Source organism: Neovison vison, chromosome 5 (genome assembly GCF_020171115.1).
Source record: "Neovison vison isolate M4711 chromosome 5, ASM_NN_V1, whole genome shotgun sequence".
In the NCBI taxonomy this organism is placed as follows: Eukaryota; Metazoa; Chordata; class Mammalia; order Carnivora; family Mustelidae; genus Neogale; species Neogale vison.
Genome location: NC_058095.1, coordinates 90,309,881 through 90,361,524, shown reverse-complemented (window position 1 = coordinate 90,361,524; position 51,644 = coordinate 90,309,881). Strand labels below are relative to the sequence as shown.

Below are 51,644 nucleotides of genomic sequence, written 5' to 3'. Positions count from 1 at the left end.
GAGAGAGAGAAGTAGGCAGAGAGGCAGGCAGAGAGAGATGAGGAAGCAGGCTACCCACTGAGCAGAGAGCCTGACTCGGGGCTCTATCCCAGGACCCCGAGATCATGACCCTAGCTGAAGGCAGAGGCTTTAACCCACTGAGCCACCCAGGCGCCTCCTATCATGCCTTTCTTATTTAGTGTCAAGATAGCTTAAGACTCATTTCAACAAAGTCTTTAAAAATATCCCGCCTTTTGGAGACATATCAAATGGTAAGAAAAAATTATTAATCATACAAAATATCATCACATTGTACATCTGAATCAGTAATATTGCATAGTGAGAAGTAGAAATTACAACACATACACAGAACAAAAAAGCTATTTGAGCCCCAAGTTCATGACTAAACAGTCGTCTTGTCTTTTCCATTTGCTCCATTGTTTGCTGCTGCCTTCCACAGCTATTTATTTTAATCCAGTCCTCTAAAGAGATATTAATAAACTTTAGAACTTCCGCTGTGCCCTTTGCCTCGACACAAGCGAAACAAGTTTATTTTCTTATGCTATGATAGATTGATTTTCCCATTATTCGAGTTTGCTTTTCATGAGGGGCATGGGAGGCACAGAATGTTGCAGGATGTACAGTTTAGCCATTTGGGTTTCATCTGTATCTCCGGGACCACACCACATAGGCATGTTAATTAAATCATGCTGCAGTTTCAGAACAGAATTATAACGAAACCTCGACCAGAAGGAGGACGAGTGGCAGCTGTGGAGATGGAGACAGGGGTGGGGGGGGTAGGGTGGTCTCAGAAACAGAGGCAGGAGGTGGGGGAGGGGGCACAGACTGAGGAGGGGCCGTGAGGATGGAAAGGACACTGGGGATGACACTGCAGAGGTAAGGTGAAGCTGTGATAAAGATGTGGGGATATTCTTACCCACCTGCCCACCTTTCCAATCTCCTGCCCAATGAGCTGTGACCCACCCAGGGCTCTGATGGCTCTGCCCACCCCACTTCTGCAGGAAGGAGAAGTAGTCTCAGAGCTCAGCTTCCTCAAAGGGCTTCCTCAGCATCCAGTCAAGCCCAAATCCTCAGACCCTCTTTCCTACCCGCAAATCTGACAGCTTTCCACCCTAACTGCCTCCTGATAACTCCAGGCACCGCTCTCCCATCTTCAGGGCTACTATCCCAGGGCTCCTTCCAGATGCATCCCACGCACCTCACCCCCATCAGCAGGAGGCCTGGGGAACGGGAATTAGGGTCCTTCTGACACCAGAGCTCCAGTATGTTGGGTCTGTTCTGGGGACCAGAAATAAAGGAAGCTTTGAGGCCCCGAAGATCAGTTATTTGTGGTGCTGAGGACAGGAAAAAATACCATGGGGAGTGCTTTCCGCTTGACCTTCCAGCCTGCCTGAGCCCCAAGAGGCTGCTACCCCCTTTAGAACTGCCCTGTGACTCATCTTTTGACCCCTCTGGTCCCCACTGTGCTCCCCGCTGGAGAGCTCACGGGTACTTCCTGTCCTTACCATTCTCACTTGGAACTTCATCACAGGCTGCCTTGGGACATCTCTCATATTGTTCTTTTTAGCTTTTCCATGATGACTTTTCCCATGGGATGTTCAAAGCTCTTTCCCATGGGATGTCTGATCTCCACTCCTTAGAGGTAAAGGAGCCCTGGGCACTGGGTGGCAGTCTGGGCATGCTGGGGGTGTGGCAGTGATTGGGTCAGCCTGTTGCTTCCTGTCCTCTCCTACGAAGTTAAGATGTACGGTAACAGAAGATACTGATGATAGAAGAACTGCTTTTGTTTCGAGGAAGAAGAATTAGGCACTCTTTCAAAGATAATAGATTCAAAACCGTATTTTTCCCTAATTATTTGGACACTGCTTTAAACATGAATTATCTCATTTTTGTAATCCTTTATGCCATTTTGCACAGGTAGACACTCATCCACCATAGGGAAGAATGGTGTTAACAGCATAAACTTGGACACAGGTGTCCTTGGAAGGTGGGGGTAATGGTCCACAATGGCCAGAAACTAGATATGTGTCATTTCCTCTCTGTCACTGCTCTTCAAGTACTTTAACTACTCAGAATATCTCGTCCTTGTTCTGCAGATGTGACAAGTTGTTTCATGCAACCTCCGGTTACTGTCCCTTGGCACCAAAAAATAACGCATTCAGCTATCATATTATTCACTGAATATTTACTGGAGACCTACCACTCTGGGTGCTAGCACTAGGCCGGAAGCCTAAGTACAAAGTCATGAAATGCAGCTACAGGGGCACCTGGGTGGCTCAGTCATTAAGTGTCTGCCTTTGGATTAGGTCATGATCCCAGGATCCTGGGATCGAGACCCACATTGGGCTCTTTGCTTGATGGGAAGCCTGGTTTTCTCTCTCCCACTCCCCTTGCTTGTGCTCCCTCTCCCATTATGTCTCTGTCAAATAAATAAATAAAATCTTAAAAAAAAAAAAAGAAAGAAAGAAAGAATGAAATGCAGTTACAGCCACAAGCAGTGGTCCTTCCTTCACATGCTCCGTGACATGGGTCAAATGTCCCAGAAATGCTGCAGGCGTAGAGGAGGCCTCAGAGTGGGCAGCCCGGGGGCTGAACAGAGCACAACTTGGGTCTTGAAAAATGAGTTAGTGATCTTTTAGGAGATAAAAATATTGCAGGCACAGAGAACAGTTCCTGCGAAGGCAGAAAGGCCTGCAAGAGCCTGGCATATATGGAGACTAGCAGACTGTTCTGTTGAATGGGCCTTCAGCCCCACCGTGTGAGGTGGTGTGTAAACCTGTGTGAGTGTGTGTGTTGGAGGGGCTGATAAGGCTGGAGAGGTGGTCAAGAATCTTTTTAAGATTTTATTTATTTGGGGCGCCTGGGTGGCTCAGTGGGTTAAGCCACTGCCTTTGGCTCAGGTCATGATCCCAGAGTCCTGGGATCGAGTCCCGCATCAGGCTCTCTACTCAGCAGGGAATCTGCTTCCCCCTCTCTCTGCCTGCCTCTCTGCCTGCTTGTGATTTCTCTCTCTGTCAAATAAATAAATAAAATCTTTAAAAAAAAAAAAAAGATTTTATTTATTTGACAGAGAGAGAGAGAGATTAACAGCAAGAGAGGGAATACAAGCAGGGGGAGTGGGAGAGGGAGAAGCAGGCTTCCCGCTGAGCAGGGAGCCCAATGCGGGACTCGATCCCAGGACCCTGGGATCATGATCTAAGCTGAAAGCAGATGCTTAACCAGAGCCACCCAGGCACCCTGAGGTGGTAAAGAATCTTGATGCCATGCCTCATTTATATTTTATCCGGCAGCTAAGGGGAACACAGCTGAGGTTTTTCAACCTATGGAAATAAATGATTAGGGTTGGTTTTCGTCAGGTTGTTCTGGTGTAAAGAAAGAATTAGAGGGGTGTCAGTCCAGAGGCCAAGAAACCGGTCTCACCTGCACTTGCCTGCCAGTCTAGGCAAGAGAGCTGTACAGGCCTGGACTCTGGCAGAGTGATGCTTCAGAAAAAAACAGGAGAGAGAACTGACAGATCATGTGCCCTGTTGGATTCGAGGGTCAGGGAGAAAGAGCAGGAAGAAGAATTTAGGGGGTGCGGGAGGGGGGAAGGAACACAGGGAGAGGGAGACTCTTTCTTTTTTTTTTTTTTTTTTTTAAAGATTTTTTCTATATTTATCTGACAGAGATCACAAGTAGGCAGAGAGGCAGGCAGAGAAAGAGGAGGAAGCAGGCTCCCTGCAGAGCAGAGAGCCCGATGCGGGGCTCGATCCCAGGACCCTGGGATCATGACCCGAGCCAAAGGCAGAGGCCCAACCCACTGAGCCACCCAGGCACCCAGAGAGGGAGACTCTTAAGCAGGTTCCATGCCCAGCATGGAGCCCAATACAGGTTCCAACATGGGGCTCAATCCCACGACCCCGAAATTATGACCGGAGCCAAAATCAAGAGTCCGACACTTAAGGGACTGAGCCACCCCGGCACCCGGGGAAGGAGAATGTTTAAGCAACTCTAGGTAGGGTGTACTCACTGACATGAGGAATTTCTGTTTTGTAATGCAGGTAGAGAGGGTAGACTTCCATTTGCACCATAAATAAAACAGCCATTCATGTTTCCAGCTTGTTAACACCAGCATACTATGAACCCTTTTCCTTGAAAATCACATGGTATCAATTTCATGCCGGTGGCAAAGTGCCCTAGTTGACAGACATCCTGCAGTTGCTCAAATCTTTTCTCCTCCACATTCTTTCCTTTCTCCCACAACAGATTCCCTCTACATCAGCCCCCCTAGTACCACAAGACACCAAGAGGAGTTCAGACTGAGGGCAAGCATGGAGCCGTTCTGGGCTCTACTGCAAGTCTGATTTCTATAAAAAGGCATTTAGAAAACAAGGAGCAATGTTGCCATTTTGCCTTTAATGGAAAAGTGGCTAGCGGTTAGAGTAAAAAAAAAAAAAAAATCATTTTGTTTAAAAAAATCTCTACCAACTTCTAGGCAATCACTGGGTTTTCAGAAATACACATACACTTGAAAACCAATAGTACGTATAAAAATAAACTTTGAATGTGCAATGAAAAAGGGAGGTCCCCAGTCTTTTTCAGCTGCACAAATGCACAGTAAAAAGGAGCCAAGTTGGTGTGAGATGGGTTTACCCCAGTGCAGAGGGGGATTTCACTTTGGAAGACAGAGCCTGTTTGAAGCGCCTCTTGAGGTCTTGCATGTTGGGAGAGCGCGGCCGGGGAATGATGGAGGCCCTCCTCCTCTCCCCGCTGAGGCTGTGCAGCTTGCTCACCTCTTTACAGAGATGCTGAAACACATCACAGACGTCCTCATAGTTTTCACTGGTGGAAATTTCAAGGAACAGGCTGCCCAGTTCATTGGCCAGTTGAATGCCATCATGTGTTTGCACCTGACGGGCATGGAGAAGGTCTCCCTTGTTTCCCACGATGATGACAGGGGCCCTAGAGTCAGGGTGGACCTTCCGGATGTGGTGGTAAAGGGGGCGGATGGACTGGTAGCTGTCATAGTCTGTGATGGAGTAGACCAGCAGAAAGCCCTCTGCCCACTGCACGCACTTGGACAGGGAATCAACTACTTGGGTCAGGTTGTCTTGGACCTGAAAAAGATCAAAATGAGTTTGGATCAAGGAAGCCCTCAGTGGGAGAGGACTCAAAATAACATCAGAGCAATGCTTGCAAAAACGCATTCAAAAGAGAAATCTTAAATACAGTTTGCAGATGCTACCTAACTTCTGCAGGAGGCGGCTTTGGGTGCAGGAAGAGCAAGCTCCCTGCCTGGGTTATTTTATGGCTGTTGCCAATGCATTATCCTTAAACCCCTGCTTGGCGGATATTCTGTGGCGAGCCCTGGCTGACTGCAGAATGACTTCAATAAGAACTTTCAAAGAAGAATGGCGCAATCTTTAGGGAACTGAAAATAAACAAAACTTTGAAAATAAGCCAAGATAAATATCTTTTCCCAAGCCCATAAAAATATTTTTAGCATGTCCTTTTGAGAATGTTACAGAAACAAATTCCTTCTTTCTGTTCTTCCACAAGACCTTTCCTCCCTCCAAGGGAGAGCAATTAATAACTTGTTAATCAAGTTAAATTCCTGACTGCTTGCCAGGGGGTTATCTGGTTGCAATTAACTACTTGAGGGAACAGTTAAAAACAGAAGCACTCTTGCTGTCCTTGCTAGGGGATAGGACTCGCTCAGGAATCATACCACCAACAGTTCAGTTAATGGGTTCATGGCCCGGATCTGAAAAAAGCGGTGAGCCCCAACCCGGCAAGTTGTGAGTGATGTCTCACCCAGAGCTGCTGCAAAGAGACTGTTACCTATCTCTCCCCTTTGGAGATGCTGGACTGGAGGAAGCTGCCAGTCTAACCATCCACTCACCCTGTCCCCACCAGGAGGGTTGCTAACAGCCCCCCTGCAGACAGCCCAGGCCTTCACGGAAATGCCAAACAGGTGTGTTTACACATCTTGCTCCTGCTGGGGAGCCACCGGGTGTGTGGGAGGTGGTAAGCTGTTTTGCTTCGGGCTGTCCTTACCTGGATGCCCCCGGGGGTGTCCTGGATCTGCAGGGATAGCTGGTCTCCCTCGATGTAGACCAGCCGTGAATACAATTTGCCTGAAGGATGAAGGAGAGTTTGCTTTAAAAATTCGTACACACGTATCAGAAAAAAGAAAATCGGAGGATGCGGCCACAAAAAGCACAGAACACGAAATTATTCTAACCTGTATTCGGTTCATAATCGCCGATGAATCTCTTGGTCAGGAAGCGCACGATCATTGCTGAAAAGCAAAAATAGGAAAAGCAGTTAAATCAGTTAAATAGGACAAAACAGTAAAGCCGGGACGGTCTCGTGGAAAAGGAGAGGGCACCGGGCCGCAGAACAGCGGGTATTGCCCACGTTGCAAAGCTCTGCAAAGCCAAAGGTGCGGCCGTGGCGGTCTCCCACGGGTTTTGCGGCTGGTGTGACCGCAGGTGTCCACCTGCCGCGCCAGCCCCCCTCCTCCTGCAGGGGGCAAGTCAGGAGAGAGCCCAGGAGTAGACGCCCCGGGGAAGCAGCGGGGAAAGCGGGCTGGCAGCGGAGAGCGGTGGCTGGCGCGGAAACTTCCAGGTTCTTCCTGGCGCTCCAGTCCCCTCCCCTCCGCCCAGAGCTCCGGCTCTTCCCCAACGCCCGGTCGTCCCCGCGCGGCCCCCTGGGTACTCACCGCTCTTGCCCACCCGGCCGGCGCCCAGCACGGCCAGCTTGATGTCCTTGGGCAGGAGGCAGTCGGAGGAAGACTCGGGGATGGGCGCGAGCAAACAGTGCCCAGACATGGTTGGCGGCCGCATGGAGAGCGCGTCTGTCGAGCGGGTCCCGCCACTGAGAGCGCAAGCCGGCCAAGGCCGGCCTCGGGCGCAGCGGAGCGGTTCGCGAGCAGACAGCGTAGGAACACAGGTGCGCGGGGACCGCGGCGTCCGACAGAGCTGGCAGGGTGGGCGGTTTTTAAAGGGCTGGGCGCGCGCCGTGGGGGCGGGGCGGCCACCTCCGGCCCCGCCCCTTCCCGCCCCTTCCCGCAGCGGCCGGGAAGGCCGACGCAGGAGAGACAAGTGGCGGGGCGCCGGGGGCGGACGCACCCCCTCACCGCCTGCCGCGCTCCGCCCCGGGCCCCAGAAGGACCGCCACCGTCCCGCGAGCGTGTGGGAGGCCTCTCGTCAGGCTGTGCCGGCGCCGCCCTGGGGGCCCTCCACCCCGCAGAGGCTAGCCCGGGTCACTAGACCAGTGGGTGAACCCGAGATCAGTTATGAACTGCGGGAGGGAAGAAAGAGGAAAAAGTGCCATAAGTCGGATGTTTCTGCAACAATGGGAGGGATAAATTCCTGTTGGGTCTGTTGCCCTTTTTATTTTCATAAGATGCTGAGGGGTGAGATTACTAAGGAAAAAGGAGGAGGGTAAAGCCCTGAATTAGGAGTTAAGGGAACTGCAGTCACTGTGACTTTGCTCCAGGTTTGTGAAGCCTTGGGTCAGTAATTGCTGCTCAGGCTCCAACCTCAGACCCTCCCTGCTGGCCTTGGTTTAATCCGCTCATTAGTGAACACTCAATACACACTCCATCCTCTGGGAGCTTTGGCTCTTTGGACTAATTCTCTGTCATTAATACTGTCCTATGCACTTGAGTCATGCATTTGCTTTTATTATTCACGTACTTTTTTTAAAAAAAAGATTTTATTTAACAGAGACAACACAAGAGAGGGAGAAGCAGGCTTCCCACTGAACAGGTAGCCTGATAAGGGGCTGCATCCCAGGACCTCACTGGGATCATGATCACGAAGGCAGACTCTTTTTTTTTTTTTTTTTAAAGATTTTATTTTATTTATTTGACAGAGAGAGATCACAAGCAGACAGAGAGGCAGGCAGAGAGAGAGGGAAGCAGGCTCCCCGCTGAGCAGAGAGCCCGATGCGGGACTCGATCCCAGGACCCCGAGATCATGACCCGAGCTGAAGGCAGCGGCTTAGCCCACTGAGCCACCCAGGCGCCCACGAAGGCAGACTCTTAACCAACTGAGCCACCCAGATGCCCCCAAGCATTTACTTCCAAGTGTAAAATGAACTTTAGGATAAGGATGGGGGGTTGGAAGAAGGGGACACAAAAGAGAAAAATGGCCTGGTCTTGGGTTTGGGGAGCCCACCATAGTAAGGCAGAAGGCTTGGGATTTGATCCTTACAGGTTAGAACTTCATGCTTCTGGCCTCCAGTATACCAGCCTCATATGTTGAATTGCCTAATGGAGGGCCCCATCCTTATCGCTTTCTCTGTCTTGGTTGAATTAGTTAGCTTTTGCTGCAAACTGCTGGAAACTTAATGGCTTAAAACAGCAATCTCCCTTAGTTGCTCACCTGTGTAGGTCAGTGGGTACGTTGTCCTTATCTAGGCCAGACTCAGTTGACCTCGGCTGGGCCCTTTCATGTATCTGCAAAGAGCTCGGAGCGGGGGATGGTAGCTGGCCAGCTGTCAGCAGTGATGGGGGAGGGGCAGTGGCAGATTCACAAGTCTGAGTCCACCCACCCACACACACACTGGCTGGCTAAGGTTTGCTCTCCCCATGGCTGAGCAGGTTTCAGAGTGAAAAGGCCTCTTGAGCCCTACTCCAGGGTGGAAACCGTAACCTCTGCTGCAGTCACAATTCCAGCCCAAATTCAAAGAGAGGGGAAGGGATCCACTCCACTCCTCCGCGGAGGGCACTGAAATCACATTTGAAAGGGCTGGGTGGCTCAGTCGGTTAATCATCGAGTTCTTGGTCTCCACTCAGGGGCTCAGGTCATAATCTCTGGGTTGGGAGATGGAGCCCTGCCTTAGACTCACCCCTCAGTGGGGATTCTGCTTCCTCTCCCTCTGTCCTCCTCTCCCCTCCTCCGGGCTCATGCACTACCTATCTCTCTGAAATAAATATTTTAAAGAGAAAAGAAAGGGCTGGGTGGGATGCAGAGAGGGATAGAGAATGGAATCCACTTTCAGCAACCAGCTACACGAATGCATGTTTCCCTCCATCTACTCAGAATTCCAAGCCAGCAACCTGGGAGCCATCCTTGACTCCAACCACTCTCACTTCAAGTTCCACCATTTCTATTGCCTACACCCCTTGGCATCTCCCCCTTTCTAGCCCCACTGCTTTCTTCACCTCTCAGGTGAATTCTTCAGGACTCCCGCTGTAGACTAGGACTAGATGAGGACTTGTTTACTTGCTCCTCTCTTGGAAGCTTTCTTCGATCGGCCATCCCTGCCCCTTTCTCCCAGTTGCTCCCTCTTAGGACACTCTTAGCAGCACTGATCTCAACTGTCACTTTCTGTAAAATTTGTTTCGTGAGTGTCTCAGCGGGGATGGGGAGGGGCACAGGGGCAGAGACTCTAGCTTGTGTCTTTAGCACCAGCACATAGTGACACCCTGGACTTAGAAGGTCCTTTGTTCATTGATCAACTTTCTGAATGAATAAATGATGTCTTCACTGTGTGAACTGGAGAAGAAAGGAATCATATGTGTAACCATTATCCCAATAGCTTGGTTTTGAGAGCAACCTACTCTCGAGAGAAAGTGTTCCAGGAAATGTCCTGAGATGAACTGTTGTATTTTAGTTGCACTGACTTTTGGCAGCTTACAAGGCAATCCCCTTCTGTTCAACTTCAGTTTAACTGGAAAGACTTAAAGCAGGGCACCTCATTCCTTGACAGGGGAGAGAGAACCATAAAGACAGTTACTATTTATAGAACAACCATGAAACTATTAGGCTCCAGGGATCCTTCAGCTCTTCAGTGATAGGGGTCCAAGTTGTTGGGTCCCAGTTGCTCTTGGCTCTCTTTGAACACAAAATGGCCCCTGTTTCACCAAACATCAAGTCGTCACCAAAGCAAGGGAGAGTGGGACTCTATTCATCTCCATTATGAAATAAAATAATTCTCAGAACCCAGCAGACTTTCTCTTACCTCTCAGTCTCCAGTACTGAGAAGCTGAGAGTTTATCCAAGTACTAGCAAAAAAGACTGGGATTGTCACTACCTTAGAACAACCCTAACTCCTCCCCAGGAGCTAGCAGACAACTTGCTCCCCCATTAAAAATCAAGAAATAGAAGAACGGGTCACTGTTGAGCAAGAATCACTCAACTCTGCCACAAACACCTTTCACTCTCCTGGGATTAAAAGGCAGAACTGTCAAGGGAAAAGAGAGCACTTTCTTGGCTGAATCTTGGACTTACCGCTACACCTCATTCCATATCCTACATTCCTGTCAGGAGTTAAGATCATTTTAGTTTAAGGTCGCCCAATAAGTAAGATTCCTATGACTGTTCTCTGTCCACTGATAATTACGTTCCATTTTGCATTCACATTCTCACCTTTGCTCAGAGCTCAAAATGTTATTTCATTCTCCTTGGAAAGCTCTTTGCATTTGCAAACAGACAAGATAATCCATGACCTTTTAATACAGACAGTATCTTACTGAACAGTTGCTGAACATTATAAATAGCATTGCCTAAATTGTTGCTACTTGAGTTCTATTTCATCTTGGACTTCTTTGTGTCCAGAGTTATGTAAAAGTGTACTGCAACCAATGTAGCACAGGCATACTGAAGTGGTTTTTAAAATGATAATGGAAATGCGTAGGCACAGATATGGATACACAAATCCTATGGGTGTTCAGAACTAGTATGAAGGGCAGAATTCTGTAATTTGCAAGTAACAGCCTTGGGAAGTTATTAACCCTTTATCAGCTAAATTAGCTTGATTGCTAGTCCTGAGGCAAAGCTGCCAAGGGTCCTCCTCCAGTTCAAGAACCCCTCTCCACCATCCATCCCCTCCTAATACCAACTCTTTGTGTGTATCCTAAATCCTTGAACAATGAACTTACTGGAGACTCACAGACTACCTTTAGGTAATTTCACCAGAATAAAAATTGTGCTTTCCTACTAGCTCCCTAGTTTATTTCAACAGTCAAAATTACTGAAAATCTACTCGCTGCAAGGCTCCTCTAAGTGCTGGTACAGAATACAAAGAACAGCTAATTTTATATTACCAATCATCTACTGAGGGAATGACAAGGTATAAAACATTCCTGCCTGCCTTCACAGACATCTCCATAGTGAAATTAATTATTCTTTTTAAGATTTTATTTATTTGACAGAGAGATCACAAGTACGCAGAGAAGCAGGCAGAGAGGGGGGAAGCAGGCTCCCCGCTGAGAAGAGAGCCCAATGCGGGGCTCAATCCCAGGACTCTGAGATCACAACCCGAGCTGAAGGCAGAGGCTCAACCCACTGAGCCACCCAGGTGCCCCGAAATTAATTATTCTTCATAAATTTGTCAAAAAATTCCATTTCTTTTTTAATCTAAACCTGTAAAGTGGGTTATCTCCTAAACTGAGGTTCAGACAAGGTTAGTTATTTACCTGAAGTCATTGAGCCATTCAGTAGGAGACACTCCAACCCCTCTGATTTCTCATCTTGGCATTTTCCATCAATGCAAAAAGCAGGATGAAAACACTCTGGTCATGTAAAAGGAAATGACCAAGCAGGTCGGGGTGCCAACTCCCAACAGACTGCCATAGGGAGAATTAAATCTGAATGGGGGAGAGAGGTGGTGGTAACCAGGGAAAGCTATAGGAAGAAATGGCCTGGTCTCTGAGCATGAGTAATATTTGGTAGGTGGAAACAGAAGGTGGGAGATGGCATGTCAAGTTGAAGGAACAGCATGAGCAAAATCCTGAAAGTAGAAGTATGATACAAGTCTGGGGAGCTCTGAGTAGTATCAAACATTAGAAGGATGGGGTGGATGGTCCAAAAAGTTGGGGACCAGACTGTGGATGGCAATGCATTATATGCCCAGGGATTTATCTAGAGGTTATGTAAAGCCACTAATCTCTTAAGGAGGGTAACCCTGACTGTAATAGGGTTAGTGTTACGAGCATTTAACGAACAGAGTATCATCTCACTCTCAAGATCTTAGAACTGTTTACTTATTCATTTTCCATAAGAAATTATTTTGAACCTCCTCACTCAGGAGCAAGAAGTTCAATCACATCCTCAATTTGAGCTAGGCCATCACTTCATTTAGAATAGAGTACCTCACTGCATTCTTTTCCCAATCAAATGATTTTCATAAATCCCAATCTTGCAAGGGAAGTAGGTGTCAAAGCATTTTCTCTATGCTTTTTCCACTTGGGTCTTTATGAGCTAGCCTGTCAATCCTCACCACACACATTTGCAGTTTGAAAAGAACAATACAGAAACCCTGGGCTTATTCACTCCTCTGTAAACTTTCTGCTTCAGCAATACGAGCTGCAGATGCTGCCTCATTGCTATTACTCATAACCAAGTAACTTGTCTCACAGATTCTGGGAAAGCTTTTGTATGAACAATACCAATTGTTTTCCTTTAAGTGGGGGTGGGATAAACACGTGTATTCCAAATCTAATTGTCTTCTCTTGTGCTCAAAAAGATAAACCTACTTCGTTATCAACTTTTATTTCTAAGTTTTAGCAAAATTGTTTTTTTCTACTTTTTTCCTCTATCATAGTAGAGAGAAAAGGTTGACTCTAGGGAGAATACAGTAGATATGAAACTGGGGTTTTTTCTGCCACAACATTGAGTGTAATTTTATTCAGCCCTTGGGATCAGGCTCAACTGAACTAAAACAGAAGTTCTCAAATGTACCTGGCTAGATCAGAAAAGATAAAATCGAATTCAAGGAGCCATGCACCTTCATTTACCATCATGGCTCTAATTTAAGAATAGGGCAGAAAGTTTAACATGGAACATTTTTCTTCATCCTCCCCAAGTGTAGAAAAGGGAATTGTACAGTAAGATTCTTTTATAATTCTACAATCTGTAACAGTTTCTCATTATTTAAAAGGACCTGCACTTCAAGGCAGGCACATAATTTATCAGCACACACACATTACTCAAAGCTAGAGAGTTTGATGCAATTTGTTTCTCCAATAATAAAACCTCTCCAAACTAATCTGTGTATTTCCAGGATATCCAGATGGAGCTGCCCAAGAGGGAACTGGAAATAGAGGTTCAGAGAACTTAAGTTCTGAAATTTGAGTCTCAAGTATATTAGAGATGACTAAATACATAGATCAGTGGTTCTCAAACTTCAGCAAGCATCAGTCACCCAGAGAGGTTCTGAAGTGTGGGGCTCATCTCCAGAATTTGTTTAGTAGGCCCACATTTTTTTTTTTTAAAGATTTTTTATTTATTTATTTGACAGAGAGAGATTACAAGTAGGCAGAGAGGCAGGGAGAGAGAGAGGAGGAAGCAGGCTCCCTGCTGAGCAGAGAGCCCGATGCAGGACTCGATCCCAGGACCCTGGGATCATGACCTGAGCTGAAGGCAGTGGCTTAACCCACTGAGCCACCCAGGCGCCCCAGTAGGCCCACATTTTTAACAAGCTCCCAAAAAATGTTGACAACCACTGGAGCCTACAGCAAAGCCTGACCTATTGACGCTGAGACCTAAGCCAAAACCAAGTCAGACCGCACTCCAATACTAAAAATAAACTTTATGTACATTCACGGTACCACTATCGCCATTCACAGTGCTTTAGAAAACTGCCACATCATATATCAGTTGAAGAGTTCACTTTATGATGACCTGCCCTAAGAACTCCCCTAAACTAGTTATATTTACAGCCCTTTTTTCTCAATATTCACCTTCACCAGCCCTCCTGAATTGAGGGACCCGATCCTCTGCCATGTCTTTTGTCACAATTGTCATCTGGTGTCATAGGTCCTATGTGCATAAAGGACCTCTGGGAATCATTTGGTACAATCCCTATACACATATAGATAATACCCTCATTTTACATGGGGCAACAGGAAGGTTAATACAAACTGCTGAAAACTGAATAAAGCTTGAGGTTTCCTGATCTTTCCACATCATGTAGGAGACTTAATAATCTCAATTACACATGAACAAAATTGTTATGAGACCTTTAAAATCCAAATCACTCTAGTTTGGTGAGGTCCATAGGAAAACAAGATTAAACATACAAACAGAAATTGGAAAATGTCTGCCGCACCTGGGTGGCTCAACTGGTTAAGCATTTGCCTTTGGCTCAGGTCATGATCCCAGGATCTTGAGACTCAGCCCATCAGGTTCCCTGCTGGCAGTGAGCCAGCTTCTCCTTCTCCTCCCAGCTTGTGCTACCTCTCTCAAATTTTAAAAATCTAAAACAAGGGGCGCCTGGGTGGCTCAGTGGGTTAAGCCTCTGCCTTTGGCTCAGGTCGTGATCTCAGGGTCCTGGGATCGAGTCCCGCGTCGGGCTCTCTGCTCAGCAGGGAGCCTGCTTCCCCCTTTCTCTGCCTGCCTCTCTGCCTACTTGTGATCTTTCTCTGTCAGATAAATAAAATCTTAAAAAAAAAAAATCTAAAACAAAAAAACGTTAAAAAACAAAATAGGCAGTGCTTTCCTCAATTCAAAACACATTTATGAAGGGGCACCTGGGTGGCTCAGTGGGTTAAGCCTCTGCCTTTGGCTCAGGTCATGATCTCAGGGTCTTGGGATCTATGCTCTACGCTCAGCAGGGAGCCTGCTTCCTCCTCTCTCTGCCTACTTGTGATCTCTTGTCAAATAAATTAAAAAATTTTTTTTTAAATTATGAAATACTTATGGGGTGCCTGGGTGGCCCAGTGGGTTAAGCCTCTGCCTTCAGCTTGCGTCAGGATCTCGGGGTCCTGGGATCAAGTCCTGTGTTGGGCTCTCTGCTTGGTGGGGAGCCTGTTTGCCCCTCTCTGCCTGCCTCCCTGCCTACTTGTGATCTCTGTCAGATAAATAAAATCTTTAAAAAAATAAATAAAAGAAATACTTATTATGTGCCAGGACCCAGGAGGACATACTAAGAGTTTTTTAACCCCAGATCTAATGTGAAGATCAAGTTTTTAAAAATTGTGAACACACCTGTAGTGGGAACAGGCATAAGGGATTTATTCTACCATTCCAAACCATAATTTCTCTTCTCTGATTCCAAGCACTTCCATTCATTCCTCTCCATAAATTACTTTTATCAGGGAAGGCTCACCTATGACACTCAAGGTGAACAAGGGACTATCAGGAATTCACCAACTTTTTAAAGTACAGGTATTTCAGGGAAAGATACAAGTACAAAGGAACTGGGGAAAGCAAGCAATTCCAAGAACCAAAATTTTCCCCAAGAGCCAGAGCAACATACAAGAAAACCGTAACAGGAAATGATAGGGAAAACAATTTAGTAGGAACCAAACAGAGTGCTTTAAATCATCTATTTTTAAATAGTACTCTTCAAAGGCAAGTTTTTTAACCTCACAACACAGCTATTTAAGGCAGGATACAATTCTAAGACTCAACTTTCCCTAAGCTTAAATGCAATGCAACAGATAACGTATTTTTAAAATTCTTTTCTCTTTGGGATTTGGAGAGACTATTTTCCAACCACAAATATTTTTAAAGTAATATCTGGCAGTTTTCTAACCAACGGAGTATATTCTTTTCTATGATAAACCATCTCAGATCTTTCAGCAAGAAAAAAGCCACTAAGTTTGAATAAAGACATCACCCAAAGAATTAGGACACAAAGTTTGCTTTAAATATTTTTTCGGGAAAAGATACTACACTTCTACTCAATTAAGAGAAACAATTTTACAGTCTTGAGGTCTTTTATTTTCTTTTTATTTATCATGCCATGAATTCATAGGGAATGGGTTCCAGCAGTTCGGGCTCTTTTCCATTGGTTCTCACAAAATGTGCTTCTCTGGGTGGAGCAGGCTATTGAAAATAAAAAAAAAAAACAAAAAGAAAAAAACCAAGGGAACAATTACATCAGGGACGTGTTCAGTTTTGAACTGTACTCAGAAACAAAGAAATAAAATACTCAATTCATTCGCTTTCATATGAAAACTACTGAGCAAGTTTTAAATTTCCGAAGATTAATAGCAAAAACCATCTTGTCAAGCACTTACCTGACGCTTCAGCTGAACCCAAGTACCTTTCTCTTTGGCTTCCTTCTTTTTCTGATCATTTTCCTTTACACGCTTCAGGAAGCTATCTCGGCTCTTTGAATGTTTAATATGCTCAATGCGGACATTAATTCTCTTGGCAAGAATCTTGCCCCTGGGGAGAATCAACATTACTATAAATGCTTCAGCCAAAATTTAACCAAGTCCGATTTTATTTAGCAATTTCATTTATTAAATAAATCATAAACCTTTTACCTACAAATAGGATTACACAGCAAGGTGATGGCTAATTTATAATCATTAATCGTGCTAGAAGAAACCTCGAAGCAAACACCTCCACTTTTTTTTCCTTTTTAAATATTTATTTGCTGGGGTGCCTGGGTGGCTCAGCCGTTGAGCATACCACTCTCAGGTCACCATCCCAGCGTCATGGGACTGAGCCATTTTCAGGATCTACACTCAGCAAGGTGTCTGCTGGAGATTCTCTCTCTTCTATCCCTCTGCCCCTCCCCACGCTGCTCACGTTCTCTCTAAAAATAAAAGGTTTATTGGGGGCAGGGGGAGTCTTTTTTTTTTTTTTTTAAAGATTTTATTTATTTATTTGACAGAGAGAAATCACAAGTAGATGGAGAGGCAGGCAGAGAGAGAGAGGGAAGCAGGCTCCCTGCTGAGCAGAGAGCCCAATGCGGGACTCGATCCCAGGACCCTGAGATCATGACCTGAGCCGAAAGCAGCGGCTTAACCACTGAGCCACCCAGGCGCAGGGGGAGTCTTAAGCAGACTCCATGCTGATTATGGAGACTGACTCGAGGCTCCATCCCACAAGCCAAGCCAAAACCAAGAGTTAGATACTTAATGGACTGTGCCACCCACACATCACCAAACACCTCCACTTTCAAGCCTCCTCTTTTTTAAAAAAGACTTTATTTATGTATTTGACAGATCACAAGTAGGCCAGGGCAGGGGCAGGCTCCCTGCTGAGCAGAGAGGCCGATGCAAGGCTCATGATCCCAGTACTCTGAGATCATGACCTAGGCCGAAGGCAGAGGCTTTAACCCACTGAGCCACCCAGGCGCCCCTCAAGCCTCCTTTTAATGAGGTGACAGACCTTGAAATACCATAAGCCAAAACCAAATCAGTAACTGAATTTACTACTTACACTTCTTTTTAGATATTGAAAACTAGAACTGCTAACACCAAACCCTAATAAAACTTTCCATTAAGTCTAGTTCAATGTGTTTCCTCTGACAGGATACAAGGCAAACACCCAGTTTGCTTGAGTTTTAAAAGGATGTTTCCTTTGCCCCACTTGAATGACCAATAAAGACATAAGTCCAATTGGCAAAGTGAAAAGGGGGTATGAGGGAATACTAATCTGCTAAAAAGAACTCTGACATTACTTACTTTACTTGTTTGTTTACAACAATACCAACAGCATGCTGAGTAACATTGTAGACTCTTCCAGTTTTGCCATGGTAACATTTGTGGGGCATTCCCTTTTGAACAGTGCCCATTCCCTGTTAAGGAAGGAGATGAAAGTTATGCCAGCATTTCCCCTTCCTTTTACATCCTGACTCTTATTAAAGTAACTAAGATACTCTAAAAATTTTTTCTTCCAAATGGCAACTCAAGAGCTTTCAGAGCCGGTGAAATGTGTTTTTCACACTGCTTCAAGCAATCAAAAAGACAATCATCATTAAGCTCCAGAGTACCAGGATACATTTAAATACTGGTCACAAAAGAACTTTTACTGTTTATTTTAAAAAATAACAATCTCCATCTCTGTCTCCATCAATAATTCATTTTGCACCAAAGTATTATGCCTTTCTGTTATTAACAAACTCCTGATTTTTTTCACAACCCAATAACAAACAAGTTAGGAGAAAATTCTTAGATTCTGGAATAGCACTTCAGAGACTGGTTTCTGAATTAAATGAGCCATTCTACACTTAAGAGCTCTTATTCAGACCGAAGATTTTTCCCTATTCAGGAGAATAAAAAGCCAACAGATGCAACATACATTTGAATTCCAATATTAGATTAAACTTTTCTACCTTCTAATATTATTCTGTAGGTTATTCACCTAATTTTAGAATTTACCTTGATGTCCACAATATCACCTTTCTTGTAGATTCGCATGTATGTGGCCAAAGGAACAACTCCTGCACCGAAAAAAGTCAGTATCGTCAGTATCAAGATTGACGTCTACCTTATTAAAAAAAAAAAAAGTAAGCTAACTAGCTTTCAACATATTTTATCTTTGACAGTTTTATTTTTAAATCTTGTTTGTAAGAAACTACTATATATATGAAATTTATGCTTTTTATTTATTACAAAAACATGTTAGGTGCTGGTTAATTACTGCCATCTAGTAAGAATGCATTGTACGAATGTATGCCATGTTTGCTCTCACAGGAGGGTAAATTTACTTACCATGTTTTCTAAAAGGCCTAGAGAACATGTACCGGGTACCTCTCCTCTTTCCCTTTGTGTTGGTCATTTTGGCAAATTACTGAAAACAAAGTATAAAACAGTCAAATGCAAATGCAAAACTGACATTTGTCTTTTTTTTTTTTTTTTTAAAGATTTTATTTATTATTTATTTGACAGTAGGCAGAGAGGCGGGCAGAGAGAGGGGGAAACAGGCTCCCCAATGAACAGAGAGCCTGGTGCGGGGCTCGATCCCAGGACCCTGGGATCATGACCTGAGCCAAAGGCAGAGGCTTTAACCCAATGAGCCACCCAGGCACCCCTCAGCCCTGCATTTTTATATGGTAGATTAAACCCCTTCTCTTACTGACTTTTTTTTTTTTTTGGTGACAGTGTATCTTACACAACAATCTGTTAACTGTCATGAATCCAAATCACTTCCTGTTTATTTCTGACTACTTACCCCATCACTCACTAATAAACATATGTAGAGTTGAAGGGGAAAAACACAGGCTTTATAACTTCTGACCTAATTCTGACTGAGATTCTGCCACTTGCTCCCCTGGGAAATTTATATTTAAACCCTGATCCTCATCTGCAAAATGGGAGTTAAAACTCTTACAATCAACTGCGGTAAAATCTACAAAGCATTCACGAAGTTCTAGCCTATTTGCTTAACCACAGTAAGTTCATTATCATTATCTAAGAATTCACAAATACAGGCAATTTCACATGCAATCTTTCACTATTCCTCAAAAGTTTGAAACAACAGGTTTTATTGCTCTAGGTCATTCAAGGGCAGAACTACCATTACTGAAAACTACTTCTACCACAAGGTTTGTGGTATGTAAATCAGGCTTAACCAGACTGGATTGTAACATAATTCAGTCTCTTATTAACAGTTCTTTTTTTAAAGATTTATTTGAGGGAGAATGAGAGAGCACACCAGAAGGGGGAACAGCAGAGGGAGGAGAAGCCCTGAGTCACCAAGGTACCCTTTTATCAACATTTCTTAAAGAAGAGAGACTCCAAAGTACCTTAGTCATTAGCTTGAGAGGTATGGAAACACGTTTCACCTAACTCACCAAAGCCAAATCACTGATGCAACAAACGCTTCCATTACTTTTTTAAAAAGATAACTAAGCATCTATCAAGTGCCAGATATTCTACTTTGATCCTCAAATTCTCTACATTTGTGTCAATTCATACCAAAATGTCAAGTTCATAAACAAGGAGAGATACTCTGCAGGCTCAAATCACTAGTAATAATTAACGCAGGACACAGCAATGCTGTAGATTCTGTAACAGGACCCACTGAAAAATGCAACCGGCAGTCTGCTCAACTCTGGTAGCTACCACTTACAGAAGGGGGGGGGTGAGGAAAAAAAAGGAAAGAAAAGGGTGATTAAGGGGTAATTCAAGGACTTTCTCCCTAAGATTCCAAATGAAATCCTAGCTATTCACATGCCACCCCAGCGTTAACAAAACCGTATTCGTGGCAACATGGAAGCGCCTGAAAGCACTTTCCGTTTGTCCAAATGCGATCTGGGACTCCCACTTTAAACGGGATTAATTTCACACACTGAAGCCAAGTGATCTACAGCTCTTATAATGAAAGGCATCCTCTCTGTTCTGGGACCACGAGCCCAGGTTTTCAAACCCCAGGCTTCATGGAGGTTCAAGTCCATGTCTTTACACCCGTAAAATCATTCTTATCACCCCATAAGCCCCTATCCAACAGCATCACAAGTTTAGACTTTACAAGACTAGCAAAAACACCATACTGAAGAGTTCGAAAAGCACTGGGCCATGCGGCTGCACAAAGCCTGTCCGAAGACCTAGAACACTGAGGCTGAAGCCATGGGGACACAGGAAAAACAAATTCTTTCTCAGACTGACCCGCACTGCCTCACCCCAGTGGCTCGGCTTCGCTTTTCTCGGGTCTCTCCCTTCTTAGGGCCGCGGCCTTGCCGTCCGGTCCTCAGCCCCCGGCCGACGCCCGGCCCAGGCCACTCCTGTTCTGGACGAACATAGCTCCACCACCCAGGTCAGTGGGACCCGGACAGACTAGACCGTCTCTCTAGGACCTGAATGCACGACCGCAGCGGCCTCAGGATCAGTACTCGAGTCTGTGGGACACGCGGCACCACGAGCCACGCGCAGGTCCTACCTGGAAGATGGCGGTTCCGGCCGAAAAGAAGGAGGTGGGGCCGCAGCTCGCGCCTTAGAAGGGCCTCCGGGCTGCCCAGAGCACTGCCTGAAAGAAATGCCAGGGTAAAGTAACTCTTCTGGGAAAGGGGATCTTCTCAGGGAACAAGGGGAGGCTGGCAGAATATTTTTCTTTCTTGTGAAAAAAAGGCTATAAGCCAACTCAAGCTAACACTTGGGTCTTTCCGGACAGCCCGGAAAGGGGCCTTCAAGGCCGTCAATCACGACGTCCACGACCCAAGCGTGCTGACGTTCGCCTTTGCGTCGAGCCTTCGCCGGAAGCGCGCTTGTGTTGGTGGCTCTGGGCACCCCGGAGAGGTTGGTGTGACGGCGTCTAATCATTTTGCGGGGCTTCTAACTGCTCTGTTTGTTTGCAGAAATGGTTACGTGGGCACAAAAGAGAAACTATAATTAGGCAAGCATATTAACCAGTTTCTGTATCTTTCAAAATCTTTTTTTTCCCGGTGAGCCAAGATATACCACGTTCTTGCTAGTGTGTGCGTAAATGTTATATCGTTTTGAAAGCAGTTTGGCAAACAAAGTAAAACTGCAGATTTTTAAATACTGTACCCTAGTATTTTGCTTCTAAGTGTATATCTCGTCGAAACTTTGACAGGGAAATCAGGATGTGCGTAACACCACGGTCAGTAAAAGCAGAAAATTAGCACTATCCACCGAAGAGAATACTGTAATGAGATGTTCATATAAAAGGATATGTCAGTAAATCAATACTAGACCCAGAAATTTGAGACAAAAAGAGGAAGGCGTAGAACGTACATAGTATGACAATCTATATACAATTTTATTTTTATTTTTTTTAATGCTGTGTTTTGTTTTGTTTTGTTTTGTTTTAAGATTTTATTTATTTATTTGACAGAGAGAGAGAGATCACAAGCAGGCAGGGAGGCAGGAAGCAGGCTCTCTGCAGAGCAGAGAGCCCCGATGTGGGGCTCGATCCCAGGACTCTGGGATCATGACCTGAGCCGAAGGCAGAGGCTTTAACCCACTGAGCCCCTATACATAGAATTTTAATACATGTGAAACAGTACCATATGTTGTTTAGGTGTGTGTGCATACGTAGTGGAAGCAGTCAAGAAATAAAAGAGGATAAAAATCGAATTTAGGAATCTATTTCACGTCCACGAGAGAAGGAACTATAAGAGAGGTTTTTACTATCTTGACCGTTAGTAAGCTGAGTATTGGGAAATATAGGTAGCCCTTGTTTTATTCACTTTTTTGATATGCATTTCTTTTAAAGATTTTGTCTATTTATTTGTCAGAAACAGCACAAACGAGGGAGTGGCAGGCAGGAGAAGCCCGCTACCTGCTGAGCAAGGAGCTTGATGTGGGATTCGATCTCAGGGCCCTAGGATCATGACCCGAGCCACCCAGGCATTCCGATTTGTATTTTTAGAAGCGTGTTTTAGAGTAGTGTTAGATTTATTTTTTAAAATTTTTGAGAAAATAGTAACAGAATTTCTGTATATCTGGTACCCAGTTTCCCCTATTAACATTTTATGTTAGTATGGGACATTTGTTACTGTTAGTGGACCAATTTTTTACATTATTGATAACTAAAATCCATTGTTTATTCAGATTTCCTTCATTTATTCAGACGTCCTAATATTCTTTTTCTGTTAGGATTCCATCCAGAATACCACATTATATGTAATTATCATGTCTTGTGCTGTGGCGCTTCCTCAGACTTGCCTTGTTTTTGATAAGCTTGACAGTTTGAGGAGTACTGGTCAGGTATTTCACAGCATGCCCCAATACTGGAATTTGTCTGATGCTTTTCTCATTGGATTATTTTTATGACATATTTTCTAAAAGCTAAGCAACAAAAATCTTAATCTGTTTGAATTTAAATAATATTACTCCACTGATGTTTCACGTTTATTTGACTTACTCTCCTGATGCATTTGGATTTGTAATTTCTTAAAAACTGCATAGGCTCCAGAATTTTGATTTTTATATATCCTGTGACTGTAGTCTTTAGCCTTGAGCTCACTTTCTCAAGAACTTGAGAAATCAGGAGCCAGTCTTCATCAATTCCTTTTAGTACATTGACTCCTCCTCCTTAACTGTAACTAATAATTCCCTTTAGCTTCTATATTCTTCCTTATCTGGCTTAATTTTTCGTAGCCATTATTACAGTCACTCCATCTCAACTAACTCAAGTCAGTCTTCCCTATCACTCTCCTAACGAATGTACCACCTGAGGTAAAAGCAACCTCTGTTTTCTTCAACACATAGTTTCAAGAATTAAGATATGTCACATAAAAATCAAGATTTCTGGCTCCTCTTGAAAAAGGATGTGGCGACATACATGGGATTGATAGTTTGGGTGGTAGCAATCCAGTGGTCATCTCATTTAGATTGGATATATATTCTTGAGTTTTATCACCACTGAGCCTACTTCACTTGTTTCCTTGTCTTGCCCCTGTGGCATTTGAGCTTTAAGCCCCTGCCATATTCATGCTCAACAATTCTCAAGTGGCGCCTAACATCCCCACTGCAGTTCCCAAGTTAGTTTACTTACCTACTCTCTGTAAAGTTTATCTCACATTTTTTTCTTCAATAACCAAATCTTCCATTCCTTTTCTTCACCTTTTTTATCAGCTGATAATTGCTTCACTTTTATCCCTGTATGAACCTGTTTTGACCTTTCCACCCAAAACCCACAACTCTCTCCTTCCACCTTCCTGGCTCTACTTGACCTCATCTTTCCTTCTACACTGCTCCATATTTTCTTCGACCAACCTTTTAAAAAAAGAATCATTTGAGATGGCTGTTTCTGTACAACAAAAACTGTCCGATTTCAGCAAGGTCGTATGGCTAACCTAATACATGAACACTACTATTTCTTATCTCCTGTTGTGTTTCACTTTAATCTGATTTCTGCCCTGGTTGTGCCACTAAAGCTGCTTCCACGTTACCTAAACCAGAAGGTGTTCTCTCTTCATGTCTTTCTTCACCTCTCAGAGCCTTTGGCCATTCCCTCCTTGAAACACTATCCTTTCTAACCACTTCACAGCCTATTTTGCTGGTTTTCTTTAATCTTCTTGTCTTCTAAATAATGGGCTACCTCAGGACTTGGAACTAGTTCCCCTGCTCTTCTGTTTCTCCATTCTCTTCTTGGGGAATTCTATGTATACCTGTAATTTTAAATGATGTCTTTATCCTTCTTACTACCAGATGTATTTTTTAAATTCAGGACTTTTCTCAAAACTATTCAGAGTAACAACTATTCTTGGATACCCTTCAATATCTCAAAGTTAGTGTCCACAATAAAACTTATGATTTCCACTCCCATCCCGGTTTTCAGTCCAGTGTTTCCCATGTCAGTAAATAACATAAACCAGAATCCTTGGTTTCATTTTTATTTATTTTATTTATTTTTTTTAAAGATTTTATTTATTTATTTGACAGAGAGATCACAAGCAGACAGAGAGGTAGGCAGAGAGGGAGATAGAGGGAACAGGCTCCCTGCTGAGCAGAGAGCCCAATGCGGGACTCGATCCCAGGACCCCGAGATCATGACCTGAGCCGAAGGCAGCGGCTTAACGCACTGAGCCACCCAGGCGCCCCTTGGTTTCATTTTTAAGTTTTCCTTCCCCCACCATATCCAGTCCATCAGCAAATTTTGTCCCAGTTCCACCTGCAAAATGTATTTACAGATGGCCTGCCTCTTTCCATCTCTGCCAGCACCACTAGAATCTTGCTCGAACTAGCAATGGATCCATTAAGGTCACCTTTTTCTCTCTTCCTTCTGCTCTGTGCATTTTCTACATAGTAGCCAAAGCATAAGGAATAATGTGGAGGACATTAGGAGAAGGAAAGGAAAAGTGAATTGGGGGAAATCAGAGGGAGAGACAAACCATGAAAGACTGTTGGCTCTGAGAAACAAACAGGGTTTTGGGGGGTATAGGTGAGCCTGTGGTGGGTATTAAGGAGGGCACATATTGCATGGAGCATTGGGTGTGGTGCATAAACAATGAATCTTGGAACACTGAAAAAATAAAATTAAATTAAAAAAATAAAGAAATGTAAACCTGATTGTGTCATGACTTTGCTTAAAGTCTTCCAGAGACTTTCTCTTAACAGTAAAGTCTAAGTTCATTACCTTGGTTTACAAGGTCCTGCATAAACCAGTTCTTGGTTATCTTCTCAGGTTTGCTTTGTTCCTGCCCCAATTCACTGTAGTTGCCACTGCCTTCTGTGTAGTTTCTGACCCTGGCCAGGTCTTTCTAACCTCAATGGCTTTGTGCCTCCTCTTCCCTTGCCTTTCAGATGGCTCATTCTTTCTCATCGTTTTGTTTCCTAAACATTAACATACTACATTGCTTTATATATCTACATGGTTAGGAATTTAGAAAGATACTTAGGTTATAAAGCAAATCCAAATGTGACCAAAATATTTGCAATTACTTCTATTTTAGGTAACTAAAAAAAAAAAAAAACTTTGTCCTAGGAAAAATTCAATTCTAAGTCAGTAGTTCTGTTTTTTAGCATATTTCTTTATTTACCCACTCATCAGTTGGTCCAGGCTAAGGGTAACTAAAATCATATTACTTTTAGCCTAAGAAAATCATAATTAAGAAAATAAAAATAATAGTAAAACAAATCCAGAATTAAATGTGTCCTTGCTGTGACCCATCATTTTAGACTTTGTACATTGTTTTTTTTTTGTACATTGTTCTTGACTTAAGTGAATATAAGTAAATATTTGAAGCCTAGTATGATGTGTATATATGTGTGTATACATGCATATACATGGACATGTGTATATACATACATATACATAGACGTGTATGTATGTATGTATACATGAGACATATTTTAATTATACGCACTAAAATGTACAGATCCTAATCACAACATTTCTTGCTTTTTTTTTTTTTTTTAAAGACTTTATTTATTTATTTTACAGAGAGACAGATCACAAGTAGGCAGAGAGGCAGGCAGAGAGAGAGAGAGAAGCAGGCTCCCTGCCGAGCAGAGAGCCCGATGTGGGACTCGATCCCAGGACCTTGGGATCACGACCCAAGCTGAAGGCAGAGGCTTTAACCCACCGAGCCACCCAGACTCCCCTAAACATTTTTTTCTAAAAATTTTATTTATTTGTCAGAGAGAGAGAAAGCACACAAGCAGGAGAAGCAGCAGGCAGAGGAAGAAGCAGCCTCCTGGCTGGGCAAGGAGCCTGATGCAGGACTCTATCCCAGGACCCTGGGATCATGATGACCTAAACCAAAGGCAGACTCTTAACCAACTGAGCCACCCCAACATCCCCAAGTGGATAATTTTTGACTAACTTTTATAATTTTGTAACCAGTATTTCCAACAGAGGTATAGAGCATTGTCATCCCTATGGAAAATTCCCTGATTCTCCTTTCCAGCCTTTTCAACGGGTCCTCTTCCTCACCAGAACCGCCCAATATTTTGATTTCTATAATTGTGGACTTATTTTGCCTATTCTTAAGTTTCATATAAATGATACCTTACAGTGTGTACTCTTGTTTGTATGGCTCTTTTTGTTCAGCCTGTTTTTAAGATTCCATCATGTCATAGGTACCAATAGTTCAATTCCTTTTTAATGCTAAGTAGTATTCCACTATGTGAATATACTACAAATTATGTATACATTCTTCTCTTCATGGAAATTGGGTTGTTTGCAATTTTTTGATACTATGAATGAAACTGTCATAAACATTTTGTGAATATGTTTTAACCTGTTGGGAAAATATCCGGATTTTACATTGCTTAACCATAAGGTAGGTGTGTGTCTAACTTCATAAAAAATTACCAAATGGATTTTCAAAGTGAACCCCCCATTATAGTACCATTTTCCTCTAAAGAGAGTAAGGCATTTTACTACAGGCTTTTAAAATCGGTTTGTATACCTATCTCTTATCATACACGTCTGAAAACCAGAGTGGTTCCCTGACTCTCTAATAGTCCGTTTGTCTCTACTTTGAGATCATTAGTGTAAAAAGAATAAGAAAAGCATTGAAACTTAAAAAGAAAAATTGTGAAGTAAATTAAATGTGGTAAGAAGGAAAACGAAAAATTCATTCAATATTTATTAGCGTCTAGATTACATCAGGTTACTGCCCTGAGTGATGAGACTATAAATATGAATAAAACATGACCCTCACCCTCAATGACTCCACAAAGAGTTTGGTGGAAGAGAGAAGTGAGTGCATTCCAATATTCTAAATGGTATAATAGAGGACACTGAACATGACCAGGATGGCCATTCCACGGGTGATGCCATGCACCTACCTTAGAGGAAGGGAATGGATGGGAGATGAACCCCTGGACAGAAAAGAAGTTTCCCTGAGAGGTTGAACTTGATGAAAGAGTAACTCTTTGACCATAGAGCAAGTAGTAAGAGTATTTTAGGCAGAGGGTATTTTAACTTCTATTAGAGCACAGAGGCGAATGACAATTTTAAAAAACTCAGAAAAATGAAAGTCATCCAATAGCTTTAGAAAATAAGGTCAACAAATGACTAGGAATGTGACTTATTAAAATGAGGGAAATTAATACTTTTGTAGCAGGCTTGAATAAAATACTAAACAAAACCCATAACTTTTGGTTATTAAACTAAAGTCACAGCTCTATTTCTATTTTCGTGTTTCCTCCTGTGAAGGGAGGGATTTTAATAAGGTATATGTTTTGTTCTATTTTGGTTTTCAGAGGACATTGGCAGTTTAGCTCCAGCAGGACAGATTTTCTAAACTAGAAGGAAACCTGGATCCATCCTCTCTGTGTGAGGCGGTGGTGGGGAACTCCATAGGAGTATGAATCAACTCCTTTCGATGTGCCCTTTGTCTTGGTAGACTGGTAGGAGAACAATTTCAAATGAGAACTGATTAGGAATTTCTAGTGTAGAAAGTCTGTAATGAGAATTCTTGTCTCCAGGGAAATGTCATTGTAATGATAAGTAATGGGGACTGAAATACTCTGAATAATTGAAAAGCACAGTGAAGAATAATTACATAAAATAATCTTTTTTCCATAAAAATTTTCATTTGAGATCCTCAGAAGCCAGGGGCGGGGTAATGAACAAGATAAAATCCACTTTTTTTAATCAAAGAGGGAAAGATTGCACTCTTCCACGGCTTGATTTTCTACCTGAAAATAGTGAAGCATAAACAGACTTGTGACCATGTGAGTGGATATTCACATAGAATCTCAGCTCCCTAAACAATGGCCTCATTGTCTGCATCCAGATTATTCTGTTCCCAAATCCTGCTTTTTCCTCCAGCTTCTAAAATATCTTCAACACTCTTAGATGTTAAGGCCAGTGCAGCCTATGGAAGAACCTAGTCAAATATCAAGTGTGCAGACAGGAAAGTGTTGCAGTGCAGGTTGGCAAAGCCATTGCAGTGATTTATGGAAGCCCAGTTATGTTAAGACTGTAAAACACAATTTGGAAAAGTGAAAACGGATAAAATGTAGAGTTTTGTGGTAGGTAAAAAACATATAGTGGACTGTTGAACTTGTAGTAAATTCAGGGAGACTGATCAGTTGGGGTCAACAAATCCTTACTCTGAATGATTACTCCATCCCTTGGAACTGTCCACATCTCTTCACAGCAAACTTATATTTTGTTTTTGTAACGAATGAGGAGGTTCATGCTCTGTTCCCGCACACATGCTTCATAATGATTTAGAAATGAGGGCTGACAAATAAATTTCATGTCTTTTGTTAGCTCTGATTGATTTATTGATTGATTATGGCTACCTGGACCTGAGTTAAGATGTTTCTGAGGCCAGTTTCAGGCTTACTAAACAGCAAAGATTATTAATGTCCAATGGGGGATCACTGAAGAAAAAGACCTCCTATGCCATGTCCTTGTTACCTCTGGCTTAAAAAACTGGTAGTAAGAGAAGTAGTTCACTGGCAGAGTCCAGGGCTGGCCCAGACATGGAATCAGGCCAGAAGATAGTGTGGGGACGTGGCTTATTATGGGGGAGGGATGGGCACATTGCAAGAGGGTCCCTAAATCAAAGCTAGAAAGAAGATATCTTTTTCCACTGGTGTGGAGGTGGGCAGGAAATAAGAGTTTTGGAGTCAGACAGACCAGATTCTTTATTCTGTCTCTTCCTAAAGTCTGTTTCTTTGTCCTTTAAGGGGAGCACAGGTCATCATTTGGGAAGAGCTTATATTTATAATTCCACACAAGATACTGAACGTAGAACGTCTTTTCCATTTTGTACAGCACTGACACTGGTACGTATAAAGCATCTCATCTCCCTTGCTCTCCTCTATAGCTTCTCCTCTCATAGTCCAAGTGTTTTCACAGTCTGGTCTGTGGACCCCTGGGTGTCTCTGAGACCTTTGCAAGGGATGTGTGAGGTCAAAATTTATTTTCAGAATAGTGTTGAGACATTATTTGCCTTTGATACTACATTGACATTATTCTGATGATGCAAAAGCAATAATGGGAAAAACAGCTTAGAGCTTTACTATGAATCAAGGCTGTGGCACTGGTCGTTATTGTACTTGTCACCACCATGCACTCTTAGGGTCAAAAAAGAAAAAAAGCCAGTTCTCTTAATAATATGCTAGATAAGGGCAGTAAAAATCATTAATTTTAATTGATCTCCATCCCTGAGTACACATCTTTTTAACAAATTGTGTGACATAAAATGGGAACCATGTATAAAACACTTTTGCTATAAAACCAGGACAACAATTGTCTGGAGGGAAAGCACCTGTTTTGTTGTTTGTGTTGAAAGCTGAACTCACCACCACTTTTTGCCACTGAACACTATTTGTACTTTCAAGAACAACAGATAAACTATGTCTAGTCAGAGTTGCATGTTTGGCTGACATTTTCTGATCAATGAATTTAGCCAGACTCTTGCTACTCCAAGGGAAACAGCTGACAATAGTGCCAATGAAAACTTGAGCTTTTGAGTAGAGATTACCATTTTAGAAAACTTGTATCCACCACTGTGAGCCTGACAGCATCCTACAACTTAGATAACTTTCTGATTAGATCATTGGTGATATGAACCATTAGAGTTGGTTTTATGTAATTAAATGTGTCAACATTTAGATTATCGGCCTGAGTGAGCCATATTTTCAGATGACCGTTACATAATGTTACAAAGGAAGGAATGGGAAAAGACCATTTGCAGTGTAAGACCAAGAGATTTTAATGTGCCGGTATGAAGATGTCACCGATAGCATTTCAGATTTCACACCGCAACTACTCTTTTTTTAAAAAATCTGCCATTTGTTGAGTGTTGGTGTAGTATCTAATAAGATTAGCCGCAGTTACCTGAAAAAGTTATGAAAATGCTCCTCCCTCTTATAGCATACCTGTGAGAGACTGGATTTTCTTCATGTACTTCAAACAAATAACATACGACAGTAGATTCAGTGCGGAAGCAGACATGAGTGTCCAGCTGTTTTTGATTGAGGCAGACCTTAAGATTATCCCCAAAAGGTAACAAAATGCCACAGTTCTCACCAAGTGATGCAGTGAAGAAGAAATGTAATGAAAAAAGTTTACTGTGGAAAATATGGTTATTTGTCATAAAAAGATGTCATGTTATCATGTCTGAGGCTTCTATTTTTAAATAAATTGATGAATATTCTTTTTTTAAAGATTTTTTATTTCCTTATTTGACAGACAAAGATCACAAGTAGGCAGAGAGGCAGGCAGAGAGAGAGAGAGGAGGAAGCAGGCTCCCCGCTGAGCAGAGAGCCCGATGCAGGGCTCGATCCCAGGACCCCGAGATCATGACCTGAGCCGAAGGCAGAGACTTTAACCCACTGAGCCACCCAGGCACCCCTAAATTGATGAATATTCTTAGAAATTACTCATTTTAATTTCTAATATGGTAAATAGCGATAGACAAAAATTCTTATAAACAAAAATTTCCAATTGGCCCCTATTCATTTTTAAGAGGTAGAGGGGTTCTAAGACCAAAAAGTTTAAGAATACTGTCCTAGTCCCCTACTTCAGCAACTGCTGGGTGTGCCTTGACCCCCTGAGGAGAGCCAGGGATGTCACCGTAAGTTCTGGAACTCATCTCCATTCATAGCAAACTTTGACTATTACACTACTAGGGTGGGTCTCAGATCAAAATATGCAGGTTCCCATAGTAATCTTGCTTCTTCAGAGTTATTCCGGAACATGGACACATGGGGTTATTTCCATTTTACTTTGTGAATTCTGAGCAAGCCATGGTACAATTTTGCTGACTTGCCTTGAGTGGCCGGTCTTCAATTTTTAATTTATCCCATAATTAAACTGATCCTGCTTCACTATTACTCTGTCATGTCCCCCGATTGCCAGTGCAACTGCTTATTAGCCAAACATGTCAAATTTTGTGGAAAATCAGGTAGGGAACTAGCACTTGGTTGTGCTTGTTAAAATTCATCTTCGAAACACTTTAAAAAGAAACCCACAAAAGTTTTCTCGAAACCATCTTTCTGGTTGTCAAATGAAATAGGTGAGCAATTAGGCTTCTGTCCTATGAGAGATTCAGAATTTTCTGCTGACTGGCATAGTGTCCTGTCTCAACCTCTGAGCTATTACTCAGGTACTTGGCTGTTCTCTGATGCAATAATAAGAATCTGCGGTTGAAGTATTTTAACTACCGTACTTGCAGACAAAAGACTAAAACATTTTTAGCCATTAGAAAAATTACTCTGGCTATGGTTTCATTTATGCCAGGAATTATTGAAAGAGGCTTTCGGGCAGGGTGGGGAGAGGGGCTGACAATAATTTTAACCATTATAATGAACCACAATGACATCAAAGTATTTTTGCAAAATAACTGATACAAATGCTTTTAAAGGTTCTAGCACTGGGATTTGTAGCTGAAACATAAAATTATGTGAAGAACCTTTGTCAGACATCAGTTTAATGCTGCTAATTTGCACTCAGCTTTCAAATGTTATGATACAATTCCATTGCCACTCATTCAAACTAGCTTTCAGGTATCTGTAGTGCTTAAAGCTGGGTTTCAGGGCTATTTGAAAGCTGATTTATGTGCATGAAATTGATAAGGTTCAGTTGAAATCATTTGTTATAATTCTACTTAATTTCAGTTGGTCTGGGGGAATACTGAAACTGCAGAGATGGGTGTGCTGACTTTTGCACAGTCAATTTCAGAAAACTATAATGTAAGCTTCATAAATGCAAGGACTTTGTCACTGTAAGCTTACCACTTTGCATCCAGCGCTTAGCATACAGTGTAGTAAAGGCTCAAAAAAACATTTGGAGACAGGTGGAAAAGATGGAAATAGGAGGGAGCAACAAGCTGACCCAACTAAATCAGTGTTAATACAGGTAATTTTAATAACATGAATGGAATTTTAAGGAAATGATCATTTACAGTTGCAGAGTCTTATAATAGAATGATTTGATATCTAGGATCCACTTGAAATTGACAATGAATCCAACTTAGTCTGCTGCCCAGCTGACTGGTTTCCTCAAGCCATGCTCAGGGCATTTGTTCATTCATTCACAGAGTATACATTCATTGAGCACCTATTATGTGGCAACATTGATCTAGGGCTGGAGATACAGGGGAATAAAACAGACAAAATCCCTATGCTCTTGAAGTTTACATTCTAATAGGAGAAAGATGATGAGGAGTACCCTATTTATAGTATTATGTTATTATATATACATTATGGCAGATGGAGACAAGTGCTATGGAAGAAAAAAAAATTAAACAGGAAAGAGGAAATGAGATGTTACAACTTAAAATAGAATGATTAGAGAAGACCTCACTGAGAAGGGTATTTGCCCAAAGATCTGAAGAATATGAGGAAGGGAGTCATGCATGTATCTGAGAGAAGAGTGTCAAGCAGAAAGAATAGCAAGTGCAAAGATCCTGTGGACAGTGTGTCAGACATGTTTAAGCAACCTTGGGTCAGGGGTGTTTGATAGAACAGAAGATAATTGAAAGGAGATACAGACAATTCAAAAAATAATAGAGACTTCATTACCCTATCCCAGTAGTGGGTAGAACAACCAGACAAAATTAGCAAGCATTTAGAACACTTAATACTATCAGTCAACTAGCCTAACTGACACCTATAGAGCATTCAAACAATAATAGGAAAATAGACATCTTCTTGAGTACACAGAGAACATTACCCAGGATAGACTATATACTAGGCCATAAAACAAGGTTCAAAAAATTTAAAATAATTGAAATCATACAAAGTATGTTCTTAGTCCACAGAAAAACACAAGGAAAATTTTGGAAATCATAATCATGTGGAAATTAAATAACACACCAAAAGTTACCAATTGGTCAAAAAGAAATCACAACAGAAATTAGAAAATACTTTGAAATGAATGAAAATAAAATATTACAAAACATATGAGATACCATGAAAGAGTGCTTATAGAGAGACATAGCTTGAATTCTTTTTTAAAAATATTGAGGTATAATTGACTTGTAACATTATGTTAGTTTCAGGTGCACAACATAATGACAGTCTTTGTATGTATTGTGAAATGATCACAAACAGTCTAGTTAACATCTGTCACCATATAGCGTTAAAGATTTTGTAACACGGGACATCAAAATGAGAAATTACTATGATTGTATGTAGTAAAAAGTAAACTTTTCTCTACTTGACATTTGACGGGAAGCCAGGAGAGAAAGCAAGCCTCAAATGCTAGAAACTTCCATTTGCTCATGCCTTCCTCAATAGTGCACACCCCGTTCTCCATTCTCACTCTCTATACAAACCAGAAGTAAGACAACTTTAAAAATGGTGGAGTCTGGGGCACCTGGGTGGCTCAGTGGGTTAAAGCCTCTGCCTTCGGCTCAGGTCATGATCCCAGGGTCCCAGGACAGAGCCCCGCATCAGGCTCTCTGTTCAACTAGGAGCCTGCTTTCCCCTCTCTCTCGGCCTACTTGTGATCTCTGTCTGTCAAATAAATAAATGAATCTTTTTTAAAAAAAAAAGAAAAAATTGTGGAGTCCGTTCTTTATAAAATTCTCTGTGGTGTGACATATTTACTCATTAATCTTTTACCAAGCCTTTAATTATGTGCCTGCTTGATACTGGGACCCATTCCTGAGAGGGGAACAAAGTCTTTGTCTTTAGGGAAATGAGGTATTCTCCAGGGAAACAGATATTAAACTAGTCATTAGATTACTTAACAATAATCTTTTTTTAAAATATTTTATTTATTTGTTTGACAGACAGAGATCACATGTAGGCAGAGAGGCAGGCAGAGAGAGAGGAGAAAGCAGGCTCCTAGCTGAACAGAGAGCCCGATGCGGGGCTCGATCCCAGAACCCTGGGATCATGACCCGAGCCGAAGGCAGAGGCTTTAACCCACTGAGCCACCCAGGCGTCCCAACAATAATCTTTTTTTGTACCATGAATGACCAGCCGAGACTATGAGAACATCAGTAACACATGATCCTTGTCTAGGAGATCAGGGAGGACTTGCTGGAGGAGGCTGCATCAAGCTCTAGGAATAGGTGAGAAAACATTCTTGGGACACATGTACTCAAACACATTTTGAATTAGTACCTGATTTACATGATTATGTTCCTACCCTTGAGAAGTATATTTTATCAGAAGCTACAAAACTGTAAAAAAATTATTTTCACTCAGTAATATATGGTCTAGCAAAAGGATCTACACATTTCTAGGGCTAGGTAGATATTTAGGAATTTGTTATATAAATAACAAATGTTGAATTTTTCAGTATGGTGATATTTTTCCAGCTTGCTAATTGTTTTTTATTGTGTTTGTATGTTTTAACAATTTGTAAAATGGGTACATATTCTTATTTCTGGTGTGGATGTGGATGTGTATTTCATCGTGTTGAAAATGAAATACAGAACCACAAATTAAAGGAAAACCACCTCAACCCTCTGGGCCCTAAGTCCAAGATCAGTAGGAAATCGCTCCTTAGGCCAATAGACTTCTAGACCCATCATCTGTGATGGGAGGCAGAGCTGTGTGCATGAAGTTGTACCACAGCTGTAGCTCCTGAGAGAACAATCTGGGTGGAATGAAGGGGACATGCTCTCAGAAGGAGGCAATCCTAGGAACAATCACATATGAATCTCTTCTGGGATTACTGAGAGACTAGGAGTCAATGATGAATGAGGGACTCGTGTTGGACATTTTATGTGAGGTAAACGGAGAAAAGGTCAGGAGATTTCCCTGAGAAGATAAGGAAACATGAGAAACTTTGGACACACTGGGACATCACCCAAATGTTCTGCCTCATTTACTTTCAAAAACTTCAGTGAAAAACAGATGAAACAATAGCAAGATGCTACTATTAAAATGAGACAATGCATATAGGTGGTCATTATTCTAGTCCTTCTGTATGTTTGAAAATTTTTCATTAAAAAAAAGAAAAAAGAATCAGATTCCAAAGTGGATCTCTAAAAAGAAGTAAGCAGCTCGTGAGGGAAAGATTAGTCAGTAGTTGGAGCCATTATAGACCATAGAAACCATTTTAAAAATTATCAAAATAACGTATCTGACAATAAGGTAAATAAAAAAGGTAAACACCCTCTTTAACGCACAAAAAGGAAAAAGAAAAAGAAATGAAGTGCTGATCCATGCTCCATCATGAATGAACTTCAGAAAATTTATGCTAAGTGAAGAAGACAGACGCAGAAGGCCCTATATTTTACGAGTCCATTCATATGAGATGTCCAGAATAGCTAAATCCAGAGACAGAAAGCATAAAAAGGATTTTCAGGGGCCACTTAACTAGTACAGGGTTTCCTTTTGGGTTGATGTGGTGCTCTGGAAGTAGATAGTGGTGATGGTCGAACAACACCCCAAATACACTAAATGCAGCTGAATTATACATTTAAAGTTTTTTGTGTGTTTTTATGACAGAGAGAGATCACAAGTAGGCAGAGATGCAGGCAGAGAGAGAGGAGGAAGCAGGCTCCCTGCCGTGCTGGGCTTTATCCCAGGACCCTGGGATCATGACCTGAGCAGAAGGCAGAGGCTTTAACCCACTGAGGCACCCAGGCGCCCCTGAATTGTACATTTAAATAAACATTGTACTTTTAAAAGCTGTTACTCTAAAAGTTATATATTCAGTCCAACAACATTGCCATTCTTTTTTTTTTTTTTTAAGATTTTATTTATTTATTTGACAGAGATACAATGAGAGGCGGAACACAAGCAGAGGGAGTGCAAGAGGGAGAAGCAGGCTTCCCGCTGAGCAGGGTGCCCAGTGCGATTGCAGGGCTTGATCCAGGACTCTGGGATCACGACCTGAGCTGAAGGCAAATGCTGAATGACTGAGCCACCCAGGCGTCCTCAGCATTGTCATTCTTGAAATATTTTTGAAGCTGTTTTTCAAGAAGAGTCTAAGGTATAATTTTTTTATGATGGTGTAATGTACACAACATGAAATTTACCGTTTTAGGCATTTGTAGGAGCACAGTTCGGTGGCATTAAGTACATTTACATTGTTGGGCAATCGTCACCACCATCCATCTCCAGCATGTTGTCATCCTGCAAAAGTGAAACTCTGTCCCCATTGAAACTTCCCGTTTCCTCCCTCCCCCCAGGCCCTGCCAGCCACCATTCTGCTCTCTCTCCCTCTGTAAATCTGACTATTCCTGGTGCCTGGTACAAATAGGATCGTACAATATTTGTCCTTTTGTGATCTGGCTTATTTCACTTAGCATGATGTTTTTAAAAAGGTCTATGCATGCTGCCACCTACATAAGAATTTCAGTTCTTTTCATGGCTGAATAATACCCCATTGTATGGATATACCATTTTTGTTTATTCGTTCATTAGCAGATGGACATTGGGGTTGCTTCCACCTTTTGACTCATAAATATTGCGGCAATTCACATTGACATACGAGGATCTGTTCAAGTTCCTGTTTTCAGTTCTTTTGGAATTCCACATAGGAGTGTAATTGCTGGGGTTTTTGTTACTTCTTTGTTTAATTTTGGGGGGAACCACCAAACTGTTTTCCACAGCAGCTGTGTCATTTTATGCTCTCAACAGCAATGTATTTTTATATCCTGGCCAACAATTATTTGCCATTTTTTTCTTGGTATATCCGTGCTAAAGATATAAAATGGTTTCTCATTGTGGTTTTGGTTTGCATTTCCCTAATGACTGATGCTGTGGACATCTTCCCATGGCTTAATTGGTCATGGATATATATCTTAGTTGGAGAAATGTCTATTCAAGTCCTTTGTGTTTTTTTTTAATTTGGGCTGTTAGTCTTTTTGTTGTTGGGTGGTAAGTGTTCACATACTTTGGATATATATGATTTGAAAATAATTTCTCCCTTTCCATCCATGGGTTGTCCTTTCACTTTCTTTCTTTCTTTTTTTCCCTTTAAGGAAAGGTATGTGTATCTCCAGAGCAGAAATAGGGAAATTATAAGTGTGTGCAAAGCCTCTTTCCTGAAATGGATCCTCATTCCATATTCTTTTTAATCCTGCTAACTGCTGTAATGTTATTCCTGCATTTTCAAAATCCAGCCAACATGGGTATCTCTGCTACTGTCTTGGCCTTTGTGGCTGCTTCCTCTTTCAGGCAAGCTTTCTGCTCCAAGTTCAGTCTTGTTAAAGACTCGTTTCCTTTGATGACAGCCTTCTTGCCCTCAGTAACCACCAAAATGCGTCCTGCCACAGGGCAGTCATTACATAGCTGATCTTCCCCCAGATCTTGTTCTTGGCAGCATCAACCGTCTTGAACAAGATAGCCGCTGGGATCTCATCTTCCTTTTTGAAGCGACCTGTTGATATCAGGATCTTCCTCTCCCAACTTGTAGGTTTGTGTAATGGTACTCTGCAGCTCTAAGTGTAGGGTGGAGCTTCTGGTCTTTCTTGTGGTTTGGTGCAAAATCCATTTATTGTCTTCAAATCAAGATTTCTGGTAAATCTTAGAGATGAGGAAACATCTCTCTCATATAAACTAAAATAACTTCCCACCGGTCTGTGCAGGCTGCACAAGGCTCCCCATGGCCGCCTACTCCACCCGACCTGCCAGTGCCTCGTGGGAGGTGACAGTGCGGGCATGGTCAGTGTCACCAAACGCCACCTGTCTTTTCACATTTTTAATAGTATTTTTAGATGCAGAAAAGTTTAATTTTGATGTGGTCCAATTTATCTGTTTTTTTTTTTCTGTTATTGCTTGTGCTTTTTGTTTAGTATCTAAGAAACCATTGCCAAATCCAAGGTCACAAAGATTTGCCTTTATATTTTCTAATACTTGTATAGTTTCAGCTCTTACACTGAGGATTTCAATACATTTTGTGATAATTTTTCCATATGGTATAAGTAAGGTAAGAGTCCAATTTCATTTTTTTGCAAAATAGCTATCTAATTGTCCAAGCACTATTTGTTGAAGAGAGATTTTTTCCCAACTATATGATCTTGGCATTCATGTCAAAAGTCAGTTGACAGAGATGTTTGGGCTTCTATTTGGATGCTCAGTTCTATTCCATTGATGCATATGTTTATCCTTAAACCAGTACCACACTGTTTTGATCACTGTGGCTTTGCATTATGTTTTGAAGCAGAAAAATCTGAGTCTTTCAACTTTGACCTTATTTTTAATGATTATTTTGGCTATGTAGAGTCCCTTGAAATTTCCTAAAGGTTTTAGGATCAACTTGTCAGTTTCTGGAGAAAACGGCAGTTGGAATTTTGATAAGGATCATCCTGCATTTGTAGATCCCTTTGAGAATTTTTGCCATATTAACAATGTCAAATCTTCCAATCCATGAACACAAGATGGCTTTCCATTTATTTAGGTCTGCTTTTATTTCTTTCAAGAATGTTTTGTAGTTTTGTGGCATGCAAATCTTGAACCTCCATGATTAAATTTATTTCTAAATACTTTATTCTTTTTGATGGTTTTATAAATGAAATTGTTTCCTTACTTTGTCTTTTAGGATTGTTCATTCCTGGAACATAGAAATACATCTAACTTGTATGTTGGTATGGAATCCTGTAACACTGCTGAAGTCATTCATTAGCTCGAAACGTTTTTGTGTGGATTCTTTATGAGATACTATATAAAAGATGATGTCATCTATGAGTAGTTTTACTTGCTCCTTTCCTATTTGGATGCCTTTATTTCTTTTCCTTGTTGCATTCCTTTGGCTAAGACTTTTAGTAGAAGATGGGGAAAGTGGGCAATTTTGTCTTGCTCCTGATCACAGGGGGAATCTTTTTCAGACTTTCACCACTGTGTATAATGTTAGCTGAGGGTTTTCTAAAATGTCCTTTACTGTGTTGAGGAAGTTGTCTTCTATTTTTACTTTCATGAGTGCTTTTATCATGAAAGTATGCTGAATAGTGTTGAATACTTTTTGTTTGTCAATTGAGATAATCATGAAGTTTTTTTCCCCCTTTATTCTATTTATGTGCTGTATTTTATTGATTCATTTTCAAATGTTTAACCACTTTTGCAATCCTGGGATGAATGAAATCCAGGACTCTGTTTGGATTCTGTTTTCTAGTAGTTTGTGGAGTTTTTGAATCTAATTCATAAAGGGTACTGGTCTGTAGTTTCCTTTTTTTGTGATATCCCTGTGTGGTTTTTGTATTAGGGGAATGCTACCTGATGAAAAGGATAAGCAAGTGTTCTGTTCTGTACTATTTTTTGGAATACTTTGGGAAGGATTGGTGTTAATTCTTTTTTAAATATTTGGTAGAATTCACCAGTGAAACAAGCCATCTGTTCCTAGCCTTTTCTTTTTGGGAAACCTCTTAAATACCGATCAAATCTCTTCACTTTTATAGATTTGTTAATATTTTCTATTTCTTCTTGAGTCAGTTTTGGTAGTTTCATCTGGGTTCTCTACTTTGCTAGAGTCTGATTGTTCATAATATTTTTTTAGTAGTTTCAGAGGCAGAATTTAATGATTCATCAGTTGCATATAATACCCAGTGCTCATTACATGGAGCGCTCTCATTAATGCCCATCACCCAGTTACCCCATCCCCCACCCACCTCCCCTCCAGCAACCTTCAGTTTGCTTCCTAGAGTTCAGAGTCCCTTATGGTCTCTCTCAATTTTCATCTTATTTTATTTTTCCTTCCCTTCCCCTATGCTCATTTGTTTTGTTTCTTAAATTCCACATATGAGTGAAATCATATGTTATTTGTCTTTTTCTGAGTGATTTATTTCACTTAGCATAAAACCCTCTAATTCTATCAGGTTTTTGCAAATGGCAAGGTTCCATTCTTTTTGATGGCTGAGTAATACTCCATCGTGTGTGTGTGTGTGTGTGTGTGTGTGTGTGTATATATCAAATCTTTTTTATCCATTTATCTGTTGATGGACATCTGGGCTATTTCCATAGTTTGGCTATTGTGGGCATTGCTGCTATGAACATTGGGCTGCAGATGCCCCTTTCAATCACTATGTTGGTATCCTTTGGCTTAATACCCAGTAGTACAATTGCTGAGTCCTAGGGTAGCTCTATTTTTAACTTTTTGAGGAACCTCCATACTGTTTCCCAGAGTAGCTGTTCATAGTATTTTCTAATCCTTTTTATTCTTGCATTGTCAGCAGTTAGGTCCCCACTTTCATTTCTGATTTTAGTAATCTGAGTCTGCTCTCATTTTCTCTAGGTCTTCTGGCTTAAAAATTTGTCATTTTTGTTGAACTGTTTTCAAAGAACTAGACTTTGGTTTCCTTGATTCTTCCTGTTGTTTTCTATTTTCTATTTGGTTTATCTCCACTCTAATCATTATTATTTCCTTTCTCCTTCCAGCTTTTTTTTTTTTTTTTTTTTTTTTTTTTTGACAGACAGATGTCACAAGCAGGCAGAGAGGCAGGCAGAGAGAGAAAGGCTCCCTGCTCAGCAGGGAGCCTGACTCGGGGCTCCATCCCAGGACCCTGGGATCATGACCTGAGCCGAAGGTAGAGGCTTTAACGCCACCCAGGCGCCCCTCTCCTTTCAGCTTTAGATTTAGTTTGCTTTTATTTATCTAGTTTCTTAAAGTGTACAATTAGGTTATTGATTTGAGAACTTTTTTCTTTTTTAACATAGGCATTCACAACTATACATTCCCCTCTGGGTGCTGATTAATTCATTCCATAAATTTGGGGTATATATTTTTTTTAATTGAAGAAGATTTAATATAAGTAAATGTATGTACATAATATATCACATCAAGTGCCTAAAAGGTACTTTTTACAGGTTACAATCCATTCTTTTTTTTTTTCCAATTTATTTATTTTCAGAAAAACAGTATTCATTATTTCAAAGTAATTTCTAGTTTGTCTTGTGATTTGTTCTTTGACCCAAATGTTTCATGTAATTTTTAAATTTCCAGATTTTCTTCTGTTATTGATTTTAAGTTTTATTCCATTATGATCAGATAAAATACTTTGTTTGATTTTAATCTTTTAAAATTTATTAAGACTTCTTTTGTGGCTTAACATATAGTCTATTCTGGAGAATTTTTTATGTACACTTGAGAAGAATGTGTATTCTACTGTTTTTGAATGGAGTGTTCTATATATGTCGGTTGTTCTTGCTGGTTTATAGCATTGTTCAAGTCTTCTATTTCATTGATGATCTTTTGTCTAGTTGTTCTATCCATTATTGAAAATGGTATATTGAAATCTCCAACTATTATTATAGTACTGTCTATTTCTCCATTTAATTTTGTCTGTTTTTTCTTCACATGTCTTGTGGCTCTTTTATTAGGCATTTTTATTAGGTGCTTCATATGCTTTGGAGATATTTTATTAGGATTTATGTCCAGAGGTCCTTGTACATTTGGGGGCTTTTTTATTGGGAATCTTTTATTAGATATAATTGTTGTATCTTCCTGATGGCTTGATGCTTTTATAAGTATATAATGTCTGTTTTTCTTTTGTAATAATCTTTTTTTAAAATTCTACTTTATTTGATATTAGTATAGCTACCCAATCTTCTTTTGATTATGATTTACATGGCATCTTTTCTCATGAGAAATCAGCTGTTAATTTTATTGAAAATCCCTTGTACCTGAGGAGTTGTCTCTCTCTTGCTGCTTTCAAGATTCTCTCTTAGTCCTGGGCTTTTGATAACTTGGTTATGATTTGTCTTAGTATGTATCTCTTGGATTTTATGTTGCGTGGAGTTCATTGAGCTTCTTGGGTGAGAGCTTCATGTCTCTCATCAAATTTGGGAGTCTTGGCCATTATTTCTTCAGATTTTCTTTCTGATCCTTTCTCTTTCTTCTTAGCTTCTGGGGATACCTATTCTGTGTATATTGGTATGTTCAGTGGTATTCCACAGGTCTCATGGACTCTGTCCATGTTTTTCATTCTTTTTTCCTTATGCTCCTCAGGCTGGATAATCTCATTTTTACTGGTTCTTTCTTCTGCCTACTCAGATCTGCTTTTGAAACTCTCTAGTCGGTTTTTTGTTTCAGTGATTGCACTCTTGAACTGCAGAATTTTGTTTTTTTTTTAATTTCTGTGTATTTTATTAATATTTTCCACTTGATGAGACATCGTCCTCCTAGTTCCCCCCACCAATGGTTTCTTTAGCCATATGAGCATATTTAAGACAGTTCATTTAAATTCTGTATGTTAAATCCAATATCTGGGCTTCCTCAAGATCTATTAATTTCTTTCTTCCTATGAATGGTTCTTTCTTTCTTTTGCATGTAATTTTATAATCTTTCATTGAAAACTTGATATTTGGAACGTTATAATGTGGCAACTTTAGAAATCACTCCCCCCTCCATGATATGAATACCATCGAACATACCAATATACACAGAATCCCCAGAATCCCCAGAAGGTAAGAAGAAAGAGAAAGGATCAGAAAGAACATTTGAAGAACTAAGGGCCAAGACTCCCAAATTTGATGAGAGACATGAAGCGCTCACCCAAGAAGCTCAGTGAACTCCCAAGTAATATAAAATCTAAGAGATACACACTAAGACATAACTGAGCTGTTACTGTTCGTTGTGACTATTGTTGCTTGTTTTTTAAAATGCCTTTTCTGAACTAATTTTATTTTAAACTATATTTTTTGGTCTGTGTGGCCACTTACATTTCTATTCCATTAGCTTACTAGTGAGCTAGTGGTTAGGCAAAAATTTCTTTTAATGCCTGGAGCCAAACAACAGCAACAACAACACTAAAAACTCTTTTTAGTCTTTTCAGAACCCTATCCTATAATGTATGCATATAGATTCTGTTTAAGGTGCCTTGATGCCTTGGTGATACAGACTGACAAAAGGCTTTTCACACTCAAAGTGCTTTCAGTTCTGGAATAAGTAAATCTAGGAAAACCTGGCAGCGGGACACTTGAGCCTTTTCAGAGAGTTGGAGTCCAGAATACAGCACTGAATAGGGGCCTTACACCGGCAAACTTCTATGTGAGCATAACAGAAAACTCAGAAAAGAATCTATCTCTTTTACTTAACTATTTTTGAAGACCTCTGCTTGATATCTTGCAAACAACTTATGCTTCACCTGCCTATAGCACTTGGTGAGAAAGAATCAGAATGGGCTATTCATTTGTCCTCAGTGTCTTGACATTTTTCAGATACAGAAGATCCAGGTCAACATGGCCCTTGGGAGGCTGGTGACTAAGACCAGGGTGCTCATGCCTGTGGTAAGCATTTGATGCTATATACTCAAATTTTGTGGGGATATGATTTTGGATCCACTAACCACCAGTTGTCTCACTTTCTCTGAGACATGTGGGGTGTCAGATGTTGGGGTGGGATAGAAATGGGATACAAGTGTTTGCTTGGAGTCTGCCCATTGTCAAGGAACATTCCCTATGTCTTCAGAGCTTGGATTCCAAGTTGTGAGTCTCAGAGGAGGATATGAAGTTGTGTTATCTAAACCCAGCACCATTCTCCACATGCACCTAAACTTGCAGAAGGTGAACATGTTCCAGGTTTGACCTAAAAGCCAATTCATTTTGTGATGCCCCTGACGGTTTCCACCTGTACACATTCAAAAATGTGTCTACCTTAGGGCATCTGCATCAACCATGTGTCCTAGGACCCCAGGCAAGGGTGAGAATATGAAGATCTGTCCCAAGGGAGCCACAGATATTGCGGTTTGGCTACAGCCATCCTAAGAAGACAAGTAAACTCTGTCCAAAATTAAAAGCAAATGAGAGAAAACTGCTGACTCATATAGGCCCAAGATCTTTCATTATACAGGTGTTTATAAGGTTAGAAAATACTGTTTTTGTTTTTTTTTCCTACTGATAAGGAAGCCTTCAGATTTAAAAAAAAATAGCTAAAATAAGTCATTAATTTAATGACTGACTTAATTCTAACTGCAAGGTTTTGCTTAGGTTCAGACAGAACAAAAAGCATTATAAGTGTGGTTTTGTTTCCTCTTACATGTTTCTGAGAGAACATATCCATGGATTGCTGCTTTAGGAGGAAGCCAAGAGCTCGTTTGTGGACAGTATCCAGGATGAATCTGTGTAAAATGCCAATGAAAATACTCCCAGTCAAAACATGAGGTGTGTGGGTGAGCTGTGAACAAAGAAAACGTCATCACACTGAGAGCTTGAAGTACCAGGAAAGAAAGATGACCAAGAAGCAAATGAAGCATCTGACTGAACAATGCCAAGGAGGGCTCAGAGACACAATTCTTAAAAGGGAAAGTACTTGCAAAGAAAACAGAGAAATCAGACTTCAGAAGGATTGGCTCCCCAAATAGAGGACCCAGTAAACATTTGATCACATAAACCACAGAGTTATCAAGGTTTGCAAGTTTATACTAGTGTGTTAATGCTGGCCATGGACAACTTCCTTACATGACTATAGTCATAAAGACCAAGGCATATTCTCAGATATCAACATAGCAAAATCACCAGTAGAATTGCTTTTGGTTGGAAACCAGGTTTACAGGATATTCAATATTTTACTTGGTGGTCCAAGCCAGTTAGGGTGGCCTTGTTATTTTTATTTTAGAAGGCAAAGTACTTTACTTTTTTCCCAGTTGCTGTCTATGAAATGCTCAGTTCTGTTGGCAATAGCATAATGTGTCAGTGTTGGCTTCTTGCATCCCTCTTTTGGTCAGGTTCCTGCCATTAAGATGTAGATTTGACGGAAGAGTTGACTTGTAGTTGTTGTTTTTAAATTCAGTATCATTAATTGGTGGTTTTGTGTTATTTGGTGCAATTACATAGGAGTTACTAGAGTGGTTGTTTTCATAGAAAGTCCTTTTAATGGTTATCAAAACTGTAGTCTTATAACATAGAGGCCTCAAAGTACACTTTTTGAGGGCATTTTTTGTTCAGTGCTTAGGGTTTATGTTCAGAAGTATTTTATTGCCCTCATCAGATCTGTTGGGATTGAGAACTGGGAAACTACTTCACTCTACCAGGTCAAGCTGAAGTAACTATGATAGTAAGGGTACCCATGTTGGTCACGGCTCTTGACTCGCAAGGAAGTGAGACTCAAAATATGTGTAAGAGGAGGATTTCATAAGCCATAGAGCAGACACCAGGCAAGTTTTCCTGGGAGACATTTGTGGCTATCTTTTCCACATGTGAATAGTCCTTATGAGTGGGCATTTGACACTGAATTCCAGAAGAATTAAACATTTAAATGTATAAAGTCTTCTAGAAGTAGAAGACTATCTTTTTTTATCTTTGTGTAAGGAAAAATAGTCAAGACATAAGAAGTTCTAATCAGAAAGATAGACACCTCTGACCTTATTAAAATTGAGAACTTCTGTTCATCAGGAGACACCAAAAAGGAAGGGCAAAAACAAATTACGAACTGGGAGAAGATATTTGCAATGCCTGTAGCTGAGGAAGATGGTAGTATTCAGATTAATCCTATAAAACAAACAGAAAAAGACAACCAATGCAGGAACTGTCCAAACAGAGATTTCACAGGGAGAAGAAATACAAAACGTGAATAAACATGAAAAATTACTCAACTTTACTTTAGTGATGAAGGAAATACAAATCCATTCTGTAATGATATAGCACATAAAACCCACTAAAGGAGCTAAAGTTAAGAATCGTATAATCACAAATCTCAAAAATGAATAGAAACTCTTTTTTTTTTTTTTTAATAGAAACTCTTATACACTGCTGATGGGACGATAAATATACCCCACCCACTTTGGACACAATTTTGGTAATATATTAGTAGTTGAATACTCACATACACTATAATCCAGCAATTCCACCAGTACACATGACTTTTGCATGTGTGCATAGGGAGACTCTGTAAGGACATCCATGGCAAGAGTAAAATATCATATTTCTACCTTCCTTTCTGAAAACATTGGATATGCAGACTGCTGAAGTCACCTAGAAGGTTCCTTCTGCATAATAACTCAGGGAAGTTCTTGAGAATGAACAAAGAAGATGTTCATACAACTACCCATTCTTTTTTTATTCTGGATAATTTTAAATATCATCTGACTGGCAAGTCACCTCCAATAAAATATAAACTGAAAATAGATGTTTTTCTTCCTTGTCTAGACTATTTAATTTTGTTCTCCTGTGCTATTGTCTAGTTCCAAAAGCAGCCGCTTAGTGTGAAATTTGTGGGAAGGATGCTATTCAGAGTTTAACTTCATTATGTAGTAGGTAACCCAGTGAAAATCCAGTAGAAAGAATGTAGATATTTCTAGAAGATGCTAGAAACGTGAAGAATTCATAGACATAATTTCTCTAAAATAGAACTTTCAATCATTAGAGCTGGAAATTGAATAAATGAATGGATGATTGAATGAATGCTTCATTCAAAACGCATCGTCAGTGCATTGGAAATAATAGACTATGTCACTTGGTCCTAAAAATATTCCTCTAAGGAATTGTTAAGAATATATGGGAGACTTTAAAAAAATAATACCCAAGCTCTAGTTAAATTGAATCAGAATCTCTAGAAGGACTTAGCCATTAGCCCTTCTTAAAAGCCCCCAGGTAATTCTAAACTGTAACAGCTCTGTGCACCACAGAGCCATGGCCTGTGCTTCAAGTGGGGTCCAAAGACAACATCACCTGGAATGTGGTTAGAATTTAGAATCTTGGCCTTGACCCAGACCTATTTGACCAAGTCCCCAGGTGATGCGTAACATAGCTTGAGAAGTTCTGGGTAGTCAGAATTGCTTTCCTTCCTGCATGCCATTTTTCCATGTCTTCGATCAGGAAGATTGGGGGGAAAGGTCTTTCTTTTTAAGATTCTTGTTCCCACTTTAATCCGGAAGCAGCTCGAATTACCATTTTGGTATTTAGTACCAAAGACTAGACCTGGTAAATCTGATCATAAAGAAATAATTGAATAAAAAAGTACATGAAAGAGCTCAACATCATTCATCAGAGAAATGCAATCAAAACTGCAATGAAAAAAAAAACTGCAATGAAATATCACCTTACACCACTTAGAATGACTAGTATCAAAAAGACAAGAAATAGTAAGTATTGACAAGGATGTGGAGAAAGGAGAACCATCAGCAGCCACTGTGGAAAACAGTATGGAGGTTCCTCAAAAAAAAAATAGAACTACCATATGACACAGCAATTTCACTTTTGGGTATTTATTTGAAGGAAATGATGGGGCACCTGGGTGGCTCAGTGGGTTAAAGCCTCTGCCTTCAGCTCAGGTCATGATCCCAGGGTCCTGGGATTGAGCCCCGCATCGGGCTCTCTGCTCAGCAGGGAGCCGGCTTCCCCCTCTCTGCCTGCCTCTCTGCCTACTTGTGATCTCTCTCTCTGTCGAATAAATAAATAAAATCTTTAAAAAAAAAAAAAAAGGAGGGCACTTGATGCAGTGAGCACTGGGTGTTCTATGCAACTGATGGATCACTAAACCCCATCTCTGAAACTAATAATATAGTGTATGAAGGAAATGAAACACTAACTTGAAATATATGTGCACCCCTATGATCATTATAACATTATTTACAATAGTCAAGATACGGAAACAACCCAAGTGTCCATTTATGGCTGAATGGATAAAGAGAAAAAATATATAAAATTCAGTCAAAACACAAGAAAATCCTGACATTTGTGACAACATGGATGGATCTTGAGGGCATTATGCTAAATGAAATAAGTCGGGGGTGCCTGGGTGGCTCAGTGGGTTAAAGCCTCTGCCTTCGGCTCAGGTCATGATCCCAGGGTCCTGGGATCGAGTCCTGCATCAGGCTCTCTGCTCAGCAGGGAGCCTGCTTCCTCTTCTCTTCTCTGCCTGCTTCTCTGTGATCTCTGTCTGTCAAATAAATAAAATCTTAAAAAAAAAAATGAAATGAGCCAAAGATAGAATGATAAATAGTATATGGCCTCACGTATACCTAGAATCTAAAGAAATAAAAGCAAAACAAAACTCACTGAGAAGAGAGTGGTGGTTGCCAGAGGAAGCAGTTCGGGGGTGGGGAAAATGGGTATAGGGGGTCAAAAGGTACAATCTTCCAGTTATAAAGTAAATAAGTCCTGGGATGTAATGTACAGCACGGTGACTATAGTTAACAGTACTGTATTGTGTATTTAGAAGTTCCTAAAGGGGTGCCTGGGTGGTTCAGTGGATTAAAGCCTCTGCTTTTGGCTTGGGTCCTGATCCAGGGTCCTCGGATCGAGCCCTGCATCGGACTCTCTGCTCCGTGGGGAGCCTGCTTCCTCCTCTCTCTGCCTGCCTTTCTGCCTGCTTGTGATCTTTGTCTGTCGAATAAATAAATAAAATCTTTTTTAAATATTTTTAAATAAAAAAATTAAAAAAATAGAAGTTCCTAAAGAGGCAATCTTGAAAGTTTTTATACAAGAAAAAAATATATAACTACATGTGGTGGTAGCATTAGCTAGATTTCTTGTGGCAATCATTTTACAGTATATACTATATTAAATCCTTATGTTGTAAACCCAAGACTAATACAATGTTACATGTCCATTATATCACAATTTATCTTTTTAAAAAAGATTTTATTTATGTATTTGCGGGGGAGGGGAAAGGGCTGAGGGAGAGAATCTCAATTAGACTCCATGCTGAGTGCGGAGCCCAGTACAGGGCTCAGCCTCACTGTCTTGGATTATGAACTGAGCCGAAATCAAGTGTTGGGCGCTTAACTGACTGAGCCACCAAGGCACCCCTATGTCTCACTTTAAAAAATAAAGAAATAATCTGCATTCCACCTCCCCATGGGAAAAGTCAGTATCTACAAACTAACTTTGAGAGAAAGTGCCAAGTAGCATCCTCTTGTCCAGCGGCTCCAACATTCTCACCCCCATCCCAGGATGACTTTCCCTTTGAACTCCACTTTAAGCGTCAATGCTTTATATTTTTACACTGATTCTAAAGATTAAGAAAAAAATTTTATTACAGAAAACTTCAGACATATATAAAATTGTCTAGTATAGGGTGCCTGGGTGGCTCAGTGGGTTAAGCCGCTGCTTTCGGCTCAGGTCATGATCTCAGGGTCCTGGGATCGAGTCCCGCATCGGGCTCTCTGCTCAGCAGGGAGCCTGCTTCCTCCTCTCTCTCTCTCTGCCTACCTCTCTGCCTATTTGTGATCTCTCTCTGACAAATAAATAAATAAAATCTTTAAAAAAAATTGTCTAGTATAATGAACTTTCATGTACTAATGACCCACCATCAATAATTACCAACTCCTGGTTAATCTCATTTCATCCATGCCAGCACCCACTTCCTCCTCTTCTAAATTGTTCTGAAGCAAATCCAGTCATAATAAACTCATTCATCAATAAATATTTTGGTGTGCATCTCTAAAGGACATAACCTAAATACCATTATGACACTTTAAAAAATGAACAACAGCTCCTTAATACCATCAGTATCCAGTTACTGATCACATTTCCCCAAATGTTTTACAATTTTTTCATGTGTTGAAACCCTAACCCTCAGTGTTTCTGCATTCGGAGATATAGTCGTAAGGAGGAAATAAGGTTAAATGAAGTCATAAGAGTGGGGCCCTGGACGAGTAGGACTATTGTCCTTTTAAGAAGAGGAAGATTCTATGTCAATTATGTCTTAATAACTCAGGGGGGAAAGTTATAAAGAAATACAGAAATATAGAAATAAATGAAGAAACAAAGAAACATCAAAAGACAAAAGACATCAAAAGACAAAAGACATCAGAGGGCTTTTTCTACTCGCATGTGAGGACACAGAAAGAAGGCAGCCTTCTACAGGAAGAGAGGTCTCACCAGCAACTGACCGTGACAACAGCTTGATCTTGGATGTAAAACTTTCGCAACAGTGAAAAAGGAAATGTCTGTTGCTTAAGCCACCCGGTCTGTGGAATTTTATTATGGTGGCCTGAGATGACTCATACAATTACTGAGCACCTCCTTCCCAGGAGATGCTCTGGTGGGTATTTACGTGGGAGATACATATCTTTACGCTCCATGCACATTCCAGAAGCCCATCCACATACCGGTGCCCCAGCCATATCACCGAACATGCAGTTTTCTCCAAGTCCCTAACAACCTGGTGCACCTGTTAGCCACTGGCTAGGAATCAGACGGTTAGTCTTCAGACCACTTTCCCTTCCATACAAAGTTAACCAGACGTAATAGCTGAGGCTTTGCCCACTGGGGAGGATTACCTTCACTCTTCTCTAAAAGCCATCCCTGAGTGGGGCTATAGTTGGGTGGCTTATCCCTTCTGTCTGGGTCCATCATATGGATTATTTATCCATTAATAAATTTGTCCTCCACTTTTTCCTCCATAAGTGGCTACAGGGAACTCCCCTTTAAAACCAACAGTGTGGGGACGCCTGGGTGGCTCAGTTGGTTGGACGACGGCCTTCGGCTCAGGGCGTGATCCTAGAGTCCCGGGATCGAGTCCCACATCAGGCTCCCAGCTCCATGGGGAGTCTGCTTCGTTCTCTGACCTTCTCCTTGCTCATGCTCTCTCTCACTGTCTCCCTCTCTCAAATAAATAAATAAAATCTTTAAAAAAAAAAAAAAAAAAACCAACAGTGTGTGTTGAGAGAGGGGCACTGAGGCGGTGGGAAGAGGCACCATGGCAGCCTAAAGCACCCGATCCTGAAGTCTGTGGTTTCCAGATCTGCCAGAGATTGGCCTTGCATATATCATTTACATTTTACAATGAATCCCACTGAGTACAACCAGGTCATGATAGTTCAACTCACATAGTCATTTGTGACCCAGGGTTAGATGTTCAGGCTCTGTTGGGACTCTCAGGCAGTCCAGGAGCTGCTTTTCAAGTGAAAATAATTGTCAGCAGTTGACTTTATCTGTTTCTTTGTGGGTGTGAACAAGGGCTCTCACAGCATCTCTGTTGGCCACAGATTCTCCTTCTCTATTGGGTCAGCTGCTCAGACTGCTTGTAATGCAGCCTGGACCTGTTTCAAGATCTTACAGGGCACAGGACCTGTGCCCTCTCAAAACTGGGAGCCTTGGGCTTCTGGGTGGGTTGGTCAGTTAAGCGTCTGCCTTCAGCTCATGTCATGATCTCAGGGTCCGGGGATAGAGTCACACATTGGGCTCCCCTCTCAGCAGGGAGTCTGCTTCTCCCTCTGCATCCCCTGTCATGTTCTCTCTCGCTCTCAAAAATAAATGAAATCTTAAAAAAAACTGGGAGCCTTGTAAGCTACCCAATAATTAGGTCAGAGCAACATATCAAAAAACTATGGTTTGTGTTGCCTCTAAAATCCAAAGAAACCCATGAAGTGTTGTACTTCCTGTGTAGCATTTAGGGTAAGGTGCAAGAACTGTGCCTCTCTTGTAGGAGGAGGTATCCCAGCATGCTCCAGACCACTGGACCCCTATGAACCCCATCGATATAGCATCCCTGGACTTCCGGGGGGTTATCTCCCAACTCCTTGGCAGGCACGTGTCTCACCAGTATGCCTAAGATGCTTTCCCCTCCTACTCCCTGGATCCAGTTAGCATAATGCCATACACGTAATGGACCAGTGTGATGTTTTGCAGAATAGCAAGACAAACAAGTCCCTCCAGATCATATTACGACAGCAGGATTTGATTTAGCCCTGAGGCAAGACAGTTAAGATACAGTGCTGTCCCTGACACTTTTAATTATTTTTTGCTGATCGAGAAAGGGAGTAGTGAAAGCATTTTCTAGGTCATTAGCTGCATACCAGGTGCC

General features: G+C 41.3%; 2 protein-coding genes and 2 non-coding genes across 6 annotated transcripts; all 4 read right to left on the bottom strand.

Moving 5' to 3' along the window:
• Positions 1–4,375: 4,375 nt before the first annotated feature.
• LOC122906956 (ras-like protein family member 11A) lies at positions 4,376–6,972 on the bottom strand. Its single transcript, XM_044249472.1, has 4 exons — positions 6,704–6,972; positions 6,224–6,280; positions 6,037–6,116; positions 4,376–5,096 (listed from the first exon to the last, which is right to left on the bottom strand). The coding sequence occupies exons 1-4, from the start codon at positions 6,825–6,827 to the stop codon at positions 4,629–4,631; spliced, it is 729 nt and encodes a 242-aa protein (XP_044105407.1). The 5' UTR covers positions 6,828–6,972; the 3' UTR covers positions 4,376–4,628.
• Positions 6,973–15,636: 8,664 nt separating this feature from the next.
• Positions 15,637–20,612, bottom strand: RPL21 (ribosomal protein L21). 3 transcript variants are annotated; one of them, XM_044249473.1, is made up of 6 exons: positions 20,556–20,612; positions 18,389–18,467; positions 18,056–18,117; positions 17,360–17,472; positions 15,959–16,109; positions 15,637–15,764 (listed from the first exon to the last, which is right to left on the bottom strand). In XM_044249473.1, exons 2-6 carry the CDS (start codon positions 18,453–18,455, stop codon positions 15,675–15,677), a joined length of 483 nt encoding a protein of 160 aa, XP_044105408.1. In that variant the 5' UTR covers positions 18,456–18,467; positions 20,556–20,612; the 3' UTR covers positions 15,637–15,674. The 3 variants fall into 3 exon arrangements, with proteins under 3 accessions (XP_044105408.1, XP_044105409.1, XP_044105410.1); XM_044249474.1 differs by lacking the exon at positions 20,556–20,612 and adding an exon at positions 20,285–20,523; XM_044249475.1 differs by lacking the exon at positions 20,556–20,612 and adding an exon at positions 20,299–20,523.
• On the bottom strand, positions 17,189–17,315 carry LOC122908136. The gene has a single exon (XR_006384915.1). It is a non-coding gene; the product is annotated as a small nucleolar RNA SNORA27 (small nucleolar RNA).
• Positions 17,588–17,658, bottom strand: LOC122908112. The gene has a single exon (XR_006384892.1). It is a non-coding gene; the product is annotated as a small nucleolar RNA SNORD102 (small nucleolar RNA).
• Positions 20,613–51,644: the final 31,032 nt, after the last annotated feature.

Bases quoted from the DNA above. Each gene is read 5' to 3' on its own strand.
- RPL21 (XM_044249473.1), bottom strand. From the start codon at position 18,455: ATGACCAACACAAAGGGAAAGAGGAGAGGTACCCGGTACATGTTCTCT. The intron at 18,118-18,388 runs GTAAGTAAATTT...TTTTCGGTGCAG, and splicing joins TAGGCCTTTTAGAAAACATG to GAGTTGTTCCTTTGGCCACA. The intron at 17,473-18,055 runs GTAAATTCTAAA...CTTCCTTAACAG, and splicing joins GTGATATTGTGGACATCAAG to GGAATGGGCACTGTTCAAAA.
- LOC122906956 (XM_044249472.1), bottom strand. From the start codon at position 6,827: ATGCGGCCGCCAACCATGTCTGGGCACTGTTTGCTCGCGCCCATCCCC. The intron at 6,117-6,223 runs GTTAGAATAATT...TTCATCCTTCAG, and splicing joins CGATTATGAACCGAATACAG to GCAAATTGTATTCACGGCTG. The intron at 5,097-6,036 runs GTAAGGACAGCC...GATCTTTTTCAG, and splicing joins ACACCCCCGGGGGCATCCAG to GTCCAAGACAACCTGACCCA.